We start from the raw sequence: 71,426 nt of genomic DNA, 5'->3' as shown, positions 1-71,426 counted from the left end.
TGAGCATCACCAGGAGTAAACCCTGTGCACAGAATCAGGCATCCTGAGAAGATCTGAATGGGTCCCCTGAGCACCGCCAGGTGTGGGCCCAAAACATAAATGAATAAATAAATAAATAAATAAATAAATAAATAAATAAATAAAATATTTTAAAAAAGAAATCACTTCTGGGGGACCGGAGCAATAGCACAGTGGTAGGATGTTTGCCTTGCATGCAGCCGATCCTGGACAGACCCGAGTTTAGTCCCCAGCATTCCATATGTCCCAGAGTCTACCAGAGGCAATTTCTGAGCACAGAGCCAGGAGAAGCCTCTGAGCACTGCTGGGTGTGGCCACAAAACAAAAAAGAAAGAGAGAAAAAAATCACTCCCGGTAGGCATAGAAGACGATATGAGATGTCAGGGATCAAACCTACAAGGCAAATGCTCTACCTACTATGATATTGCTTCAGAAGAGTTACTCCACCACCACCACCATCCTGGGTCAGCCACATGCAAGACAAAGGCCCTACTGCTGTGCTATCACTCTGGCCCCAGAAGAGTTGCTTTTGATAAAATGATCAGGATCCCTGCCCTACAAGTCTCTTATTGTCACACAGGGTAAGTGGAACAAAACGAGAAAATCTGTTCCAGCCCTCCAAAAGTTGAGCCAGATAGCACTGAACAAGCTTGAGAAAACCTGCATAAGATATATTAGGGGGAAAGACCAAAAAACACATTTAATATGTGCCAAGAATGTCAGATAATGGGATTAAGAGAGACCCTGTTGACTAAGTTAGAATGCCCCATTTTGCAGGTGGGGTCTACAGCCATTTTGAAGCCAATTTCTCATAGTTGAAAAGAATGATAAATTGAGGCCTGAGTGGTGGCGCTAGCAATAGGGCATCTGCCTTGCACATGCTAACCTGGAATGGACCACGGTTCGATCTCATGGTGTCCCATATGTTCCCCCAAGCCAGGAGCAATATCTGAGCGCATAGCCAGGAGTTACCTGTGAGTATCACTGGGTGTGCCCCCCCATTATGATAATCTCCAGCTGTCTAACATTTGTGTCAAGGCAAATTAGGGAACATTCACCACCACCACCACCCAGGGTGAGAGGTTGGGAAGCAAGAAGGCCCTGTTTTAGGCAATAGAAACAAAGGAGGCCATATCTGAAACACTCGAAATAAGCCGGCCATCTTCTCACCACATCTCCACAGTGGCCCAATCAGTTTTGGAACAAGTACCTCTGACTGAGCATACCGCAGGCAAAAGCCAACTGGGGTCAAAGGCCCAGAATCCTTTAGTTTCTGGGAAGCTCCAAGATCCTGCCTGTTGCTAGGACAATGGCCCAGGGACACACTCATCCTTCTGCCCTTGAAATTGAAGGCCAAGCAGAGACTGGGGTGAAGGTAGGAGCCGAGAGGACCTGAGCTGGGAAAGCTCCCTTTGCCCCAAGCATCTGGAACAAGTGGGAAGGGCCCTGATTTGGCTACACAGCCTGGTTTGGGGCAATCTATCTGCACAGCAGCTGCAGGGCAAAACCTCCTGGCTGTCCAGATAGCTCTGGTCACAACTCATAGAGCATTTCCCCACCTCTCATGCTAGTCCAGCTACCGAGAGAGCCCACAGCACATTGTCCCTGCCCAGGAACAAGTCAAGGTTCCGAAGATCACTTTTTTATATATATCTTTCTTATTCGGTTCTGAGAGTTTGAGCACCAAACTACTGACTTTAGCCAACACATCAAGTTAGGGTTCACACACATGCAGACGCATGCCCAGGCTAGCTCTGCGATGCCCTGTCCTGGGCTTGGGGAGCCCCACTCCACCCCAGACCTGGTAAGGCTCAGGGTCTCACTGGATGACAGTCCGTGTCTTGTTTTTCCATTCCTTTCTAGAGAGGAAAAACGGGGCTTGTAAGTCCTGTGTGTGGAACTGAGTCACTGAGGCTCTGGGATGTTTTCAGATCCTTCTTGCCTTTTCTCTACATTCTCAGCTCAGCCAGGCTCCAACGAATGAAGCCAGGAATGAAGACAGATCAGCTCTTGTGAGCCAGCTTCTAGGGGAAAATGCTATTTTGAACTTTACAAAAAAAAAAAAATCCAGCTTTGAAGAATAAAGGGCTCTGAAAAGGTACTGAACACCAACCCTCGTAACTATCCCAAAAGCCTGGGTTCCCAGCAGCATGGACCCCAAGGGATACACAACTTACAATTGTGTAACCTGGCTCTGCTTCCCAGCCAGCAGCCTTTGATGCACGCATCCAATGGCCACCAGTCACTCCAGCAGGGAAATCTTTTGAGATAAAGCTCCCCATGTAGGGGGAGGGAAGAAAGCATATCCCCAAGAAGGACCCTCCACAGTCTGTCCCAGGTTCAGGGCAGCAAAGGACACTCACTGAATAGGGTTCGGGGCAACCAGCATGGTGCTCCCAGGTGTCAATGATATGGATGAGGTTGGGTTTGATGGGAGAGAGAACACCCCTCCCAGGTGTCCCAGCAAGAAAGCAATCTCAAGGGCAGAGGCCAGGGAACACAAACGTGTGGTCAGCAGTCTGACTTGTGCTTGAACACAGTTCCCCACATGCGTAGACCAATGCCCAGGCTAAGCAGATCCCCCACAACTGCTACACTCACCATCTTTCTGCCCTGCAAATGAGCCACATGCCCCAGCCAAGGCCTCTGGCCCCCACACCCTCCATAGGCTGTAGACTCTGAAAGGAGCAAGATTACCTGATCCCCAGATAGCTCAGTGGCCAACTTCCCTCCTATCTTCCGTCCCTGAGAGAGGGGTCCAACACCAAAGGCAGGAGGGCTCAGAAAAACTAGGAAAACCCTCTCCCACAGTTCCAACACTCACCTGGCAGGAACCACAGCCTGCAATGGCCCCTGTTGGCCTTAAATACCCTCAACAGGATACAGGTGTTTCTACAAGGATGATCCAGCTCCACTTCATTGACACATACATTGGCACCACCTGGGCACTCTGAACCTCCCCCTCCATACACACACACAGACACATAAAGTGAACTTAGTGCCATCAGGGAAGGCCCACAGGTGATCCTCATGTCCAGAGAGATTCAGAGTGAGGCTGGAGGACAAAAATTCTCAGCTGCCATCCTGTGGGCTTCCATGGGAGCCCCCACATGCAGGATCAGCGTCTCCCTCAAGGGCCTGCTTTCTGATATTGGGGCTGACTAGCCTCTACTCACCGGAATCTCAGACTCCAAGCTGCAGTGGGACACTTCGTGAATGTTTGCTCCCCACACAGGGAGCAACAGGGACTGCATTTTGGATGTTTAAAAACGATTAACAGTCCCCCATTGTGTGCCAGGGCCCAACTCGTAATAGTGAAGGTGGCGACCTATCCCCAGCCTTCCCTCCCCAACAGGCACAGACCTAGGTCCTCCCAGTAGAAGGAAAACAGGTGAGTCGTTAAGACAGCACAGGGCAGAGGCAGGGAGGGCTCTCTGGAAGTGGGAATTAAAATATTAGAGCCAAGAGAGAGCTCAGCAAGAGCAGGAGTTCATGGGTAAGAATCTGAGAGGCAGTGGTAAGAGGCCAGCACAGGAAAAGCCACCAGAGTGAGAAATGGCCATAGGTGTGGGACATGCCTGTTCAGCACAGCCAGAAGGGGATGGAGGCTAAACTCATGTGACAGAGGGGCAGAACTGTCCCAGTCCCTCAGGGTCTCCTTTCCTGAACGTGGGAGCAACCCAGGAGAAAGCATGTATTAGTTCTTGGCCTTGCCTGAGCACCAGAGGCGGGAATCATAAACAACTGACAGCGTGGGCAAGTGAGCTGCAGGATGCATGTTCACCATGGCATCCCCTAGCCTCTAGGGTTTGCACTTTGTCCAGAAGCCTACAGGAGCTCCTGACAGCACCAGTTGCACTAAGCTCCAAAAAAGTTTACATAGGGGCCAGAGTGATAGGATGGTAGTTACGGTATTTACCTTGCACACAGCTGACCTAGGTTCAATCCCCAAATACTCTATTTGGTCCCCCAAACCCACCAGGAGTAATTCCTAAGTGCAGGGCCAGGAGTAACCTCTGGTCACCCCTGGATATAGCAAAAAACAAAAAAAAAAAAAACAAAAAATCCCAAAACTATACAAAAAGATTTGCATAATTTTGACATTATGGAAAGTTCCAAACCCAGAGAAGCAGAGAAGTCCCATGAGCCAGCCCTAGAACACAGCAACTGTTCCATACCTCTTTCCTTCCATCTTTGTTGACATGTCTGAGAGGAAACCTCAGGGCAACCTCATTTCACACCCTAAATATTTCAGAATGACTGTCACAGAAAGACATTGAAAACTGAAACTCAAATGATAACTAATAATATCACAAGCATCCAGAGTATGTCTGGATCCTTGGGACTGTCTGACACATGTGTGTACATGCAAACATGGAGATACAAGATCAAACACAGAAAAACACAGAGATGATGGTGATGAGAGTGGATGATGGATGATAGATGGATTATGGATGGATGATGCATAGATGGATGGCAGATGGATAAATGGATATAGATGGATGAATAGTGATTATAGATGATGAATAAATAGATATGGGTGGTGATGATGATGTATAGATGGTGAATGGATGGATGGATGGGTAGATGGATGGATGATGGATGGGTGGATTAATATCAATGGATAGATACATGGATGGATGGTGGATGCATGAATGGATAGTGAAGATGGGTGAATGGAGGGTAGGCAGACAGATTTACAGGTAGATGAATGAGCAATAACCCAGTTGAATTGAAGTTTGCACTCACCAGAGCTTTTCAGGCATCAGGCTTTCTGTGACATTGGCCACTCACAGGTAGTGAAGAGACTACCATGTTAGATAAAATAAAATATTATTTTTATTTATTTATTTTATTTTATTTTATTTTTTGGTTTTTGGGCCACACCCGGCGATGCTCAGGGGTTACTCCTGGCTGTCTGCTCAGAAATAGCTCCTGGCAGGCATGGGGGACCATATGGGACACCGGGATTCGAACCAACCACCTTTGGTCCTGGATCAGCTGCTTGCAAGGCAAACGCGCTGTGCTATCTCTCCGGGCCCTATTTTATTTATTTTTTAAATTTTCTTTTCTTTTCTCTAGCAGAACTTATATATATGATCCACTGAGCCTGCCAGGAGTGATTTCTGAGTGCAGAGCCAGGAGCAACCCCTGAGTGCTGCCAAGTGAAGTCCAAAAACAAACAAACAAACAAGCAAACAAAAAAAATAAAATCAAGCTGAGATATAAGCCTCAATATTTTTTTTATTTGTTTTTGGGCCACACCCAGTGGTGCTCAGGGGTTACTCCTGGCTATCTGCTCAGAAATAGCTCCTGGCAGGCAAGGGGGACCATACGGGACACCGGGATTCGAACCAACTACCTTTGGTCCTGGATCAGCTGCTTGCAAGGCAAACGCCGCTGTGCTATCTCTCCGGGTCCATAAGCCTCAATATTATATGGAAAAGATGGGGCCAAAGAGATAACATGGAGGTAAGGCATTTGCCTTGCATGCAGAAGGTCGGTGGTTCAAATCCCAGCATCCCATATGGTTCCCCTGAGCCTGCCGGGAGCAATTTCTGACATAGAGCCAGGAGTAACCCCTGAGCGCTTCCGGGTATAACCCAAAAAACAAAAAACAAAAGCAAAACAAAATATTATATGGAAAAGAGAATTCAGGAGATAAGGGGAAATCTCTCTCTCCTTTCTCTTTCAAACAGATCCTTGAGTTCAGAGCCAGGAGTAAATACTGAGCACAGCTGGGTGTAGTCCCAAAACAAACAAACAAAAAACATAAAAAAGAATGACCTAGGGGCCAGAGAGATTGCACAATAGTAGGGCGTTTACCTTGCACGAGGCTGACCCAAGACAGACCTGAGCTCAACTCTCAGCATCCCATATGGTCCCTGAGCCTACCAGGAGCAATTTCTGAGCACATTGCCAAGAGTATAACCCCTGAGCAATGCCAGGTGTGGCCCAACAAACAAACAAACAAATAAAATGATCTAGAAGTCACTTGAGGGGCCGGAGAAATAGCATGGAGGTAGAGTGTTTGCCTTGCATGCAGAAGGATGGTGGTTTGAATCCCGGCATCCCATATGGAATCCCAAGCCTGCCAAGAGTGGTTTCTGGTTGCAGAGCCAGGAGTAACCCCTGAGTGCTACCGGATGTGACCCAAAAACCAAAATCAAAACCAAACAAACAAAAAACAGAAGTCACGGGACCAGAGAGATAGCATGGAGGTAAGGCGTTAGCCTTGCAACCAGAAAGTTGGTGGTTCGAATCCCGGCATCCCATATGGTTCCCTGAGCCTGCCAGGAGCTGAGCATAGAGCCAGGAGTAACCCCTGAGCACTGCCAGGTGTGACCCAAACACCAAAAAAAAAAACAGAAGTCACTTGAAGGAGAAGTTTAGCACATACACTCTGCCCTCCTCTGTTATGAAGGCCCACCTCAGAGTAAAAGGACCCAGTGTGAATTTGGCCTCAGAGTCCTGGAATTTTTTTTTTTTTTTTTTTTTTTTGGTTTTTGGGCCACACCCAGTAACGCTCAGGGGTTACTCCTGGCTATGCGCTCAGAAGTTGCTCCTGGCTTGGGGGACCATATGGGACACCGGGGGATCGAACCGCGGTCCGTCCAAGGCCAGCGCAGGCAAGGCAGGTACCTTACCTTTAGCGCCACCGCCCGGCCCAGAGTCCTGGAATTTAAAGTAAATAAGTGCAATGTCCAATACCTGGGTCTCAAGACAAAAGTCCAGAGCAGTGTTTTCCCCAGTACTAGCACCCCACAGAAAGCCCATGATTGTAGTTCCCTGATCTGGACCTCATGGGTCCCTGCACTTCTTGTACTTTAAACTGCACCTTAAGCACACATATCCAGAGCCCACACCCTATTTTCCCTAAACCCTTTACCCCTTCTTCCCTAAACACAGAAACACATACCTTGTTTTATTCCCCTCACATTCTACCTGACTAGCTAACACAGAGTCCATACCTGTCACCCCACCCTAGACTAAACCACCTGGAGAGGCAGACCAACCCACTTCTGGGAGGGGTCTATGGAAGGTAGCAAAAGAGTTGCCTCAGGGATGGAAAGGGAGACAGATTCAGGAAGAAGCTTCAGAAGGAGGCAGGATGAGGAGATGATAGAAAGAGGTTTGAGATGCAGGGCAGCTGGAGAGAGTCTACTTAAAAGGTTAGCCTAGATGGCTAGGGTGTATTAATAATAAAGCTTCATGTCTCCTGAAATCTGACTGCTGTGGATCATTTCCTCACCACTACACTGAACCTGCAGACCCGGCCATCGGGAAGGGGTTGCAGGAACCCGGGCTGGAGGAGAAAGGCCTCCCACTCCGTCTCAACATCATCCACAACCATCCAGGACTCTATATAATTAATCTGTCATCCTACACATACCTTACTCACCCCTAATATAAATATCCCTTTCCCACCTACAATAAGCTGAGTTACTCTCCTGAAGTGATTGGTGGATGCTTCTTTGTGAATGTTCTACTAGTCTGAGATCCAACCTCACCCAGTGGCTTTTTTTTTTTTTTTTTTTTTTTTTTTTTTGTTTTTGGGCCACACCCGGCGGTGCTCAGGGATTACTCCTGGCTGTCTGCTCAGAAATAGCTCCTGGCAGGCACGAGGAACCATATGGGACACCGGGATTCGAACCAACTACCTTTGGTCCTGGATCGGCTGCTTGCAAGGCAAACACCGCTGTGCTATCTCTCCGGGCCCACCCAGTGGCTTTTTCATTCAGCAACTCTAACCTCACTAGTGACTTCTACATCTTGGGATCTGACCTTACGAGCTTCATTTACAATTTCTGATACATCCTCACTTGTTCCTGGTACTGTGGGACCTCCAAGAGCGCTGAGTGGTGCCAGAGTCCTCAGGCAGGAGGATAGAAGGCACAAAACAGATTGTGGTATCCTCAGCTTTGACCTCCAATTACCTTTGTCCTTCCCAGTATACACACACACACACACACACACACACACACATACACACATATACAGACACAAACACACACCCTCATACACATACACAAACACACATATACATACACAAACACACACACTCATACGCATACACACTAACACAAATACACAGACAAAAACAAACACCTTCACAGACACATACTCACTCACACACATCACTGCAGAGCAGTCACCCCACCAGAGACCATGAGGCTGCAAGAAAAAAGCTAGCAAAAGGCAGAGAATGCTGAGTTTATTTTCGCTTTGCAGAGGCCCAGAGAAGGATCTAGTGCAGAGCTGGTGAGAGCTGAGGAAAGGAAGGAAGGAGCCTGTTTCCTCAGCTGATTGTTCCGGAGGAGGGCCTGGCCACTGTATATATTCTATGTCCAGGATTGGGGCAAAGGACCATTGCACCATGACTGCCACCCTACTAATGCAGGCACTGCCTTGGTTCTATTGTCTTGCTCTGGTACTGGTCATTCAGCATGACCTTTGCTTCCTGCCAGGTTCCGGGCATTTACATGAACCAACATATCCATGGCTCAAGGAATCCTATCTGGGAAGTGCCAATCACAATCCAGAGCACAGACAAGAAAACCAGAAAACCGCTGCATGGAGTATGCCCAAAGCTGTGAAGGCAAAGCCAAGGAAACGGTTGCAGTTCAAGCCACTGCCACCACATCCCATGGCTTCCCGAGAGGGAAAGGGTAAACTCCTGGTTCTCTAGAAGGAAGAGGCTATCAACATGAAGTCTATGCATGGTGCATGCCAGACAGTGAAAAGCTAGAACAGAAACATCTGGTGCTCTGGTTGCCCTAGTACTGGCTCACAAAGTATCCCTGGGCAAAATGCTTCTCTCCTCGAAATCTGGTGTTCATTCAAAGCATCTGCCGTGGCCCAGGATGAGGAGGGCACATGGGACCTTTTGTTCTGTAACTCTACCACCAATTCCAGGAGTGTTCTCCTAGTGGAACCTACTGGACCTGACATTGACCTGCTGGAATAGTTCTTTCGTGCTGGGCCCCAGTCAAAAACCTGTTACAGAGAACAGCCCCCTGGAATCAGTGAGGGGACAGCCCCCTTTTATTATTGTTGGGGCATACAGCCAGTGGTGCTCAGTGGCTACTTGTTGTATCAAATAATTAACGATGGGGGTTCAGGTCCCTGTTCAGGCGCCAGTTGTTGCATTAAATAATTAAAGATGGGGCTGGATGGTGGTGGATGGCGATGGATTTCTCTCTGCCATCCCAGGCCACGTGGCTCCGCAACCCCATCCAGCCGGCGAGTCCCAGGTCCAGGTGAAAGGCGAAATCACTCACTCACAGGCAGGCATCAGGCAGCATCATCTTTATTCATGCCCTATCCACCACACACGTGTGGCCAATCTCATAACCTTTCAAGCACAGCCATACTTCGCTAGCCCTGCGTCTTAACCCTTTCAGCCATCTTCCCTTTGGCCTCCATCCTGGTCCAAGACCAAAAGAGGCAGAGAACCTAAAGCCAGTTAGCCCAGCAGGGCAGAGACAGCCCTAATCCCCTGGCTCCAGGGTTTATCTACCTATTCCAAGACCCCTCCCAGGAATGGGCCGGGTCTTGCAGGTAAGGTCACACCTAATATCCGGTTCCCAGAAATGGGTGGGTCTCAGATAGGTACACCTACAGCTACTCCTGGCTCTGTGTTCAGGGATCATGCCAAGAAGGCACGGGGTGGCCATATGGGATGCTGGGAATTGAACCCCAGGCCTGTCACTTTCAAGGCAAACAACCTCCCCATTGTGCTATCACTCCAGCTCCTGTCCCCTTCTTCTAACTGGTCCCTATGAGCATTAAGCTGGAAGTACAACAGCACGTATACCTTTGGGGAAAATGAGGCTCTACATGGAGAAGTGAGGCTCACCTGAGATAAGGTGTTCAGGCAGTGCTGGTGCCCTATAAACCTGATGCTGTGGTTGCTTGCACATTATTCTGGCTCCTCACATAGCTTGAAGCAGATGGTGTAATGAAACCTCGGGAAGCTCTTCAAAGGCACCAAGTTCCTTTGGGTATCTAGCTGATCTCCTGAGCATAAGCACAGAGACCAAGAGAAATCAGCTTTTTTTCTTTTTTTGCCTTTTGGAGTGAATCAAGGGAGGTGACATAAGGTGCACATTTTAGTGGTCATGTTGGGCACATCAATATTATAAATTTTATTAAATATTAATGAAGCATAATTATTCTAAATGTGTATATTAATATAACTATAACAATATTATAATCCAATTGCCTAAACTATAGCTTTAAAAAATGTAGTGCATTTTAGAAAAAGGGGGAAAAAAGGTTAATCAAGGGATCCAAGGATGGAGTTTAATAGTAGAGTTCTTATTCCTGGTACCACCCTACATCTCTGGCACACTGCAACCAAACATGGCAACAGCATAGGTCAAGTGTACAGCCCCAGAAAGTAGTGCACATAAGTATGGCTGTCTCTGAGCACTGTAGCAGTAGCAGCTACAGCTATCAAAGAAGCAGAAAATAATAGTGTTTAGTAGAAGCTTCAGTGACCTTCACACAGCAGCTAGAGTCATATGAATCTATGAGGAAAACATAAGGACACATAAGGACAAAAGGCATGACCTCTGAGCTGTCACTGATAGCAAAGATATCAGCAATGAAAGAAGAACAAAGACAATGGGTCCATGATCAAATTCACTTCCGGGGTGTGTGTGGGGGATGAGAGTGGAGTCAAAGGCCATTATCAAGAATGTAAAAAAAAAAAAAAAGGAGGCAGAACAATAATAGTACAGTGGGGAGAGCCTTGCATGCAGCCAACCTGAGTTCTATCTCTGACAATCCGTTTGATCCCTTGAGCATCATCAGGAGTAATTCATAAGTGCAAAGCCAGGAAGAATCCCTGACCTCCCCTAAAAAGGAATTTGGAAAGGGAGGCCCAAGAGATAGCACAGCGGTAGGGCATTTGCCTTGAATGCAACCAATTCAGGATGGATGGTGGTTCTAATCCCAGCATCCCATATGGTCCTTCATACCTGCCAGGAGCAATTTCTGAGTGAAGAGCCAGGAGTAACCTCTGAGCGCCACTTGGTGTGGCCCAAAAAACAAACAAACAAACAAAACCCAAACAAAAAAAGAAATAAAAAGCACACCTATGGGGTTGGAGAGAGAGCAAGGAGGTAGGGTGTTTGCCTTGCATGCAAAAGGACGTATCCCGACATGCCATATGGTCCCCCAAGCTCGCCAGGGGTGATTTATTTTTCTTTTTTCTTTTTTTTTTTTTTTTTTTTTTTACATAAATCTTTATTTAAGCACCATGATTACAAGCATGTTCGTAGTTGGGTTTCACCAGGGGTGATTTCTGAGCATAGAGTCAGGAGTAACCCCTGAGCGCTGCCGGGTATGACCCAAAAATTAAAAAGAAAAGAAAAGAAAGCATCCCTAGAATTACCAAATGGCCCAGCACATTCAGCCTCAGAAGCCAAAGAACTAAAACATGTGTTCAATTCTGTGGCTCCTGACAGCCAAAGACACCAAGAAGCCAATCATTTAACCGAGAAGAATGGAAGCAAAAAGCTGTGGAATGATCTTTCAATGAGATGGAGAATTCAGACATTCTGGTACCCGTAACAACACTAAAAATATGTGCAGTGTGGGGCTGGAGCCAGGAGTAACCCCTGATTGTTGCCCGATGTGGCCCAAAAGGAAGAAGGAAGGAAGGAAGGAAGGAAGGAAGGAAGGAAGGAAGGAAGGAAGGAAGGAAGGAAGGAAGGAAGGAAGGAAGGAAGGAAGGAAGGAAGGGAGGGAGGGAGGGAGGGAGGGAGGGAGGGAGGGAGGGAGGGAGAGAGAAAGAGAAAGAAAGAAGAAAGAAAGAAGAGAAAAGAAAGAAAGAAGAAAGAAGAAAGAAGAGAAAGAAAAGAGAAAGAAAAGAAAGAAGAAAGAAAGAAAAGAAAGAAAGAAGAAAGAAAGAAAAGAAAGAAAGAAAAGAAAGAAAGAAAAGAAAGAAAGAAAAGAAAGAAAGAAAGAAAGAAAGAAAGAAAGAAAGAAAGAAAGAAAGAAAGAAAGAGAGAGAGAGAGAGAGAGAAAGAAAGAAAGAAAGAGAGAAAGAAAGGAGAAAGAAAGAAAAACATATGCTCAGTGAAGGAAGGCAGACATGGATGGACACATTGTCCATGATCAAGACACAGTGAGTACCTTGCCTGGCCCAGCCCCTGGGATCATCAGCTGCTTTGGGCTGATGAAAGTGCTTGGATTCTGGACTGAGGAAGTGGTTATGAGACATTGTGAATAAAATAAGAAGCAGCCTTGGGTTATTCATTTCAAATGGCTTGTTTTGGGCTGAAAAGATAGTTCAAGGCATTGAGCACATGCTTGGCACCTGGGGGCCTGGGCTTGATTCACAGCACCACAAAGTCCCAAGAGTAACCTCTGAGTGCTGCCAGGTGTGGCCCCAAATGAAGAATACATATAAAGACTCAAATGGCTGCTTTTGGATTATGCTGCATTCACCTCACCCTTTGGGCTCACAGAACCTGGGAAGCCAGAGGCATCAGAGGCTGGGCTTAATGTGGCACCCTGGGCTGCATGACGTCTATGCCCGGGAGTATATGAGGATCCCCTGAAGCGGTCAGACAAATAAAGCTCAATATCTCACTGGTTGTCCATACTGGGACATAAAAGGGACAAAGTCACCAGGGAATGGGTCTCCCAGGCTCAGCCAGGCCACGGTCTCTGGATAAGCCAGCCCTCCTTGCCTGCCCTTGAGCTCTTCAAGAAAAACCCCTTGGCCAACTGTTTATACCTGCCCACAGCTGTAGCCCTGGCCTGGGGCCACTGGGCTCTCCACAAGAGCAATGAGAAGAGGAGAATGTTCAAGAAGCTGGACATCACTAACCCCTGTAAGGGACCTGGAGCTGGCTGGCTCAGCCCTGCAAGGAAGGGCCAAGTCTCTGCTAGGGGTCCTGTCTCTCCCAGCATGGTCACACCTGGTAATGCTCAGGGGTTACTCCTGGCTCTGAGATCAGAAATTGCCCCCGACAGGCTCAGGGGACCATATGGGATGCTGGGATTCGAACCACCATCCATCCTGGATCGGCTGCATACAAGGCAAACGCTCTACCACTGTGCTACCTCCCTGGCAGTCTTATGGACACTGTAGAACTGTTCCCAAGATGGTCAGGAGCAACTCCTGAATACTGAACTGGGAGCAGTCCCTCAACACTGCCAGGAGTGGCCCAAAACATGAACAAAATCCCCGCTCCTACCAAACCACCTTGAGAGATAATCCTGAATGAATGAAAACAGAACAGAAGACTATCCCCCCACCCCCCAATGTGGAGCAGGAGGTTCGACAGGGGGATCCCCAGGGCTTCCCAGCAAGGCAGACAATTCCTGTCTGCCATCTGCACGGCAGTTTCTTCCTCCACTAATGAAAGCCAGCCGAGCTCCGGGATGAGACTCACACATGTGACCAACCCTCAAAACATGAACTGCCTGCGGCCCAGAGGGGAGACAGCAAACCCTGGCATTTCTGAGACTTTGAATAATTCTTGAAGCCACTAGGCAAAGAATATGAGTTCTTGACAGTTCTGGAAAATCTACCCCATCATCCACCACACCCCTCTTCACTGGAGCTGGTTTCTCTAGGCCTCCCTTTCCTCTCCGGTCCTTCCTAGCATGCTTGGCCACGCCCACATACCTCTTCGGGTATGGAGAGAGAACAAAACTTTCACTGATATCGCCAGCCCCAAACCTGGAGAGCTGTTGCACGCTCAGATCTGCACTGTCTACATCTGCACCCTAGGTTCCCTGTCGGTCCCCAACTCCCCTTGAAATACTGCAAGTGAGCTACTCCCTGAAAAGTCTGTTTCTCGGGAGAATGAACCTTGACCTTTGTGCCCCAATCCACTAGAACTCACCATTCTCATGGTCAGGCTGCCATGGGGAAGACAGGTGCAGGGAAATGTGCTGTTAGATTCTGGGTTTCTAGTCAGAACCTAAGAGGGGAATAACCAGTAGTCCTGGCATCTCAGGGGCCGGCAAGCCCACCACAGTGGTAATGTCAGGGATGGACCCAGATTTCCTGCTTGCAGAGCGTATGCTAACCCCATTCTTCTCTCCCCAGCCCACACTTTACTGAGTACCAGCTTCAAATCTTTCACCACCTGTACATCAACCCCTAAAAATAAATAAAAATACCAGCCCCTCTATGGATCCAAGTGGTAGGACTGGAGGGGGAAATGCTTACCTTGCACATAGTTGGCCCAGGCCCAATCCCCGGGACATGTAGTCCCTCAAGCCTGAAAGAAAAAGATCCCTGAGTTTAGAGCCAGGAGTTAGCCTTGAGCACCACTGAGTATGGCCAAAAACCAAATTAAGAAAGAAAAAAAATCTCTTTCAGGAGTTGGAGAAATAGTACAGCAAGTAGGACTCCTACCTCATATGAGGCTGACCTAGATTCAATCCCCAGGACCCCATCTGGTTCCCTGAGCCTGGAAGGAGAGACCCCTGAACACAGAATCAGGAATCATTCCTGAGCACTTTGGGGCCAACGGGCAAACCTGCCAGTGTTGAAAGCTGAGAGAGATTCTTTTCCAGAGGTTTTCCAGGTGGGGTTAAGTCACTCAGAAAACAAAAATAAACTCATAACCTTGTTTGTGGCGGGGAGGAAGGTGAGGTGTTGCCCAAATAGTACAAAGGGATCCCCATGGGCCACTTCCTGTCATACTTGGCCAGCCAATCTGGACAGTTCAATCCCCACCCAGCAATTCTATGTGATTGAGGCCATAGAACAGAACAATCCTCATTAGTGCTTGGGGTTCATTCAGTAAAGCTGGGATTGGACTCAGAGTCTTACAGAGCAAACTCGTGCTCTCTCCCACCTCAACAGAATTCATCCATTCAGTTGTGTAAGTTTTTCCTGGGGTTGGGCAGACGGAGCAAAGGACTGGACTTCAGCTTTGCAGATGGGAGACCGTGAGTTCCATCCCTTGCACCACACACACACACACACACACACACACACACACACACACACACACACACAGCAAGGAAAAGCTGGAGACCCATGTTTTGCCCATTTCCTGCCCTCCCGCATTTGCCCCTCAGTTCCTTTTCCTACCACGTTGATTTTTCTGCTCATTTTAATGGAGTGATTTCCTTCCAACACTGCCTTAGGAGGATAGAGAAGCTGGCATCTCCTCTTACAAGTAGATCAAACCCAGCTGCCCACTAGTTGGGGAGGTGGCCACACAGGGAGGCCTCTGCAGCTGTTAAAACAGCCCTGAAATCTTCCTGCAACTGCTCACGGAAAAATCTCCCAGCTGGCGGAAACTGGGACAGGGGTGCAGGGAGCAGATGGAGAAACTGAAATGCAGCACGTATTCTTTTGTTTTAAAGACAAGATGGGATGGTGTGAGTTACGGGGGTGTCTCTGGACCTGCCTGAGAGGGGTCTCAGGCCTGGGGGTACTCATGACCATACCTAAGCAGAGGGAAGGATTTCAGTAGCTGGAATGTCTTATGACTGCATCTTTGCCTTTATATTACCACTGTCCTCAGCCAACTAGACTAGAAGGAAACATGTGGTCAGGCTGATGTCAAGTTGGGCAGAGAACCTGGAGAAAAGGGCGGTTCACCACCTGCCTTCTCTTCCCCAGGACCTTTTTGGAAGCTGAAGTAATAGGGCCCCCCCCCCAAAAAAAAAAACAAATAAAAAAACCAAAGACCAAGTGGGGCTGGTTCTGCTTCAACTCTGGCTGGGCGGTCAACAGGTACCAAGACAAGAAGTGCTGAGAAACCCGCCAACCCCATACTGCTTGCCATGATCTGTAGTGGGTTATGGGCCACAGTAGCTCCTTTTTCAGGGGCTTCCATTGTACTGGGGAAATAGAAGGCCACCAGCCCTGACTCTCCCTACCAAAACATGGAGCCGTATGACAATACCTGGCAATACCATCTGGACCCTGGGCAAAGCAGCTGCAGCCAGATGTTCAGGGGGTCAATGATAAGGTCAGCAGGATCTCAGCCAACAAGATGCAGGGGAGTTGGACGCTGTCAGCTTTGAGCTTTCTGAAGGGGGGGCTCTGCAGAATTGGAAGCCCAGCTTCAGGCCAATTTCCAGTACATTCTGACTCTGGAATTCTGCTTGTATGGTACCATGAGAACAGATGGTGAGACTTGGGGGAACTGTGTTCTCCAGTTGTTGGCATGTCGGTGCCTGGCCACGGTGTGAGTATTTCCACTGTGGAATTTGGCCGGCAAGTAAGGTTTTGATTCTAAAGAAAGAAAATGGATTTATCAGTTCCCTGGTGGGGGCCACCCACTTCTTTCCCTGCAAATGAGGCTCAGGTCTCTACTGAGGACAGAGCAGCTGGGCAGAAAAGAGCTTTGAGATCAGGAACAGTGGTTGGGAGATCTGGTGTGGGAGAGCAACCCATAGGTGGCCTGAGGAAAGTGGGGTCCTCCTCTTTGAGACCGTTTTCTCCACTGAAGCAAGTGGACTGGAAGAAATGATCTCTGAAGTCCATTGCTGCCCCCTCTCCTGTAACTTTGAGATTTCCTCTAGCCACAGGTGATTTCTACTACAGATTGTAGATTTCTACTAGACATGGATCTTATTTACAGTCCCATAGATGAATCTAAAAAATAAGACATAACAAAAACCACATAGATCCGATTCCCTCAGGCTCTGCCAGGCTGATGTGGCTGCTGCTCTTCTAATGGATTGTGAGTCTCAGCGAGAACAGCCCAAATCTACAAACAACAGCTGAGTTCTGCTGATTAGCAGGAGAGTCCTGAGGCAGAAGGTACAGTGCCAGACAAACAGGGGCCTGCCTCTATGTCCCCATTTTTTACATGGGAGCATGTACCCTCCTTGCCTTGTAAGAATTTGAACAAATTGAATTTAGTTCAGGATCCCAGTAGCCAAAATGGGCCTTGGGGGTTCAATGGGCTCCGTAAACATCATCCACTCATCTTCTCCAAAGCCACAAATGACACATTCAAGGAAGTCCCATCCAACAAACACCTGGGTGGCAAGTCCAATGACTTTCTCAAGCCCAGGAGAGGCCAGAGCCAGGGTCCCAAGGCCCTCTCTGAGTTTGTCCATGAGGCATCCTAAGGCTGCCAGAGGACCCCAGTGGGGCATTTGGCTACGCTGACCTCTGTTTTAGATCCACTGTCACAGACCCCTCATCAGGTAGTGCAGCCCAGTAAATGGGGTTGAGAGCTCACAGACAACCTCAGGCTCCTGGTCCCTCAGTGCTCCTGTTCCAAAGAAACATAAAGTCATCCAGCAAGGGAGCCTCTGAGAAAGCCACTCTAGGTCATGCTTGGGCCTAGAATCCCCACCTCTGTCTATGGCCCTCAGCATCCCAGATTGCCCACCCTTGTCTTCAGTTCTCAGTACTTCAGGGCTCCACCATGTCTTTGACTCTCAGCTTCCTGGCCAAACTCTGCTGATGTCAAGAATGAGGGACCAAAGGGCCAAAGAGATAGCACAGTGGTAGGACATTTGTCTAGCACACAGTTGAACAGGACATATGGTAATTTGAATCCCAGCATCCCATATGGTCCCCTGTGTCTGCCAGGAGCAATTTCTGAGCACTTAACTAGGGGTATCCCCTGAGCACCACTGGGTGTGGCCAAAAACAAAAAGAAAAAGAAAAGAAGAATATCACTTGCAAAAAGGAGGAGAAATCATGCTACAATGTAGTAATGATTTCCCTGACAAACTCGTCCCTTTCAATTTCCCCCTCTCAGGAACCCATCCCCAATACACTCTTCAGGGCTGCCAATCCTAGGAGGCTTGTTTGCTCCTGGGAAACAGCCCTCATGGAGAACAGAAGCAAAGCCAAGACCTGAGTTCTGTTATAAGCATGGATGCTAGAGACAGTATTTTTCTCACCCAGTGCCTAATACTTTGCTCTCCCTGAGATCTCAGCAACATCAAGCACCTCAATGCCTCTAACCCAAGAACTAGGATATAGTAGAAGAGCTGCTATGGGCAGGTCCAGACCCTCCGAGATCCTTACACATTGTGTTGATCCCTCACCACTACTCATGGCAAGGGGTTGAATGGTGAGTCCTTCTCCCCCTTTCACACTAATGGGAGAAGATCTTGGAGTAATAGGATCCTCAAATGGGCCTTCACGCTTCCAAGGCCTAAAACAAGACAGAGAGGAGAGTCAGTGCTCTAAGAAACACAGAATCCATGGCCAGGCTTCTCATCTGCTTCCCCTATTTTCAGCTCAGAAAGAGCACTGGAGGGGCCTAAGAGATAGCATGAAGGTAAGGCGTTTACCTTGCATGCAGAAGGACAGTGGTTCAAATCCCAGAATCCCATATGGTCCCCTGAGCCTGCCGGGGGTGATTTCTGAGCATAGAGCCAGGAGTAGTCCCTGAGCACTGCCGAGTGTGACCCAAAAAACAAAAAACAAAAAACAAAAAACAAAAAAAAAAAGAAAGAAAAGAAAAGAAAAGAAAAAAAGAAAAAGAAAGAGCACTGGAAAGGTGTCTTGCTCTGCCTCTCTGGCTGGGGTCCCAGACATGAGGAAATCCAGGAATGAGTGGCTCCCCAATAAATAGGCACAAGGAGCTTGCAGGTCTGGTGGATTGAGCCTTGTCTTTCAGAGCCAACAGTTTAGGGACCGAATGGATAATGCTTATAGGGAGAATATCACGTGGCCTAGAAGTCCACTAGTCAAGACTCAGTGAAAATGCCCAAGAAATCAGATGATGGGGCCGAAAGATAGCACAGTGGTAAGGCATTTGCCTTGCATGCAGAAGGACGGTGGTTCGAACCCCTGCATCCCATATGGTCCCCCAAGCCTGCCGGGGGCGATTTCTGAGCATAGAGCCAGGAGTAATCCCTGAGTGCTGCTGGGTGTGACCCAAAAAAAAAACAAAAAACAAACAAACAAAAAGAAATCACATGATGGGACTCTGTGACTAGGTCTGGGGACATTACAGGACTTCCAGAAGTGGAGACAGAGCTGAGGAGTTGGCAGAAGAGACGAATAGAGGGGTCAGATGATCTGGGCCTCAAGGTGCACCACACTGCTTTGGAAATCTGACACCCAATACCTCCATACTGACTTTCTGTTCCCTGATCTCCTCTGTCCCAGGCAAATGCTTACCCAGGCCTGCCCACACCCCCAAAGAGATAGTATGGCAGGGATGGGTGGAAGTTGCCTAAGAGCTCTGCTACTCAGGGTGCAAGAACCAAAGATCTCTTGGATCCCAGAGCCAGTCTTCTCCACGCTGTCATGGTTTCTGAGACAATAGGAGCAGTTTGTCCCTGGTGCAGATGCCCATCACCATCTCCGTGGTACAGCTCATTCTCTTCTTCTTGACCTCCCTCACCCTTAAACAAATAAAGCCCTTTTCAAGCCAGAGAATGCACCTTCTTGTTGCCTAGCCCTTGCGGCCGTCTGTCCCTGTGCTGGGTACTGATGTACAATGCACTATCTCTTCCTCAGCTGAAGCAGTCGCAGCAAGAGGGTTCCTCCTTTATGACTGTCTCTGAGCTGTCAAGGGCATCAACCCTCCCTTTCAATAGTCTGGCTGCCTTCTCACAGCTAGGAACAGAAGATTTCATTCCAAAGGGATTTGTCCCCCTCCAAAAGGGTCACAGAACAGAGGAAAGAACCTAGAGATGACCCAGCCCAGCCACATCATTTCAGGCTAAAACTCATAGGGTCTTGCCCAATACTACACATCAGGATGCTGAGAGTATGAGTCCTAGAGTTGGCAGCGGATCTTTGGGGCCAGCCACAACTTCCAAGTTTAGAGACATAAAAAAAGGTTCAGGAAACTTCCACCACAAGCTAGATGCAAGCAGGGATAGGGTACCGGCAAGCAGACAGGCTAGCTGTAGGACTAAAACCAGAAGTTTCTCTGTCTCAAGGTCTTTATTAGAAAGAGTAGGTCCATCCCCATGGATGGAGAACAGGAATCCAGTGGTACTTCCTGCCCAAGAGGGACAAGCACATGTAAATAATTATCCTGAGTAAAGTAAGAATTAGTTACCCCAGCAAGGCTCTGGGAAGAGGCCTCATCTGCCCAGAAATCTGCTTGTCATAAGGCAGAGGTATACAAGAAGAGGTGGCAGAACTATTTAGCAGGAAAGTCAAAAGACAGGCAGGGTGACCAAAAAGAAGCCAGCTCTGGGGGGTGGGGGGGAGAGTGGAGTGATAGCACAGCAGTAGGGCATTTGCCTTGCACATTGCCATCCCAGTATGAACCCAGTTTCTATCCCCGGCATCCCACATGGCCCCCCAAGCCTGCCAGGAGCAATATCTGAGTGTAAATCCAGGAATAACCCCTGAGCACTGCCAGGTGTGGCACAAGAAAAAGAAGCCAGTTCTTGGGGTCAGAGCAATAGCACAGCAGTAAGGGGTTTGCCTTGCATGCGGCCAACACAGGACAGACCCTGGTTCGAATCCTGACAACCCATATGTCCCCTGAGCCTGGTAGGAGTGATTTCTGAGCACAGAGCCAGGAGTAACTCCTGAGTGCCACTGAGTGTGACCCAAAAACCAAAACTAAAACAGAACAAACAAAAAAAGAAGCCAGCTCTGATTTTGGAGAACTCACTCCTTACCAACAGTGTCACTCTGGCATGTCACTGGGCCTCTGAGAGCCATGTTGCCTGTCCAAAATTTCTACCATAATGGGAAAGTTCTTCTCTGTATGATATTGTGGCAACTCTCCAATAAGTGGGCTAGTGAGCAGGTGGCTCCCTAGAAGGTGGCTGGTGTACAGTGTCTAAAAGAAAAAAGTGGGAGGAGAGAGTAAGTTGAGAGAGAGAGACAGAGACAGAAAGGAAAAGTAGAGGCAGACATAGAAGCAGACAGGGTATGGGAATGGTGGCAGGGATACTGGGGACACTGGTAGTGGAAAAGGTGCACTGGGGATATAGGAACATTGCATGACTAAAACTCAACCATCAAGTGGGGCTGGAGCAGTTGCGCAAGCGGTAGGGCATCTGCCTTGCTACACACTAACCTAGGACAGACTGCAGTTCGATCCCCCAGCATCCCATATGGTCCCCCAAGCCAAGAGCGACTTTTGAATGCATAGCCAGGAGTAACCCCTGAGCATCACCAGGTATGTCCCAAACACCAAAAACCAAAAAAAAAAAAAAAAAAAAAAGTTTATGGTGTAACTAAATTTAATTTAAAGTTAATTCATTAAATGCTAAAACAATCCCTTTCTAAGAGAGTATCCTTCAACACTATTGATGAGTTTTGCCTCACCCATCCTCTGCCTCCATTCCCAAAAGCAGCTAAACCAACAGATGGCCACCTCCACAGCACCCCATGGTCACCATGAGTCTATATCCCAGGAACATGTCCCCTCAAGCTACCTGCACAGCACATGGTCCCTATGAGTTCGAGCATCAGGCTTCTTCCAGGGCTAATTTTCTCTGGAAGATGCTGGAAGCCTCAGAATCTGGACTATCAGTGTTTGTTCCCAAATCCACTTTTACTCAACAGGGACAGCTAGGGCAAAACAAGGCACCCAAAAAGTCCCCAACCACAGAACATACAAATACCGTATTCTGGGTGCTTTGAAAAGCCAAACTCTGCCAGACAAAGTCAGACTCAGAACAGCCTTCAGTCAGCTGATATGAGTGGAACCTGGAGCCCCCTGAGCAATGAGGGGATAACTATAGCACTGGAGTGGGGATCCCAGAGCAGGAACCATGAACTCTTCTTAGGTAGTGACCCCCTCCTTTGCTAGCTTCCGACTGTAGCCAACCCGATCATGCATAGCTGGTTTCTAAAGAAACCCATCTGCAGAAAACGCTCCCAGATGGAAAACAGTGCCCAGAGTCCAAATAAGTGAGTGGCCTCTCCCTGCTCACTCAAGCCCAGCTCTGCTGACAGGTTGACCTGGGTCCCTATGGGGAGCAGGGACAGATCCCATCCCTCTGCCACTACCTTACTCATCAGTGGCCCATTTTCAATGTCCAGTGCCTGCATTTTTCAGCCTCTAAACTTTCCCTGGCTGTTAGAGTCTCTTTACCACACTACGCAGCTAAATAAAAGCACTCAGAGAAGTTCTCTGCTGACAGGCCAGCCTGTGCTGAGCATGCCTCCTGCATGTTCTGTCCCATCACCACTTCAACAGAACACAGAGAAACTTCACCCTGGGGCCACCAGGAAGGCAGCACTGCAGAAGAGCAGCCCTTGTGGGCTGTCCAATTCTATGGTGTACAGACTCCACTGGGGAACATTCCCCTCTGAATGAGACTGAGCAGAGCTAGTGTGAGTGGCCCTTTGTGCCCATTATGCTGGTTCTGGCATCCTCCACTATTTCTAGGGTCCCAGCAAGATCAAGTACCGGGTGCCTAGTGGCCAACAGCTGTACTTTATGGGCCTTCCTGCCTGACCCCTCAACTCTCCCAAATAAACCCCCTGTACTGAAGTCTTTCCAAGGCTCTGCTCTGAGGGAAACCTGACAAAGACCTCCTACTTTTAGGACTATTTGACTTCTGTCCCACTAGGCTAGAAGAAGTGAGCAAAGACTGCTGGAGCTGGCTGGACCATCACAGGGGTTCCTTTTCCCTTAGGGTGTGATCTGGGGGAAGAATGGTCTGAGATGACAAAATGGGGTGATGGCCTGTGGGAAAATGTGCTGTCTGGCCCTCTACTCTTTCTCTGCTTCCAACTCTCTAGGGCTTGTTTTGGGGGCCATGCCTGGTAATATTTGAGAGATACTTCCAGCAAGTCTGGGGATTGTACTGAGGGCTCCTGCATGCAAAGCAAATGTTCCAACCCTCTTCTGAGCTGCCTCTCCAGGTCCTAAAAGGAAGATTTTTGTTGTTGTTGTTGTTGTTGTTGTTATTTTGGGTTACACCGGCAGTGCTCAGGGTGCTTCTGGCTCTGCGCTCAAAAATTACTCCTGGCAGGCTTTGCGACTGTAAATCATCTGTGCTGTCAAATCCTTTGTTGGGTATTTGTGAATCCAAGAACAGTCCCCAGAATGAGATTTTACTTCCCATCCCTTGTCCCCTTTCGGGGGGAGACCTTGGTAATATTTATCCGCAGCAAATAATAATCCACACAGACAAGAAGGATAGGGTGTAAAAGATTGGGCAAAGAGAGAGAGAGCGAGAGAATCCTCTTGCAGCCTGCAAACAGCTTTCGCAAAAGGACCCCTCTCCCCTGTCCACCAAGCTAATTATTGCCAACTCCACAGCGCCCCCACCTGGAAGGTCTAGGTGGGGCAATAGTCACAGAACAATCCTAAGGAAATATTTTTATATACAACAATTCCAAGAATAATCTTATGGAAATGTTTTCATATACTACAGCGACCATATGGGAAGCTGAGAATGGAACTTGGGTTGTCCAGTTGTGTACAAGACAAAAATTCTTTTTTTTTTTTTTTTTTTTTTGGTTTTTGGGCCACACTCTGCGGTGCTCAGAGGTCACTCCTGGCTGTCTGCTCAGAAATAGCTCCTGGCAGGCACAGGGGACCATATGGGACACCGGGATTCGAACCAACCACCTTTGGTCCTGGATCAGCTGCTTGCAAGGCAAATTCCACTGTGCTATCTCTCCGGGCCCAAGACAAACACTCTTCCCATCGTGCTATTGCTCCAGTCCTAGGAAGAGAAAATATTTGATGTCTTCATTGCAGGGAACACTGCCTCCTTGAACCCCAACCCATATAACACTCCCCAGACCTTCCTGACAGCCCCATGGCTCTGCAGAAGAGAATGGGGGAGACCTCAATCCTTGCTCCTGTCAGGTAAGCAGTGTTGAAGCCAGTGGGTCCTTCTAGAATGGCAAGAAGGGCTTGGAGATGCTGCCAGAATGGAATTGAGTCTGATACAGTGTCTGGGGTGCAGGAATGCTCCCTTTCTTTCCCCTCAGCTCCTCCATCTCTTCCTCTAATAAGGCCCCTCTCCTGGGAGGCAGCAGCTCAATCCTCCAGGCTGTTCTCAGGTCTCAGAGCTGTACTCCTGTCTTGAGTTTCTTTCTTTCTTTTTTTTTTTTTTTTTTTGGTTTTGTGTCTTGAGTTTCTAAGAAGCAGAGTCCATTTCTTGGATCCCAACCCGGCAGGGCCTGTGTGGGTGGGGCTGGGGGACCAAACCCTGAACCCCACCACACCCACACGGAGGCCCTAAGCTCTGAGCCAGCAGGTGAGTGGACACTGACTCACTCCAAGCGGCCACCTGATCCTGACTCATCATCCAGCCCCCTCTGTTTGTCCCACTTCCTAACCCTGAGCAATACAGTATCTTCAGGCTCTGAGCATCAAACCTCTGACCCAGTTGGCCAAGAATTATGGCAGTGGCCCCCTAGGATCTCGAAGCACCAGCTGGGAGGCCCCCACATACACACACAGTCAACAATTTTCTGCAAAAAATAAAACAAACCAATCAAAAACGTATTGCCCTTAAGGCAGCTTCAGAGAGAAGCAGGTCTGATTTGGGCTATGATGTGAAAACACTACCCTCTAGTGGCAGGGTCTCCAACTGCCGCATGTGAGTTCCTGCAAATATATTGGAACTTTTTTATTTTTTATTATTTTATTTTGTTTTGTTTTGTTTTGGGGTCACATTCGGTGGCGCTCAGAGGTTACTCCTGGCTCTGGGATTTGAAATCGCTCTTGGCAGGCACGGGGGGCCATATGGGATGCCAGGATTCAAACCAGCTTCAGTCCTAAATGGGCTGAGTGTAAGTCAAACGCCTTACTGCTGTGCTATCTCTCCGGCCCCTATATCAGAACTTTAGACGGTTCAACTCTCAGCCAGCTGAGGGAGTCCCTTCTATAATGTCACTGAAAAAAAGTGATTTATCTTGTACTTGAATCCACCCAATGGAAGAAAGGCAGCGTTTTTTTTTTTTAAGGGCGGGGTGCACACCCGGTTACGCTCAGGGGTTACTCCTGCTATGCACTCAGAAATCGCTCCTAGCTTGGCAGATCATATGGGATGCCAGGGGATCAAACCTTGGTCTGTACAAGGTCAGTTGCATACAAGGCAAATGCCATACCATTGTGCCATCGCTCTTGTCCCAAGAAAGGTAGCTTTGACTAAGAAGTCCTGCTCCAAAAGTCCTACCTAATAGTTTTGAACGCTTACGTTATTCTAGTTTTGACTTCTGTAATTACATAAGTCTAATTCACATATAGGAAGTCAGGCAGAAATGGGTTCCACTTTTCCAGCAGTGTGACCTTGTATAACTTAACCTAATTCCTGCTTTCTCGGCTATTAAATGAGGAATAATAATGGGACCTGTCTCCTGGGATGTAAAGCTAAAGGCAGATACCTTGGCACAGAACCCATTATGTGTAATACTCAGCAACTTGTCAAGTTCTCCCCAGCATCCCTTAAAACATCAACAGTTGGGGCCGGGCGGTGGCGCTGGAGGTAAGGTACCTGCCTTGCCTGCGCTAGCCTAGGATGGACCGCGGTTCGATCCCCCGGCGTCCCATATGGTCCCCCAAGAAGCCAGGAGCAACTTCTGAGCGCATAGCCAGGAGTAACCCCTGAGCGTCACAGGGTGTGGCCCAAAAACCAAAAAAAAAAAAAAAAAAAAACATCAACAGTTGACCTCCAAGTGAGGGGTGTTTCATAGGCCTGTCAGTATAATCACTGTCAGCAGCAGGCCTCCGGCTAGACAAATGCAAGGGGATTTCATTCTATGAGGCTTTAAGACCTCATCATTGTTTCCTGGGGGACAGTCCACTTGCAGTGTTCCCACATTCAAAGCATTCTAATACTTCTTCATTTTTCTAGGGAAAGAAAGATGCCCAGAAGTAGCAAGGTTCAGGTGCTGCTCAAGAGCATTCAGTTGAAAAAAAAGGGGGGGGGGCCGGAGATAGCACAGCGGCGTTTGCCTTGCAAGCAGCCGATCCAGGACCAAAGATGGTTGGTTCGAATCCCGGTGTCCCATATGGTCCCCCGTGCCTGCCAGGAGCTATTTCTGAGCAGACAGCCAAGAGTAACCCTTGAGCATCGCCAGGTATGGCCCCCCCCCCAAAAAAAAGAGCATTTAGCTAATGGCAAAATTAAAAGTAGCCTAAGATGAGGTAAGGTTTCTAGTTCACTATTTATAAGAAAATGGAGCTTGGGGTTGGAGCAATTGTATAGAAAGGAGGGCATTTGCCTTGCACACAGCTAACCCAGGATCAATCCCCTGTATGCCATATAGTCCCCCAAGGCTCCTAGGAGTAATTCCTGAGCACAGAGCCAGGAGTAATGGCTGAGTACTGCTGGATGTGCCGAAAACAAACAAACAAACAAACAAACAAAAAAAGAGGGATCAGAGCGATAGCACAGCAGTTAAACATTTGCCTCGGACATGGCTGACCTGGGATGGACTTGGATTTGGTCCCCAGCATCCCATATAGTCCCCCGAAGCTTCAGCTTCAGGAGTGATTACTGAGTGCAGAGCCAGGAGTAACCCCTGACCATCTCTGGATATGACCCAAATCCCCCCACAAAAAATAGAGAGAAACAAGAAAATGGAGTTTGTTTACCTAGCCCAACATCATTCAATAGTAAAGTTTTCCCTTGAAATGGTTTTTTTTTTTGGTTTTTGGGCCACACCCCGTGACGCTCAGGGGTTACTCCTGGCTATGCGCTCAGAAGTTGCTCCTGGCTTCTTGGGGGACCATATGGGAGCCGGGGGATCGAACCGCGGTCCGTCCTAGGCTAGCGCAGGCAAGGCAGGCACCTTACCTCCAGCGCCACCGCCCGGCCCACTTGAAATGGTTTTTGATGATATGCTTTTGTTTTGTTTTGATTTTGGGTCACACCTGACAGCGCTCGGGGGTTACTCCTGGCTCTATGCTCAGAAATCTTTCCTGGCAGGCTGGGGGGACCATATGAGATGCCAGGATTCCAACCACTGTCCTCTGCATGCAAGGCAAACGCTCTACCTCCATCCTATCTCTCCGCCACCCCCCTTTTTTGGTTTTTGGGCCACAGCCGGTGACTGAGGGGACCATATGGGACGCCAGGTTTCAAACCATGGGATCTAACTGCTGATCGTCCTAGGCTAGTGCGTGCAAGGCAGATGCCTTATGGTTGCGCTTCCGCTCCTGCCCTGATACGCTGTTTTTTCATGACATATTATTAAAAGTGGCTACAGGGGCCGGAGTGATGGTGCAAGCGATAGGGCGTTTGCCTTGCACGTGCTAACCTAGGACGAACCACGGTTCAGTCCCCCAGCATTCCATATGGTCCCCGAAGCCAGGAGCGATTTCTGAGCACGAGCCAGGAGTAACTGCTGAGCATCGTCGGGTGTAGCCACTGCCCCCCCCCCCAAAAAAAAAAGTGGCTATAAATTTTAAAAAAAGAAAGTTAAGTTTAAAGCCATTTATGTTATTTTTGCCTAAGAACATCTAATGTTAGGATGCCTTAAATGTCTAAAAGGATAGAATTTATCATCTTGTAAAACAAGTAACATCAATTATTTATTTGTGATGATTGAAATCAGAATATTGAAACCATGTTCTACAGAGAAAATTAAGCAAAGACTAAATGGTGCAATTTTGTTAAATGTTTTTGGCTAGCTTTCAAGGCTGCTAGATTTTCGTATGATAAATAAGCTATATTTTGGGATTGGAGTGATAGAACAGCAGGTAAGGTGTTTGCCTTGCATGCGGCCAATGTGGTACTGACCTGGGTTTGATCCCATATGGTCCCCTGCCAGGAGCAATTTATGAGTGCAGAGCCAGGAGTAATCCTTGAGCACCTCTGAGTATGGCCCATAAAATCAAACAATCAAGCTAAAAAGTAAGATATATTGGGGCCGGAGAGATAGCATGGAGGTAAGGTGCTTGCCTTTCATGCAGGAGGTGATCGGTTCGAATCCCGGCGTCCCATATGGTCCCCCGTGCCTGCCAGGAGCAATTTCTGAGCCTGAAGCCAGGAATAACCCCTGAGCACTGCCGGGTGTCACCCAAAAACTACACACACACAAAAAAAGATATATTTTATTAAATGTATTTTTGTGAATGGTTCTGGGGATCAAACCCAAGGCCTCACATATGAAAGGCAAGTATGCCAAAGGACCAGAGAAATAATTCAGCAGTTAGGATGTTGGTCTTGCACCTAGTTGACCCAGGCTCAATCCTCAGTATTCTATATGGTCCCCTAAGTACAACCAGGAGTAATTCCTTAGTGCTGAGCCAGAAGTAACTCCTGAGCATTTCTGGGTGTGGCTCTAAAACAAAAACAAGAAAAGGAAAGTATATCAGGATATATCCCCGACCCTTCAATTTAATCACCATAAAATACATAGTTACAAAGTTGTTCATGATTGAGTTTCAGTCAAACACTATACAAACCAATGCACATTCACCAATGCACATTTCCTGCCACCAATGTTCCCAGTTTTCATCCCGCTTTCCCCCCTGCTCTCTCCCCTGCCTGCCTTGTGACAGACATTTTTCTTCTCTCTTTCTTTCCTTTTTTTTCCTTATAGACATTGTGATTTGCAATACTGTTACCAAGGGATATCATATATTTCACGTTATCTAGTTTTAGCACTCATTACAGTTCTTGTCCAGAGTGATAATTTCCCAGTATAATTGTCATAGTGGTCTCTTCTCTGCCTTGACTGGTCTCCCTCACTCTTTGTGGAAAGCTTCCTACATGGACCAGTCCTCCTGGACCTCATATCTATTGTTTCTGGATACTATGCTATCTTTTTTGTTCATATCCCACATATGAGTGGGATCATTCTATGTCTATCCCTTTCCCTCTGACTCATTTCATTCAGCACAATACTCTCCATATCCATCCATTTATAGGCAAATTTCATGACTTCATTTTTTCTAATAGCTATGTAGTATTCCATTGTGTAGATGTACCATCAGTTCTTTTTTTTTTTTTTTTTTTTGTGGTTTTTGGGTCACACCCGGCAGTGCTCAGGGGTTACTCCTGGCTCCATGCTCAGAAATTGCTCCTGGCAGGCACGGGGGACCAGATGGGACGCTGGGATTTGAACCGATGACCTCCTGCATGAAAGGCAAATGCCTTACCTCCATGCTATCTCTCCAGCCCCGTACCATCAGTTCTTATCAACTCATGTGTTCTCTGCCATTTGTTACAATCTGTTTCCAGATTCTGGCTATTATGAATAATGCTGCCGTGAACGTAGGAGTTCAGAGGCATATCTTATTTCATAGTGACAATATTTACAATATTGACAACAATATACAATGGCAAATCTTTTTTAATTAAATTTTTAAATATTTTTTCTTTGACATTTAATTTTTTATAAATAAATTCTTTAATGAATAAACTATAGTGGTATATCTTACGTTTTTGTTTTGGGATCACACCCCATAGTGCTCAGGGGTTACTCCTATCTCTTCACTCAGAAATTGCTCCTGGCGGGGCTGGGAAGGTAGCGCTAGAGGTAAGGTGTCTACCTTGCAAGCGCTAGCATAGGACAGACCGCAGTGTCCTCCCACATCCCATATGGTCCCCCTAAGCCAGGGGCGATTTCTGAGTGCATAGCCAGGAGTAACCCCTGAGTGTCAAACGGGTGTAGCCCAAAAAAAAAAAAAAAAGAAAGAAAAGAAAAGAAATTGCTCCTGGCAAGTTCAGGAGATCACATGGGATGCCGGGAATTGAACTGGGGTCCATCCTGGGTTGGCCGCATGCAAGGCAAATGCCCTACCACTGTGCTACCTCTCCAGCCCCTACCCTGGTATATTTTATGATGGCTGAGAACTAAATATTCTTTTTAAACTGCAACAAACACACTATAGAACAAATTAACAATGTAATAAAGTGTGTATATATAATGTAATAGGATTTGGCAAAAATACAATATGCACACAGAATAATTTTTTTAAAAAGAATAATTTTTTTAGTGCTCACTTCGGCAGCACATATACTAAAACTGGAACGATACAGAGAAGATTAGCATGGCCCCTTCGCAAGGATGACATGCAAATTCGTGAAGCGTTCCATATTAAAGAAAAAGAATGATTTTTTAAATAATTACTTACCAAATGATTCTAGTAATAGAAGACCAGGGCAAGAAATAACTCCAAATAACTGTAAGAAAAAGAATAAAATATATATAAAACATTTACTCAAAGATAAGAGAGCTTAAAAGGAAGTAAATACCATATTGAGTAAACAGCTCAAAGAATTGTTGCCTATGCTTTACATGTGAAAGGCCCAGGTTCAGTTCCTGGCAATACATGATCTCCCAAGCACCGCTGAGGTTAACTCATGAGCATTGTCAAATATGATCTCCCCCCTCCAAAAAAAAAAAAAAAAAAACCAACAAAACGTTGTAAATTCTTGTGAGAGCAATAACCAAGAGGAAAGAGATCCAGAATGAGCTGAAAATTTTGGACTGCTTACCCCAAAAGCTATCTGCTGTCTCCAGAACAAGTGGTTGAGAACCTAAGTGTCTTGGAACAGCTTGTGATAGATTCTCATGATTACAGAGAGAGCTGCAGTCAGAGCTCTTCAAGGGTGTGGGTATTGGGGAATGTCTGATGTATTATTGTTTTCCAAAAAGAAAAAAAATGGAACCAATGGGTTGGATGAATAGGCAAAGTGGGAGAGGGATATAGGGGGAGAAAGCGAGGGATAGATGAAGGGCTGAAGAGACAGTACAGAGGGCAGAACACATACTTTGCACAGAGCCAACCTGGATTCAATCCTTGGTACTCCATATGGTCACGATATGAACTCCATATGAACACCATCAAGAATAATTCCTTAGTGTAAAGCCAGGAGTAAGCCCCCGAGAACAGCTGAATGTGGCCCAAAAACAAAGCAAAAGGAACTCAAATGAAAACTAGGCAAAATAGCATGTTATTGAGGCTGGAGTGATAGCATAGCATTGCCTTGCACATGGTCAACCCAAGTTCAATCCCCAGCATACCATATGGTCTCTGAGCATGCCAGGAATGATTTATGAACACAGAGCCAGGAGTAACTCCTGAGTGCCACTGGGTGTGGTCTAAAAAAAACATATTAATAAAACAATCCCTGAAGGACTTCAGAAAATAAACAATACACAATGTCTACTGTAGAATTTTAAGTGTATGACATAAATAGCTTATTATTGTGAAGAATGGCAATAATGGTTTTAAGGTATTCTAAGACCATTGCATTATCCAGGAAGAGAGAGAAAATACTAATTATTGGCATATTAAAAATGCTTAACAACCAGGTCTCCATAGAAGCCTCTTTTGCGGCTCTCTTTGGTATAAATTCTCCCGGTATGGCACCTTTCAAGCTACCCATAGTACAGTTCTGAACCTGGAGTTGGGAAGAAATGGACACAATCTATTCTCCAGGTAGGCTCTACCTCCGGAACACTTTTAAATTAGTCTTGAATGGAATATAAAAAAGCAATTAATCCTAAAGAAGACTAGACTGAACAAAAATAAAATAGAGATGACCATACAACGTCAACTACCCACCACCCAAATATATAATAGGATGGTAAGATTGAACTCAAATGTATCAGCAGCAATTACTGTTTGTTGTTTCTTGTTTAATTAATTCAATTAATAATAGTCCTGGATGGGGCTGGATGATGGTGGATGGATGGTGAGACCTTTCTCCGCCAGGCCAGGCACTTACATCCCCTTACAGCTGGTAGGTCTAGGATTCAGGATAATGGTGAGGAAATGATCCACAGTCAGTAGATTTCAGGAGACAAGCAGCTTTATTAATAAAGCCTTAGCCACCAGGTGTGTATCTTACATGGCTTCTAAGCTAACCCTATTTTGGGGGGGGAGGGGGGTCACACCTTGCAGCGCTCAGGGGTTACTACTGGCTCTATGCTCAGAAATCACTCCTGGCAGGCTCAGGGGACCATATGGGATGCCCAGTTCGAAACACCGTCCTTCTATATGCAAGGCAAACGCCTTACCTCCATGCTATTTCTCTGGCCCCTAAACTAACCTTTTAAGCAGTCTCCTACAGCTTCTCTGCACCTAATCCAGTCTCTACTCTCAACATCCTGCCTCCTCCAGAGGCTTCTCTTGCTGCCTCCCTTGCTGAATCTCCCTCAGAATTTCCCCTCTGCCCCTGAGGCAACCCCTTTGTTACCTTCTATAGGCCCCTCTCCAGGTCTCCCTCTCCAGGTGAGACAGGAGGAAGTTGGGGGGAGGGGTTTCTGTTTGATTTGGATTTTGGTCCACAGCCAGGCTATTCCTGGCCTTTTACTCCTGGCTGTGCTTGAGATCAAACCAATTCTTCCCACATGCAAAACAAGTGCTCCAGCCTTTGAACCATTTCCTCATCCCAAAATGTAACTACTTTAAATATAAGAGTGGACTTGATATTTCAGCTATAAGTAAATACACCTTACCTCCATGCTATCTCTCCAGCCCCAGTTTTTCTTAAACATTGCCAGAGTAGCTCCTGAATCACCGCTGAATGTGATCTCCTAAAAAACAAAGAGAAGCTAGTGCTTTAGTTTTATTAATACCAGAGACTTAATAGTAAGGCAAAAGTAATATTTCATGATAAAAATATTCAATTCATCAAAAGATAAAATAATTATTTATTACAGAGACAGCTCTCTAGAAAAACCTTAAATTTTTTATTTTTCTTTTCTTTTTCTTTTTTTTTTTTTTTTTTGCTTTTTGGGCCACACCTGGTGACACTTAGGGGTTTCTCCTGGCTATGTGCTCAGAAATCGCTCCTGGCTTGGGGACCAACCATATGGGATGCCAGGGGACTGAACTGTGATGTGTCTTAGGTTAGTGCGTGCAAAACTAATGCCCTACTTCTTGTGCCACCGATCCGGCCCCAAAACCTTAAAATGTATATTAAAAAAACAACTGGGCCAAGGAGATAGTGTAAAAGGCTGGTGTACATGTTACACATGCAGGAACCCCAAATTTGATTGCCTGCATGGTCCCCTGATCACTGCTAGCACTGTGCCATGAGTAGCCTTCAAGCATTGACCAAATTTTTTTTTAAATAAATACCCAAAATCCTGACAGGATAAGAGTAGAAAATCACAGTAACTGAGGAATATTAGTAACTTTCTTAGTAACTGAAAGAATAAGCAGCAGAAACAGGGGCCGGGCGGTGGCGCTGGAGGTAAGGTGCCTGCCTTGCCTGCGCTAGCCTAGGACGGACCACGGTTCGATCCCCCGGCGTCCCATATGGTCCCCCAAGAAGCCAGGAGCAACTTCTGAGCGCATAGCCAGGAGTAACCCCTGAGCGTCACAGGGTGTGGCCCAAAAAACAAACAAACAAAAAAAAAACAAAAACAAGCAGCAGAAACAAACCAGAGACAGTCTAGTAATAATTGCATAATTCTAGTAACAAATGAATAATTCCTAGTAACAACCTAGAAATTCTGCAATTAAGGTAGATGCTATTAACAGAAATATTAATTAATGGCGCCAGAGCAATAGCAAAGCAAAGCGGGTAGAATATTTGCTTTCCATGTGGCCAACTCTGGTTCAATCCCTGGCATCCCATATGGTCCCTCAACTTGCTAGAAGTGATTTCTGAGTGCAGAACTAGGAGTGATCCCTGAGCACTTTGGGTGTGGCTCAAACACCAAAATTATTTTTCTGTTTTTATAAATCAGTAACAATATTAAATAAATTATTCCAGAAATTTGATGATAAAGGAATATTTATAACCCACTTTATAAGACCAGAATTGCTAATATTAAATCTAGGAAGTAATTATAAGCAACTAAAATAAAGATTTTTATTATCTACATTTCTCAGGTTCTTTCAAAATATTGAACAAGGGGTTGGAGAGATAGTACAGCAGGTAAAGCACTTTGCTTTAGGTTCGATCCCCAGCATCCCACATAGTCCCCAGATCACTACTAGTTGTAGTTCCTGAGTTCAGAGTCAAGAATGAGCCCTGAGCATCACTGGGTGTGACCAAAAAAACTTAAAAAAAATAATTTAACAGGGACCGGAGCAAGCCTTATAAGTGCTAACCTAAAACAGACTGCAGTTCGATCCCATATGGTCCCCCAAGCCAGGAGCAATTTCTGAGCGCATAGCCAGGAGTAACCCCTGAGCGTCACCGGGTGTGGCCCCAAAACAAACAAACAAACAAACAAAATAATTGAACAAAAAGGTTCAAGACAGCAGGTAGGGCACTGGCCTTACACACAGTCAACTGGAGTTCAATCCTTGGCGCCCCATAAGGTCCTCCAAGTCCAGATAATAAAATAGAAGAAACATATATCTAAAAGTCAATCCCATTCACAAATGTGCCTCAGAAAATCAAGTACCTAGGAAACGGCTTAACTAAAAAGGTGATGCTTTGGGGCCGGAGCAATAGCACAGCAATAGGGTATTTGCCTTGCATGCAGCCAACCTGGAATGAACCCGGATTTGATTCCTGGCATCCCATATAGTCCCCCCGAACCTGCCAGGAACGATTTCTGAATGCAGAGCCAGGAGCATCCCCTAATGGGGTTGGGGGACATACAGTGAGTGCTGGGGACTGAATTTAGGACCTTACACATACCACACATGCTCTCTACACTTGAGTTCTCTCTCTCTCTCTCTCTCTCTCTCTCTCTCTCTCTCTCTCTCTCTCTCTCTCTCTCTCTCTCTCTCTCTCTCTCTCTCTCTCTCTCTCTCACCCCTGCTTGTTCATTTAGTGGGTGTGTGTTGGTGGATCAAACTCAGGTCTCACAAATTCCTGACAATTTGAGGGTGGAGAGGTTGGGCTTCACCGAGCAGTGCTTGGTGTCACTCACTGGCAATGTCGTGGATCAAATCTGAGCATGCCCAGTATAAGGCAAATACCTTAATCCTTTTACTATCTTTTCTTTCTTTTTTTTTTTTTTTCCGGCCACACTCGTTTGATGCTCAGGGGTTACTCCTGGCTAATTGCCCCTGGCTTGGGGGGGTGGCCACATGGCACATGGAACGCCGGGGATCGAACTGCAGTCCTGATCCTTGGCTAGCACTTGCAAGGCAGACACCTTACCTCTAGCGCCACCTCGCTGGCCTTTTACTATCTTTTTTTTTTTTTTTTTTTTTTTTGGTTTTTGGGCCACACCCGGCAGTGCTCAGGGGTTACTCCTGGCTGTCTGCTCAGAAATAGCTCCTGGCAGGCACAGGGGACCATATGGGACACCGGGATTCGAACCAACCACCTTTGGTCCTGGATCGGCTGCTTGCAAGGCAAACACCGCTGTGCTATCTCTCCGGGCCCACTATCTTTTCAAGTCCTTCCATTTACAATTTTTTTTTTTTTTTGGCCACACAGCACTCAGAAATTGCTCCTGGCAGGTTCAGGGGCTAAATGGGATGCCAGGAATCAAACCCAGGTCCATCTTGGATAGGGAACATGCAAGGCAAACATCCTATCGCTGTGCTATCACCCTAACCCCATCCCATTGCCAACTTCTAAGTACCACTTTCTCTGGTACTTACTTTATTTGAAGATTTTTGAGCAGTTTGTGGTAGATGAGAATCATTCCTGGTTGTGCTCCTGGGACCATAAGAGGTACTGAAGATCTAATGATGGTGGTCACATGCAAGGCAAGAACTCCTGTAACCTCTTCACTTTTTTTTTTTTAAGACAAATGCTCATTTTTGGTCCTAAATTAGTGTCATAACACAAAATCTATTTTCTCCTCAGATCACTCCCAGTGATGCTTGGAGACCACCCGAAAACTCTCTGGTTAGTCAAGATTTAAACCACTACTCCTGTGTGGGAGAGAAGTACCTGAAACTTCTCTACTCTCAGCCCAGTATTTAATATTTTAAAGGAGTTCTTCTTTTCTTTTTTTGGGTTTGTCACATCCAGCAGTGCTCAGGGATCACTCCTGACAGTGCTCAGGAGAACATATGGAAAGCCAGGGATGAAACCCGGGAGGGACGCATGGATGACAAGTGCACCTTACCTGCTTGTTGTACTTTTTCTTTTCTTTTTTTTTTTTTTTTTTTTTGGGGGGGGGAGTTTACACCCAGCGGCGACGCTCAGGGGTTATTCCTGGCTCTGCACTCAGAAATTGCTCCTGGCAGACAAGAGAACCATATGGGATGCTGGGAATCGAACCGGAGTCCCTCTGGGGTTGGCTGTGTGCAAGGCAAATGCCCTACCGCTGTACTATCTCTCTGGCCCCTGCTAACATGTTGTACTGTTGATCCAGCAGCAAGAGTTCTCATTTTATTTTATTTTTTATTTATTTTTGTTTTTGCCTTTTGTGTGTGTGTGTGGAGGGTCACACCTGACAGCACTCAGGGGTTACTCCTGGCTCAATGCTCAGATATTGCTCCTGGCAGGCTCAGGGGACCATATTAGATGCCAGGATTCAAATCACTGTTCTTCTGCATGCAAAGCAAATGCCCTACCTCTATGTTATCTCTCTGGTCCCAAGAGTTCTCATTTTATTTTATTTTATTTTATTTTATTTTAGGTCACACCTGGCAATGCTCAGGGGTTATTCCTGGCTCTACGCTCAGAAATCACCCCCCGCAGGCTCGGGGGACCATATGGGATGCCGGGATTTGAACCAGTAACCTTCTGCATATAAGGCAAATGCCTTACCGCTGTGCTATCTCTTCAGCCCCTTATTTTTTATTTATTTTATTTATTTATTTATTTATTTATTTTTGTGGTTTTTGGGTCACACCCGGCAGTGCTCAGGGGTTATTTCTGGCTCCAGGCTCAGAAATTGCTCCTGGCAGGCACAGGGGACCATATGGGGCGCCGGGATTCGAACTGATGACCTCCTGCATGAAAGGCAAACACCTTACCTCCATGCTATCTCTCCGGCCCCTTATTTTTTATTTTTTGATTTTTGGGTCACACCCAGTAGTGCTCAGGGGTTCACTCGTGGCTCCACGCTCAGAAATTGATCCTGGCAGGCTTGGGGGACCATATGGGATGTCGGGATTCGAACCAATGACCTTCTGCATGAAAGGCAAACGTCTTGCCTCCATGCTCTCTCTCCAACCCCTAAGAGTTCTCATTTTATATCAGCATTATTTTTTGGGGAGGGTTTGGGTCACACCCGGCAGCGCTCAGGGGTTACTCCTGGCTCTGTGCTTAGAAATCGTCCCTGGCAGGCACAGGGGACCATATGGGATGTCGGGATTCAAACCACCATCCTTCTGAATGTAAGGCAGATGCCCTACCTCCATGCTATCTCTCCGGTCCTATATCAGCGTTATTACACAAATCTAAAAACACCAACCCCCATCCCCCCTCCCCCCAAAAAAACACCTCACCCCATTGGCTCTCCCCATTGCTGGTGCCAGGAATTGGGGGTCAAATAGAAAATATTTTGAGCTGCCACCGACTTGTACCATAACTTTATTTGATGGGCATCATCTACCATAGAATTGAGGTTTCCCTGAGTCCTTGTAGAGCTGCGACTCTTCCATCTACATCAGGTCTTACCAAATAGGAGATGCACCCAGGGCTGAACCCCTTTGAGTGAGAAAGCACTAACCCAGCCCAGGATCAAGTGTCTAAGCACTCTCCTGGAACTCATTTATTTATTTGTTTGTTTTCCTACATCTGAAAAAGTACAGTACTATGGATTTGTATGTGCTCCTCTCTAGCCTGATGACAAACTTCTTTCAGGAACAAATCATTCATAGCAAAGAAGTGGGAGCCCCCTAATTCTGTATCGGGGGTCCCCTCATGGCATTAATTCCTGGCTCAGGAAAACTCAGATCTCAGAGATCTGGGAGTGTGAGGGAACAAAGATGTTCAATGAACAGCTTGTCTTAGACATCTTCCTGTAACTGGGGGACAAAGTAACTTCCAGTCTTTATGTTCCGTGGGCAGTTTGATGAAAGTCCAAATCAGGGTGACCCTGAACCTGGCACCTGTCAAGTTCATGTGTCATCATCCCCGAATGACCCGGCTGGGGGTTGGGTGTGGATCAAACTTGAACCTCCTTCAGTGGCACAGGGCTGCTGGCATTGATACACCACGACTCTGAGCTCTGGGGTGGCAAGTCCAGCTAGAAGTTGCGGGGGCGCAGCAATCCGAGGGTGTTTGTGGTAGTGGTACTTGCCCAAGTGTGTGTGTGTGTGTGTGTGTGTGTGTGTGTGTGTGATCTTCTGAATAGCCAATTCTTACCGAGAAGGTGTGTGTGTGTGTGTGTGTGTGTGTGTGTGTGTGTGATCTGTGTATGTGTATGTGATCTCTGAATAGTGAATTCTCAGTGTGGGATAAGTGATTTTGAATACAGAAGGGCCGAGAAGGTGTGTGTGTGTGTATGTGTGTGTGATCTTCTGAATAGCCAATTCTCAGTGCAGAACAAGTGATTCTGTCTACAGAAGAGTCGAGAAGGTGTGTGTGTGTGTGTGTTTGTGTGTTATCTTCTGAATAGCCAATTCTTACCAAGAATGTGTGTGAGATCTGTGTGTGTGTGTGTGTGTGTGTGTGTGTGATATCTCTCTCTCTGTGTGTGTGATCTGTGATCTTCTGAATAGTGAATTCTCAGTGTGGGATAAGTGATTATGACTACAGAAGAGTCGAGAAGGTGTGTGTGTGTTTGTGTGTGTTATCTTCTGAATAGCCAATTCTTACCAAGAAGGTGTGTGTGTGTGTGTGTGTGTGTGTGATCTGTGTGTGTGATCTCTGTGTGTATGTGTGTGTGTGATCTGTGATCTTCTGAATAGTGAATTCTCAGTGCGGGACAAGTGATTATGATTGCAGAAGAGTCTAGAAGGGGTGTGTGTGTGTGTGTGTGTGTGTGATCTGTGTATGTGTATGTGATCTCTGAATAGTGAATTCTCAGTGTGGGATAAGTGATTTTGAATACAGAAGGGCCGAGAAGGTGTGTGTGTGTGTGTGTGTGTGTGTGTATGTGTGTGTGTGATCTTCTGAATAGCCAATTCTCAGTGCAGAACAAGTGATTCTGTCTACAGAAGAGTCGAGAAGGTGTGTGTGTGTGTGTTTGTGTGTTATCTTCTGAATAGCCAATTCTTACCAAGAATGTGTGTGAGATCTGTGTATGTGTGTGTGTGATATCTCTCTCTCTGTGTGTGTGATCTGTGATCTTCTGAATAGTGAATTCTCAGTGTGGGACAAGTGATTATGACTACAGAAGAGTCGAGAAGGTGTGTGTGTGTGTGTTTGTGTGTGTTATCTTCTGAATAGCCAATTCTTACCAAGAAGGTGTGTGTGTGTGTGTGTGTGTGTGTGATCTGTGTGTGTGATCTCTGTGTGTATGTGTGTGTGTGATCTGTGATCTTCTGAATAGTGAATTCTCAGTGCGGGACAAGTGATTATGACTGCAGAAGAGTCTAGAAGGGGTGTGTGTGTGTGTGTGATCTGTGTATGTGTATGTGATCTCTGAATAGTGAATTCTCAGTGTGGGATAAGTGATTTTGAATACAGAAGGGCCGAGAAGGTGTGTGTGTGTGTGTGTGTGTGTGTGTGTATGTGTGTGTGTGATCTTCTGAATAGCCAATTCTCAGTGCAGAACAAGTGATTCTGTCTACAGAAGAGTCGAGAAGGTGTGTGTGTGTGTGTGTTTGTGTTATCTTCTGAATAGCCAATTCTTACCAAGAATGTGTGTGAGATGTGTGTATGTGTGTGTGTGATATCTCTCTCTCTGTGTGTGTGATCTGTGATCTTCTGAATAGTGAATTCTCAGTGTGGGACAAGTGATTATGACTACAGAAGAGTCGAGAAGGTGTGTGTGTGTGTGTTTGTGTGTGTTATCTTCTGAATAGCCAATTCTTACCAAGAAGGTGTGTGTGTGTGTGTGTGTGTGTGTGTGATCTGTGTGTGTGATCTCTGTGTGTATGTGTGTGTGTGATCTGTGATCTTCTGAATAATGAATTCTCAGTGCGGGACAAGTGATTATGACTGCAGAAGAGTCTAGAAGGGGTGTGTGTGTGTGTGTGTGTGTGTGTGTGTGTGTGTGTGTGTGTGTGTGATCTTCTGAACAGCCGATTCTCAGTGCAGAACAAGCGATTCTGACTACAGAAGGGCCGAGAAGGTTCCCTGGTGAGAACCTCAGGACTCTGGGGAAAGGGAAGGAGCCCGACTCTGAGGGAGTCTCTCAGAAGGCGGCTGACAGGCTCCTCAATATCCGTGTCCTAGCAAAAAAAAAAAAAAAAAAAAAAAAAAGCACGTAGGCCACCACCATCCAGGCTCCACAGGAGAAAGAAACTGAGCCCATTCCCCGCCGTCTTCCCCCTGGCGCTCACGAGGCAGCAGCAGCCAAGAGTGGCAACAAGCGACTTGCACACGCACCAGCCCCACCGCGTCCGCTCCGGACTCCGGCCTTGCGCGCGACCGCGCTGCGCATGCGCAGACCGTCCCACTCCCCCCCCCGCTCGCGCACCGAGCTGCGCAGGCGCCGTGGGCGTTTCCGGGATCTGTCAGCCGCTCCCTCCGCGCCTCCGTCCTCCGCCCGCGCCCGCCGGAGCCTGTTCGCGTCGACTGCCCAGAGTCCGCGAATTCTCCGGGCCCCCCGCGTCCGACCGCCCCGACTCCAGGAGGTAAAGGGAAGCGAGGGGGTTGGGTCGAGCCTCGGGCCCAGGCGGCCCCCTAGATCTACCGAGATCGCGCACCCGCGGGGGGCTGCGAGGCGAGGGCTTTTAGGCCGCGGGGCCCGGAGACGGAGGGGCGGGCCGCGGCTCCCTGGCGGCCTCGGATGGGGCGGGGATCCCTGCTCTCCCCGAGCCCCCACGCTGATGGGTGGCTTCTCTCCAGGTCCCCGCGCCCTGGGGGGCCCCTCCGATGTCAGAGTAAAGGCCCCCTGTCCCCCAGAACCTTTTTGCAAGCCTCGATCGTGCCCCGCTTGGCACCGTCGGTGCAACTCCAAGATCACAAATTGCCCACCGCGGGCGCCCTGCCAAGTGGCTCTGATCTCGAGGTCCTGGGGCCCCCTCCCCGATCTCCTATTGGCATATTAGGCCCTTTGCTTCTCCCCCGCATGCATGCATTTTATGCATTTTTGCACACTCACATGCATTCTTGCACACTCACATGCATTCTTGCACACACACACGCATTCTTGCACACACACACACACACACACACACACCGCCACCGGCTGTAGGATCTGACAGCCACCCCTTTCATTTGGGGGTTTCAGCTGCTTGCTGTGCTGTGCACCCCCTAAGTACATCTGAGAATCTATCTGTGATGATAAAGCCATCTGTTCTCCCACTGGGACCTTGGAAGCTGAAGGAAACATTAACCTACTTGGGGATTTTTTAAATTTCTTTTTGCTTTGAGAGAATTATATGTGGTCCTGGGAACTCATCCCCTGTCTGTTGCCTGGAAGCCACGGTCACCCTCTGCCTTCTCTCCATCCGCTGCTGACCTCCTGGTAGCCGCCTCCATTCATTGCCTAAATTTCCCATGCTGGTGCTACTTTCATCCATTTTTATCTAATTTGGTGTTATTTAGACAGGAGGGGTCTTCAACTATTGGGTGGCAGGGCAGAGCAAGGCAGACTGGGGAGATTCTGCAAATGACTGGAAGAGCACCTTTCTTACAGATTGAACCCCTAGTTCCGTACCTGGTACTGCATGGCCCCTTCTAATACCACTAGGTGTGGCCCTGAGGGTCCTGATCAACAGCCACATCTCCAGACCTGCTCACAGCCAGGTGGAATATTTCCAGAAAGCCTCCTGAGCACCACTGAGGAAGTCCCCCCCCCCCAAAAAAAAAGAGTGAGAGTAAATGTTGCAGGTGTTTTTAATATGTCAGATAGTGGGTGTAACTGCCTCCCAGCACCAAGTCCCGGGCCACTTCCCAAAATCAGTTTTTCCACTGATCACCTTGAAAAGGGGCTCTTCTAGAAAATCAGAGCTTCAGCTTGGAGGGAGCATCTCTAATCTTATGATTAAGTTAGTGAATCCGAAGCAGGTTTTGAATAAAGAGATTGGAGATGGCCCTCCCGTGGGGCAGGCACCTGGCATCCAGACCTGTTGGTACATTCAGGAGGGCGTGGTGCCCTTGTCAAAGAACCTGTCCTGGGTTGGGTAATGAGAGCAATTAAAAACTGGATGAATCATAGCCTTGAAAACAGCCTCAACAGGGAACTGAAATCCCCACTGGTATGAATACTTTCAGGCTCTAGGGCCAAGAACTGGAAGCTTATGTTCATGTTCTCTGGGCAGATTTCATTGCTTGCATGTACTTTTAGGAATGATCCAAAGCGTAAGATTGAAAGAAGGAAGGGAACTCTGGGTTCCCAAGAATGTGCTTTCAGTTGTTAGCTCATTTAACCCTCCTGCCAATCACCTCAGGATGTCAGTGATTGATACCCTTCTTATACATGAGATAAATAGATATAGAGATACTGAGTAACTTGGTCTCAGCTTTTTGGTTAGATTTTGGGGCTGGAGTTATAGTATATCAGGTAGCATGTTTGCCTTGCACACAGCCAACTCCAGTTCAATCTCCAGCATCTCATCTGGTCTCCCAAGCACCACCAGGATTGATTCCTAAGTGTGGAAATAGAAGTGATCCCTGAGCAATACCGACTGTGGCCCCAAAACAAACCAAAAGGGGCCGGAGTGATAAAGCAGCTGTAGGGCTTTTGCCTTGCACGTGGCTGATCCAGGATGGACCTCAATTCGATTCCGAGTGTCCCATATGGTCCCCTAAGCCAGGAGTGATTTCTGAGTGCATAGCCAGGAGTAACCCCTGAATGTCACTGGATGTGGCCCAAAAACCAAATCAGATTTCTGTTAAATCCAGGGCCTTTATCTCCAGAACCCTGGTTGAGCAAACATCGGAGGTGTCTTCATTCCCCATAAGTAAAAAAGGAGGTGGAGGCATCACACCAGGCTACAAACCATTATCTCCCTCATCTTAGACCACAAAGAGTCTTCAGTAGACATTTACCAATTTTTGTGTCACTGGGCTGGATGTATCACTTAGTGTGTGAGAGAATCTGGGTTTGTATGATAACACTACAAAAATTCAGTGAAAATCTACCAGCTTTTGGGGGGGGGTTGTATGGGCCACACCCATTGACACTCAGGGGTTACTCCTGGTTCTGTGCTCAGAAATTGCTCCTGGCAGGCACCGGGGACTATATGGGATGCTGGGGGATCTAACTATAGTCTGTCCTAGGTTAGCATGTGCAAGGCAAATGCCCTACCGCTTGTGCCACTGCTCCAGCCCCAAATCTACCAGCTTTTTTTTTTTTGGTTTTGGGCCACACCGATGATGCTCAGGGGTTACTCCTGGCTATGTGCTCAGAAGTCGCTCCTGGCTTGGGGGACCATATGGGACACCGGGGGATCAAACTGTGGTCCATCCTAGACTAGTACTGGCAAGGCAGATACCTTACCTCTAGCGCCACCACGCTGGCCCCAATCTACCAGCTTTCTGACTGTCCCTTTTTCTCCTTTCTAGTCCCATTAAAGCAAATATTTTCATATTTCACTTAAATATGAATCACAGTTTAGAAATTATAATTTCCCTCCTGTGGCAGAAGGTATCTTTTTCTTGGTACAAAATTCAAGCTGTTTTTACTTCTTTATTCATGAATTTTCTACTGCAAGATGGGTGCATTGTCAGTAGCAAACATGAGTGTTGTCCTGGCTTAGACTTAAAATAACAACATGGTTATAAAATAAGTACAGATCTGAGTGTCACTGAGCATCACCTGGTGTGGTCCAAAATAAGCAAAAACAAAAAACAAACCAAATATGGAACATAAATGGCACAACTGAATGAGAAGTTCAGGGGCTGAAGAGATAGCACAGCGGTTCGGTGTTTGCTTTGCACACAGCCGATTCAGGAAGGACGGTGTTGAATCTCGGTATCTCATATGGTCCCCTGTGCCTGTCAGGAGTGATTTCTGAGCACAGAGCAAGGAGTAATCCCTGAGTGCCGCCTGGCATGACCCCAAAACAAAACAAAAAGAAATGAGAAGTTGGGGCCAGAGAGATAGCATGGAGGTAGGGTGTTTGCCTTGCATGCAGAAAAATGGTGGTTCGAACCCCTGCATCCCATATGGTCCCTCAAGCCTGCCAGGAGCGATTTCTAAGTGTAGAGCCAGGAGTAACCCCTGAGCGCTGCCGGGTGTGACCCCAAAAAACCCATATACACATATACACACACATACACACACAAAAATGAGAAATTTAGTTTGTTTTTTTTTGAGAAATTTAGTTTTAAGTGTAATTATGTATTATGACTGTTTGCCTCTTAAAACTTTGCTATACTGCCTATATAACTGACTTGAAGAATGAGAAAGCATTTGTCTACAGCTCTTTTGAATTGTAGACAAATGCTTTCTCTGAAATTTATGCTTTTATTACTTGTCCACATTCAGTTACTTTGCAGTCTGCATGTGAGTCTATAAAATGTGGCTTTTAGGGGCCGGCGAGGTGGCGCTAGAGGTAAGGTGTCTGCCTTGCAAGTGCTAGCCAAGGAAGGACCGAGGTTTGATCCCCGGCGTCCCATATGGTCCCCCCAAGCCAGGGTCGATTTCTGAGTGCTTAGCCAGGAGTAACCTCTGAGCATCAAATGAGTGTGGTCCGAAAAAAAAATGTGGCTTTTAAACTAAGTTACATTTAGTAAGAGATATTTGTGTTCTGTTAATGTTTGTGGGGGGCACACCTGGTGATGCTCAGGGGTTACTCCTGCCTTGGCGCTCAGAAATCACCCCTGGCTTGGGGACCATATGAGACGCGGGGGAATCAAACCTCGATCTGTCCTAGGCTAGCATGGGCAAGGCAGAGATGCCTTACCATTAGTGCCACCGCTCCGGCCCCGTGTTCTGTTATTTTAAGAGGCCAGCAGGTGATATCATAGAGTCACGCCGTAGTATTTAAAGTTGATTTAATGTGTTTAGTTTGGGGACCACACTAACCACCATCCATCCTGGATTGGCCGAATACAAAGCAAATGTCTACCGCTGTGCTATTGTTCCCTCTCCAACACTGACATTTTTTTTTTTTTGCCTGTTCCAGACATCAGATATTTCACCTTCTCTTTATCTGTTATTTGTTTACTTTTTAATTCTAATTTAATTCTTTTGTTTGTTTGTTTTTGGGTCACACCGGTGGTGCTCAGGGGTTACTCCTGGCTCTGTGCTCAGAAATCACTCCTGGCAGATTCGTGGTACCATATGGGATGTCGGGAATTGAACCTGGGTCTGTCCTGGTTCAACTGCATGCAAAGCAAACGCCCTACTGCTGGTGCTATCCCTCCAGCCCATTCTAATTTAATTCTAATTTCTTTAAAGAATTAGATGTTGGGGCCGGAGAGATAACATGGAGGTAAGCGTTTGCCTTTCATGCAGAAGGTCGGTGGTTCAAATCCCAGCATCCCATATGGTTCCCCAAAAGTGCCACGAGTGATTTCTGAGCTTAGAGCCAGGAGTAACCCCTGAGCGCTGCCAGGTGTGACCCACAAACCAAAAACCAAAAAAAAAGAATCAGATGTTTCTTTTTCCTTTTCCTCTTTCTTGAGTTAATGTTTTGCCCTGCCTGTTATTCACTGCACAACCATCTGGTGGCTCTTCCCTTCATTTCCCTATCAGAATTCCTCTCTCACAGGTCTCCACCTTGGGTTAACATGACATGCACTTACACATATTGATACTTCCGTGTCATGATAGGGCCTCTTAAAAATGCTTGAAAAAGGGAGGGGCCTTACAAGCTAGTAGGTCTAGATTTCAGTACTGAAGAAATCAATAATATATTTTAAGGGCTTGAGAAATAGCACAATGGTAGGGGATTTGCTTCGCATGTGGCCAACCCAGACGGACCTGGGTTCAATTCCTGGCATCCCATATGGTCCCCTGAGCCTGCGAGCATAGCCAGGAGTTTTTGGGTGTGGCCCAAAACCTAAAAAACATATACTTATTAATAAACATCATCTTTACATATTTTTTTTATCAAGTTTTAATACAATGTTTAAAGAATAAGTATTTTTTTTGTTTTTATGTTTTTTGTTTTGGTTTTTGGGTCATACCCGGCAGCACTCAGGGGTTACTCCTGGCTCTATGCTCAGAAATCGCTCCTGGCAGGCTCAGGGAACCATATGGGATGCCAGGATTCGAACAACCTTCCTTCTGTGTCTAAGGCAAACGCCCTACAGCTGTGCTATCTCTCCTGCCCCACATTTTCTCTTTGTGTTCATCAGCCAAACTCTTATCTCATGTTTGCTTTTATATCTACTTATCCTGAAGAGTTGAAAATATGTGAGAGATAAGGTAGCCTGATAGTCCACCTTAAACACTTGATCATCTATGAATAAGAACACTATTTTACCTACGGCAATCCCATTTTTTTTCTTTTTTGGGCCACACCTGGCAGTACTCAGTGGTTACTCCTGACTCTGCTCAAAAATCGCTCCTGGCAGGCACAGGGGACCATATGGGATGCCGGGATTGGAACCACCATTGGTCCTGGGTCCGCTTGCAAGGCAAACGCTCTACCACTATGCTATCTCTTCAGCCCATCGATCCCATTTTTTGAACTAAGAAAAGAAATAATTCCATTGTTACGTATTATGGAGTTTGTTTTCTGTCTATACCTGTTGTACTATCTATATACCCACTGTGCTGTTGCTCCAGCCCCATATTATGTTGTCTACAGTCAGAATTTCCTCACTGTATAAAATTCATTGTTGGGGCCATTTTTAAAATATAGATAACAGGGGCCGGCGAGGTGGCGCTAGAGGTAAGGTGTCTGCCTTGCAAGCACTAGCCAAGGAAGGACCACAGTTCGACCCCCGGCGTCCCATATGGTCCCCCCAAGCCAGGAGCAATTTCTGAGCGCTTAGCCAGGAATAACCCTGAGCATCAAATGGGTGTGGCCCGAAAAACAAAACAAAACAAAAAAATATATATATATAACAGAGCCAGACGATAGTATAGCAATAGGACATTTGCCTTGCATGTGGTTGACCCCTAACTGATCCAGGTTTGATCCCTGACATCCCATACAATACCCAAGCCTGCCGGGAGCAATTTCTGAGCACAGAGCCAGCAGTAACCCTGAACGCCACCTGGTTGGCCCAATCCCTAAAATACAGTTTACAATTAGATTTCATGGATCAAATTTAGTGTTCATCACACTTCATCTAGAGCAGTACTTCTCAATTATTTTCTGTCATGCCCCCTAGGAAGAAGAAAACATTTTTCGCGCCCCCACGCGATTGTAAATAGTATCTTTATTAAAAAAAACTTTAACCTGGGCCCGGAGAGATAGCACGGCGGTGTTTGCCTTGCAAGCAGCCGATCCAGGACCAAAGGTGGTTGGTTCGAATCCTGGTGTCCCATATGGTCCCTCGTGCCTGCCTGGAGCTATTTCTGAGCAGACAGACAGGAGTAGCCCCTGAGCGCCGCCGGGTGTAGCCGAAAAACGAAGAAAATAAACAAACAAACAAAACTTTAATTTGCAAAACAAAAATATATAAAATCATTTGAGCTGATTTTTTAATCAGAGGTGATGTTAATGGTTACAATGAGCACTTTTTGCAATGCGTAGCTTTTCGAAGCAGTGTTTGAAGCAGGACACAGCAACTCTCAGCTCCAGAGACATACAGAGACACAAATACGGGACACAGCTTGTTATGACAGTGTTTGCTGAGGTCAAACGCTTCCCTCTTGGGGCCGGGCGGTGGTGCTAAAGGTAAGGTGCCTGCCTTGCCTGCGCTAGCCTTGGACGGACCGAGGTTCGATCCCCCGGTGTCCCATATGGTCCCTCAAGCCAGGAGCAACTTCTGAGCACATAGCCAGGAGTAACCCCTGAGCGTTACCGGGTGTGGCCCAAAAACAAAAAAAAAAAAAACAAAAAAAAAACCGCTTCCCTCTTTATGGAGCTTCGTGCCCCCCCTGGGGGGCGCACCCCACTATTTGAGAACTATTGATTCTAGAGCAAACTAATCCCTACCCCTACTCACCTTTTTGGCATTGTACAGGCCAATTGTTTTAGAATGTCAAACATTTGGGCTTAGGTGGTTTCCCTTTGTGTTACTTAACTGATTCCCTTTCTCTTCACTTCCTGTAACCTAGGAGTTAGGTCTGGTTCTTGATTGGGTGTGGAGTAGATATGTTTGTCATAAATACTCAGAGAGAGGTTGACCTTGTTATCAGGTTCTTCTCTTTGAAAGGCTTCTGTCCCAGGTGATAAACTATATGGTTATTGTGGTTATTGTATCAGATGACTAACCTTCATGTGACTTTCCATGGGGTACCATTAAGCCAGATAGATCATGCTTTGTGATAGTAAGTGAAAAAATTTTAATTAATTAATTAATTAATTTTGGTTTTGGGGCCACATCTGGCAGCGTTCAGGTGTTACTCCTGGCTCTATGCTCAGAAATCACTTTACACTGTGCTATCTCTCTGGCCCCCAATTTTTTTTTTTTGGAGGGGCCACACCCAGTGACGCTCAGGGGTTACTCTTGGCTATGCGCTCAGAAATGGCTCCTGGCTTGGGGGACCATATGGGACTCCGGGGGATCGAATCACAGTTTGTCCTAGGCTAGCTATCATTTGCACCACTGCTCTGGCTCCACCGGCCCCAGATTTTTTATTTTAAAGGTGATTTTTCCCCTTTGAAGTATTGAAGTAACCTGTAGGGTGATATATTGGAACTATGAATATTCTATACCTCAACAAATCTTTAATTCATCTATTTCCTTCCTTGATGACACTTGACAATAAATCATATGTTAGTGGTTATGGTCCTAATTCTATGGTCCTAATTGATTAATAATTACAGTTAAGTGTTGGCATTTATTTATTTATTTTTTGGTTTTTTGGGCCACACCTGTTTCCTGGCTAAGCGCTCAGAAATTGCCCCTGATTGGGGGGACCATATGGGACGCTGGGGGATCGAACCATGGTCTTATTTATTTATTTATTTATTTTGGTTTTTGGGCCACACCCGGTGTTGCTCAGGGGTTACTCTTGTCAGTCTGCTCAGAAATAGCTCCTGGTAGGCACGGGGGACCATATGGGACACCGGGATTCAAACCAACCACCTTTGGTCCTGGATTGGCTGCTTGCAAGGCAAACACCACTGTGCTATCTCTCCAGGCCCGGCATTTATTATTTTTAATGCAAGGATAATGGTTTCTTTATCTGCAAACATTTAATTCCCAGACAAATTACATATTGCTTTTATTGGTTGGGGAGGTTCTATACGTGTTCAGGAGTTATTTCTGCCCTGTGCTAAGGACTGAGTCTGGGTCAGCTATGTGCAAGGCCTTCATTTTTGTACTGTCTCTCCCACGTTTTGTTTTTCCTGTTCCTCATTGCAGCCTTCCATCCTTGGAATACACTGAGAATAATGTCTCTGCATCAGTTTTTGCTAGAGCCAATCACCTGCCATGCCTGGAACAGGGATCGTACCCGTAAGTAACCTGTTACATTATTTTGGTACCTTTGCTGTATTTCAGATGTATGAACTTGTAGGGCTCACATCGAAAGATATGAATGGGATAAAAACATAGATTCAGAAGAAAACTGGGCTAATTCTTGGGTTACAGATTTAGAAAACAAAATCTGTACTGTTGCAAGGACTTAGCACATAGTGGGGCCAAACACATAGTAAATACACATGCTTGGTCCTGAGCATAGAGCCAGGAGTAAGCCCTGAGCACAGTTGAGTGTGGTTCCAAAAAACCAAAACAATAAACTGTTATAGAGATGTGATAACTTCTGGATTTCTGCAAATAGTGTAAACTCAGAGGTACGTCGTTTGTAGTACACTTTTTTTTTTTTTTTTTTTTTTTTGTTTTTGGGTCACACCCGGCGGTGCTCAGGGGTTACTCCTGGCTGTCTGCTCAGAAATAGCTCCTGGCAGGCACGGGGGACCATATGGGACACCGGGATTCGAACCAACCACCTTTGGTCCTGGATTGGCTGCTTGCAAGGCAAACGCCGCTGTACTATCTCTCCGGGCCCCCACTTTTTTTTTTTTTTTGGGGGACCACACCCGGCGGTGCTCAAGGGTGACTCCTGGCTGTCTGCTCAGAAACAGCTCCTGGCAGGCACGGGGGAACCATATGGGACACTGGGATTTGAACCAACCACCGTTGGTCCTGGATCAGCTGCTTGCAAGGCAAACGCCACTGGGCTATCTCTTTGGGCCCTGTAATACACTTTTAATTCCTAGTTTTCTAGCTTTAGCACATGGGGAATGGAGATAATTTTTTTGTTTTGTTTTTTTGGGCCACACCCATTTGATGTTCAGGGGGTTACTCCTGGCTAAGCGCTCAGAAATTGACCCTGGCTTGAACCGCGGTCCTTCCTTGGCTAGCACTTGCAAGGCAGACACCTTACCTCTAGCGCCACCTCACTGGCCGGAGATAATCATTAAAAGTAGGCATAGAACAAGCAAATCTAAGTGTTGGAGTAACCAGTTCTTACTTTATTCAGGATAATTCTTTGCATATGCTTGTCCCTCCTGGATGGGAAGTACCTCTGAATTGGTGACCTGCCCCATAGAGGTGGTCTTACTATTCCCAATAAATACGACGAGTCAAAGACATTTCCAGTTTCTGTCCACAGCTAGCCTATCTGTCTGTTGGTACCCTTTGCCTGCTTGCAGATAGCTTGTGGTGGAAGTTCCTGAACCTGTTTTATCTCCCAGACTTTGTGTGGATTATTTCCTTTGTCAGTGTTGCTTACACATCCACATTCCCCAATCCCCTCGGGACTGGGGCATGAGGCTTCCACTACACTAAGGATGAAGCAAAAAAAAAAAAAAAAAAAAAAAATAATAATAATAAAATTAAAAAAATGGGGCTGGAGAGATAGCATGGAGGTAAGGCGTTTGCCTTTCATGCAAGAGGTCATCGGTTCGAATCCCAGCGTCCCATATGGTCCCCCGTGCCTGCCAGGAGCAATTTCTGAGCATGGAGCCAGGAGTAACCCCTGAGCACTGCCGGGTGTGACCCAAAAACCACAAAAAAAAAAATAAATAAAATAAAAAAAAAAATAGTATTGTGTGTCAGTTGTAATTTAAATTATATTCATTTTATTCTTGTTTATTTTTTTTTGAGGGGGTCATACCCTGCAGTGCTCAGGGGTTACTCCTGGCTCTGTGCTCAGAAATTGCTCCTGGCAGGCATGGGGGACCATATGGGATGCTGGGATTCCAACCACCGTCATTTTGCATGCAAGGCAAACGCCCTGCCTCCATGCTGTCTCTCAGGCCCCTTGTTTTGGTTTTGAGGCCTCTCCTGGGCAGTGTTCAAGGTTACTCCTTGCCCTGTTAAACAGCATTTTATGTATTTACTTTTTTAGATATAATTCCCATTAACTTAAGGCCTATTCTTTTAAAGTATATAATGCATGGGTTTTTTAGTGTATGTGCTCAGACCAACGCAGCAGTCGCCACCATCTGGTTTCAGTGGGTTTCTGTCACTCCGGAATAAGCCATGGGTAGTCATTCCCATTTTGTTTTAGATTGGTCTCTTCTAGGCAGCTGATAAAACACTTTCTGTTTCCATGGATTTGCATAACTGAACATTTTGTACAAGTGGAACCAGTATAATAGCTTTCTGCATTTGGCCTCTTTGAGTAGAATGTTTTCAGCTTCATCCATGCTGTAGCATATGCCATTGCTTCATTCCTTTTTCTGCCTGAGTAATACTGTATAGACATAGCACATTTTGTTAATCACTTGGTGGATATTTATTTAGGTTTCTATTTTGTTGTTGTTGTTGTTGTTTTTGGGCCACACCCGGCGCTGCTCAGGGGTTACTCCTGGCTGTCTGCTCAGAAATAGCTCCCGGCAGGCACGGGGGACCATATGGGACACCGGGATTCGAACCAACCACCTTTGGTCCTGGATTGGCTGCTTGCAAGGCAAACGCCGCTGTGCTATCTCTCCGGGCCCTAGGTTTCTATTTTTTGGCTATTGTTAGTAATGTTGCTATGAACATTCATATACAAATTTTTCATTAATAAATGTTTTTAGTTAATACATTCCTCTTTTTTTGGGGGGGGTCATTTCTGGTGGTGCGCAGGGGTTATCCTGGCTCTGCACTCAGAAATCACTCCTGGCAGGTTCAGGGGACCATATGGGATGCCAGGGATCAAACCCGGGTCTATCCCAGGTCGGCTGTGTGCAAGGCAAACGCTGTACAGTTGTGCTATTCCTCCGGCCCAGGTTTTCCTTTCTCTTGCATATATATCTAAGGGTATTTGATTTTTGAGACTGTTTTATTTATTTTGTTGTTGCTCTGTAATTGCTGTTGTAACTACAAGTTCATTGCCTAATTCAAGATTACAGAGATGCAGGCTGATACTTCTTTCTGATGGTTTCAATAGTTTTAGCTTTTTAAGTTTTAGATCCAAGGGCAAGAGAATACAGTGGGTAGGGCACTTACCTTGCATGAGGCAGACCCAGGCTTAATTTATAACACCCCATATGGTGGGTCTAACACACCAGCCAGGAGTGGTCCCTGAGTGCAGAATAAGCCCTCAGTACTGCCCAGTGTTGCCAAAAAAAACCCAAACAAACCCCAAATAAGAAGTTTTAGATTAATCTTGAGTTTGATTTTTTTTTCTTTTAGTTTTTGGGTCATACCCGGCAATACTCAGGGGTTTTTCCTGGCTCTACGCTCAGAAATCGCCCCCGGCAGGCTCAGGGGACCATATGGGATGCCGGGATTCGAACCAGCGACCTTCCACATGCAAGCTAAATGCCTTACCGCTGTGCTATCTCTCCGGCCCCTTGAGTTCGAGTTTTACTTACCTTAATATTGGGGTCACAACCAGTGGTGCTCACAGGTTACTCCTGACTCTGCACTGAAGAAGCAGTCCTAGCAGTGTTCAGGGGATCCCTACCCACTGTACTTTCTCTCCCACCCCCTTCAATCCTTTTTTTAGAATGGCATCCTAGTAGATGCCTCTTTTTCCTTGTTGCTGATTACTTCATTGATTGAACACTAACCATTTCTTTCCTTTTCCTCCAGAGATTGCCCTCAGCCCCAATAACCACGAAGTGCACATCTATAAGAAGAACGGGACCCAGTGGGTGAAAGCTCACGAACTCAAGGAGCACAACGGGCACATTACAGGTACAGGAAGAAAGCAGGGAGCATAGCGCCAGACCCCAGGCCAGCTCTTGCTCTACAGCTGAACCAAAAGGGCTGCCTAAAGAGTCAGTACTGCAGTTTTCTTCAGAAATTGGGTTGGGGGAGGGAACACGCTAATGAATTTAATTTTTTTGTTTTTAATATTGGGGGTGGGGAGCTTTTTTTTCACATCCGGTGATGCTGAGGGATTACTCCTGGCTATATGTTCAGAAATGGCTCCTGGCTTTGGGGGACCATTTGGGATGCTGAGGATTGAACCCAGGCCTGTCGTGGGCCAGCCACATGTAAGGCAAATGCCCTGCTGCTGCACTATCTCTGTGGCCCCAGTGGGGGAGCTTTGGCCACAGCCCACTGTGCTCTGGAATCTGCCTCTCTACTCAGGAATCATATAGTACACAGCGACTATATGGGATCCAACCCTGGTTGGCCACATGCTAAGCATGCGCCCTCCTCACCATACCTCCAACCCCTGAGCTCATTCTTTCTTTTTTTTGGGTCACACCCAGCAGTGCTCAGGGGTTACTCCTGGCTTCAGGCTCAGAAATCGCTCCTGGCAGGCTTGGGGGACCATATGGGATGCCGGGATTAGAACCAGTGACCTTCTGCATGAAAGACAAACGGTTTACCTCCATGCTATCTCGCCAGCCCCTAGCTTTTCAGTGATTTAAGATGATCCTAAGATTCCGGTGCTGGGGGCCCGGAGAGATAGCTGTGGAGAGATAGCACAGCGACGTTTGCCTTGCAGCCGATCCAGGACCAAAGGTGGTTGGTTCGAATCCCGGTGTCCCATATGGTCCCCCGTGCCTGCCAGGAGCTATTTCTGAGCAGACAGCCAGGAGTAACCCCTGAGCAATGCCGGGTGTGGCCCAAAAAAAAAAAAAAGATTCCGGTGCTGGGAATCAACACCAAAGAAAGACCGTGTTTCTATTTTTGTTGCCACTTCTTTCTCATGATCTTTTTTCTGTTAAATTTGGCCTATTTTTCCTTAATATTTCTTGGCCAGTAGACTTCCAGCTTAAAAATAAGAACACTTAGATTCTAAATTGGAATTTTAACATTAGGAAGGAAATTCTTTGAAATCAGAAAGGACAAAGATAAAAGACTTAAGCGGGGATGCATTTAATTCCATTCTTTTTCTTCCCTGCTTTTCTTTTGGAATCCTTTGAACTTGGGCCTGTTTTATGTCTAAATGCTCAAGTGATTTTTTTTTAGACCTAAAAAAAGTTGGAAAAACCTAAATTTAACTGTTATGGGAGATGAAGTATGATACATATTTTCTCTGAAAAGGAGTAACTAAAATAAATAAACCTGAAGCTATCTGGAAGAAAAGACTAGTCAGTGCTATAGAAACATATAGTAAGTCAGAACCAAAGGGATTTCAGAGTTCTAGTAACTTATGTATGAATGAATTTATTCTTTTTTCTTTTTTTTTTTTGACCACACTTGCCAGCGCTCAGGGGTTACTCCTGGCTCTGTGCTCAGAAATCACTCTTGGCAGGCTCGAGGGACCATATGAGATGTCAGGATCAAACCTAGGTCTGTCCCAGTTCAGCACTATGCAAGGCAAATGCCCTATTGCTGTGCTATTGCTCTGGCCCCTGAGTGTATTCCTTTGTGTTAAATTTAAGTCACTTGTTTTCTTTAAAAAAATTTTTTTGGGGGGGCCAGAGTGGTGGTGCAAAGGGTAAGGTCTTGCTTATGCTAGCCTAGGACAGACAGCAGTTCGATCCCCATATGCAGTTGGCATTCCATATGGTCCTCCAAGCCAGTAGTGATTTCTGAGCACAGCCAAGAGTAACCCTTGAGCATCACCAAAAAATAAAAAACAAAAACAAAAAAAACCCAAGAACCAAAAAAAAAAATTTTTTTTGTGGGGCCAGATCAGGTAGGACATTTACCTTGCACACAGCCTACCTGGTTTTAATCCCCAGCATGCTGTATGGTTCCCCAAACACTGCTAGGAATCATTCTTGAGCACAGAGTCAGGAGTAACTACTGAGCATTGCTAGGTGTGGCCCCCAAACAAACAAACAAACAAACAAAAAACCCCACTAATAATAAACCATTAAATACATTTTTCTGGGCTGGATAGTAGTATGGGGAGAAGACTTTTGCCTTGCATGTGGCTGATGCATATTCTATCCATGCTACCACATGTTGTCCATCAGCACTGCCAGGAGTGAGGCCTGGACCACAAGATGTATCCCAAAATCCAAATAAAAAAGGAAACAACATTGTTTTACTATGGGTAGTCTAAGGTAATGGAAATAGAATAGTGGAATGGGCCTCCTCCATAAGCCCATACCTAGATGGAACAATTATCAACTCCAGTCACTTTTGTTCTTTACTTAAAACTACTTTACTTAAAACTAGTTCATTCCGGGGCCGGGCGGTGGCGCTCAAGGTAAGGTGCCTGCCTTACCTGCGCTAGCCTAGGAGACGGACCGAGGTTCGATCCCCCGGCGTCCCATATGGTCCCCCAAGCCAGGAGCGACTTCTGAGCGCATAGCCAGGAGTAACCCCTGAGCGTCACCGGGTGTGGCCCAAAAACCAAAAAAAAAAAAAAACTAGTTCATTCCTTGTACCTGTAAGATTCAAAGCACCTCATTTCTTCAAAGCCAGTCTAATCTCCTGCCAGTGCAGCACAGCACCCTTTCGTAATTTTTTTTTGGGGGGCCACACTTGGCAGTGCTCAGGGGCTACTCCTGGCTGTCTGTGCAGAAATAGCTCCTGGCAGGCATGGGGGGACCATATGGGACCCCGGGATTCGAACCAACCACCTTAGGTCCTGGATCAGCTGCTTGCAAGGCAAACACTGCGGTGCTATCTCTCTGGGCCCCCTTTTGTAATTTTCTATGTTCAGCCTGCACCCTTCACAATTTTCAGGCACCCCATGGTAATAACAGTAAATCAGAGGTGTGAACGCCAGTGTCAATAAGGACCTTGGGGACCACCAGCCTAGGGTCTGCTGCCATGAGAGTGTCACAGATTTGCTTCATGTTATCAAGAAGCTATAATCATGTTAGGGAAACTAGGCTCCTAAAAAACAACAACAACAAGATTTTGTGTCACCCATCTGGGAATTTATCTTGGTGAGACTATTTTAATCAGAGCTAAAAAGTGTATGCCTCAATGTTGATTCTGGTTGTTTGTTTTCTTGGCTGGTTTGGTTTCTGGGTCATACTCAGTTGTGCTCAAGCCTTGTTTTTGGCTTTGCTCTTTGGGGGGAGACACACCTGGTGATGCTCAGGGGTTACTCCTGGCTCTGCACTCAGAAATTACTCTTGGCGGGCTCTGGACCATATGGGGTGCCAGGAATCAAACCCGAGTCAGCTGTGTGCAAGGCAAATGTCCTACCTCCTGCACTATTACCCCTTAGCTCTGCTCTTTAAGGATCACCCCTTAATGACTCCCTGGACCATATGAGGTGCCAGAGACCAAACCTGAGTTGATCTCATTCCAGACAAGTAGTCTACCCATTTTACTGTCTCTTTGATCTCATCTATTTTTTAACAGATGGCCAGAAACTAATAAAATATTCAACAGTAGACTGTTTTAAGAAATTATTATGGTAAAATCAATGTACTGGAAAAAATTGTAGAGCTACTGCTAATTTATTAAAAGCAAAAGAAAGTGCCACGATAGTATATTATTTGGGGGAAAGGGACGTATATGTGAGCCTAAAGAAATAGGGCAGAATTCTCTGCCCATCTCTTTGTGATACTTGTTTTATGTGGTTATTCATTTGGGAGTTCAAATTTTTTAATCTTGTAAGAGGTCTGCAACACTTCCTTGTAATGAATGGATTTGAAATAAAAATGTATTACACTAGAATATACTCTCATCTCTTTATCCTTTCCATGATACAAATAATTGAACTTGACATATAATATAAATAAAAATGAGTAATTCTTCATGCCACAGAATTCAGTAAAATTTATGACTACTGTAGATGTTGATTTACAGTCCTATTTTCACAGAATGTCAGTTAATTTAACATTATTATTATTATTATTTTTGGCTTTTGGGCCACACCCAGTGATGCTCAGGGGTTACTCCTGGCTATGCGCTCAGAAATTGCTCCTGACGAGCCCGGAGAGATAGCACAGCGGTGTTTGCCTTGCAAGCAGCCGATCCAGGACCAAAGGTGGTTGGTTCGAATCCCGGTGTCCCATATGGTCCCCCGTGCCTGCCAGGAGCTATTTCTTTTTTTTTTTTTTTTTTTTTTTTTTTTGGTTTTTGGGCCACACCCGTTTGACGCTCAGGGGTTACTCCTGGCTATGTGCTCAGAAATCGCCCCTGGCTTGGGGGGACCATATGGGACGCCGGGGGATCGAACCGCGGTCCGTTCTTGACTAGCGCTTGTAAGGCAGACACCTTACCTCTAGCGCCACCTTCCCAGCCCCAGGAGCTATTTCTGAGCAGACAGCCAGGAGTAAACCCTGAGCAACGCTGGGTGTGGCCCAAAATCCAAAAAAAAAAAAAAAAAAATTGCTCCTGGCTTAGGAGACCATATGGGAAGCTGGGGGATTGAATCGCCGTTAGTCCTAGATCAGCCATGTGCAAGGCAAATGTCCTACTGCTGCGCCACTGCTCCAGCCCAATCTAACATTAATTTTAAGGAGGTATTAGGCTATATTTAATTTCAGGGATATACCAATAAGAACTGATTATTAGGGGCTGGAGAGATAGCATGGAGGTAAGGCGTTTAACTTTCATGCAGAAGATTGGTGGTTCGAATCCTGGCATCCCATATGGTCCCCTGAGCTTGCCAGGAGTGATTTCTGAGTGTAGAGTCCGGAGTAACCCCTGAGCGCTGGCAGCTGTGACCCAAAAACCAAAACAAAGCAAAACAAAAAATTACAGAAGAACTAATTAGTAATATATCTGTACCTTCATTTTGAAAATTATATTTGTAGAAAAATATACATTGTCAAGAACTATAAAAAGATTGACTCAAGGCAGATTTTACTCTTTATTGGGCAAGGGGTTTAGGTCACAATTGGTAGTGCTTGAAGAAGAGGGCTGGAGTTTGAATCAAGATTTCATTGATCCTGCTGTGTCATGAGTCATCCATAAAAAACCAAAATATGTAGTTCCCTGAGTTTGTGGTGGTTATGAATTTGGGAGAATGGGTGTCTGGGGAGAGTGTGAGGGATCTCTACCTTTTCTTAGCTATTCTCTCTTCTACCTGGCTATTCTGATGTTCCATTAGTTTACAAGCTAGTGAGTTCATAAGTCTTGGGTCCTGTCAAATCAAATCTTGTTCAGTTGATTTACACTGGCAAATCAGTCAACCCCAAAGAAAGGCTTTGGGACCCTCAGATTTACAGCCAGTTAATGAAACGCCTTGGGAACACCAGGATTTACACACGGTAAATCTGCTGTGGTCAGGGGAACAAGCTTTTTTTGTTTAGTCACTGAGATTTATAGTACTATTACTGACCAGTTTTCATGCATCATTTCTAGCAATAGTCTTAGGGGATGAACTCTTACCTCTGGGGTACAACCTTGTCTTCCAGGAAATAATATGGATTTGACTTCTCCCCTTATTACTGAATTTATATTTGCATGCATGTCATGTCACATGCTGTGGGCAGTATTGTGGAATGAGATTTGCTAATGAATAGGTTTGCTTTGAGGCAAAAGAAAAAAAAAAAAAGGGGCCCGGAGAGATAGCACAGCAGCGTTTGCCTTGCAAGCAGCCGATCCAGGACCAAAGGTGGTTGGTTCGAATCCCGGTGTCTTATATGGTCCCCCGTGCCTGCCAGGAGCTATTTCTGAGCAGACAGCCAGGAGTAACCCCTGAGCACTGCCGGGTGTGACCCAAAAACCAAAAAAAAAAAAAAGAAGACAGGGGTGGGGCTGAAGCCATAGCATGGAGTTAGGGCATTGCCTTGCATGCAGAAGATTGGTGGTTCTGATCCCAGCACCCCAGGAATCCATATGTCCCCTGAGCCTGCCAGGAGGGATTTCTGAGCATAGAGGTAGGAGTAACCCCTGAGTGCTGCCAGATGTGACCCAAAAAAAAAAAAAATAAGACGGGGTCCAAGCAATAACACAGCAGGGAGGACATTTGCCTTGCTAGCTGCCCACCGAGTTAGGTCCTTGGCATCCAATATGCCCCCCCCCCCCAATCCTGTCAGGAATGATCCCAAGTGCAGACCCAGAAGTAAACCCTGAACATAGTTGGGTGTGTCCCTCTACTTATCTCCTAAGAAAGACAGGATATGACATAGAGCTTCGGGTTAGATCACTGTCCCTCTCTGGAAGAGGGCAAGCCCACTGCGTTCATGTATGCATGCATCTGTTTACATCTGGCTTCCAGAGACTTCCAGTGAGTTGGTGATCAACAGGGGGTTTGTGAAGAGCCTAAAAACCCACAGCCACCCTTGTGCCATGTTGGTAGTCACTTGCTCTGACTGCAAACGACTCCTTGTCTCAATTGCAGGTATTGACTGGGCACCCAAGAGCGACCGTATTGTCACTTGTGGGGCTGACCGTAATGCCTATGTCTGGAGCCAGAAAGACGGTGTCTGGAAGCCGACCCTGGTGATCCTGAGAATAAATCGCGCAGCTACCTTTGTCAAGTGGTCCCCTCTTGAGAACAAATTTGCAGTGGGCAGTGGCGCCCGGCTCATTTCTGTTTGCTACTTTGAATCTGAAAATGACTGGTAAGCCAGCTCACCTTCCTTGTTGAGGCCCCGCCGTTTGGACTTAGATCACTTTTCTTGTCGAGATTCCCCCATTTGGACCCCCGTATTCTCAGTATCCTCTAGAGGCATTGCCTGAATACTTCCCCAGCTTAGTTTTTTTCAAATCTGGAACATTCTTTCCACCCCTGTAATTCTCCCTGTTGAGCTTTTCTTCTTTTTTTAACATGCATGTTTTGTCAAATCTCAGGTCTTTAAGATGTAAGATGTAACTTCCAGGTTCTGGGCTTCTAACTTATTTGGCCCACTTAATATAATACATCTAGCTTTCTTTTCTTGAGTGGGGCCAGGTGGGGACCGGGGCCTTTGCTGAGTTCTGTCTCCAACCCAGTATCCTGGGTTCTGAAAAATAATTGTGTTTTGGAATTGGACCCTGGTCCCCTGCGCAGAAGCCAGGCTTTCAGCCTTCTGGGCTATCTCTCCGGCCAGGTTCTTATGCTTTTTGGATGAATCACTTGTACCTGAGCCAGAAGTTATAGCAGGGAGGTTCAATTCATAGCTACTCTCCCTCCTGCTTTTTATTGGGAGAATGGGAGGGGGAGGTGGGGAGTTGTTGTTTCACCTCGCTCTGCATTCAGGGCTCACTCCTGGTGGGCTTAGGGAGCCATAGGGGTCCTGGGGATTGAACCCATATTGGCCTCATTTTTCTTTGCATGGGGAAGACCCTAGTTTGATCCCCAGAACTCTATAGGGTCCCCTGATAATCCCCAGGAGTAACCCCTGAGCATTGCTAGGTGGGTGAACCAAAAAAAAGACAAAAAAAAAAAAAAAAAGAAGAAGAAGTTCAGCTGTCCTGCCGAGAATCTCTGCAGGCAGAGGGACTAGGACTAACAGGAAGGGCCCTACCGGAAGGGCCTGCTTCGTCTTCCCTCTGGCAGGACAGTGCAAGGCTAGGCTGGTTCTTCACATATCATGGACTGCTATGGATCTCTCCTTTTGTAGGTGGGTGAGCAAGCACATTAAGAAGCCCATCCGGTCCACGGTGCTCAGCCTGGATTGGCACCCCAACAATGTTTTGCTGGCAGCTGGATCATGTGATTTCAAATGCAGGTGGGAACACTTCAGAGTTTTTTGGTTTTTTTTTTTTTTTTTTTTTTGGTTTTTGGGCCACACCCGGCGGTGCTCAGGGGTTACTCCTGGCTGTCTGCTCAGAAATAGCTCCTGGCAGGCACGGGGGACCCTATGGGACACCGGGATTCAAACCAACCACCTTTGGTCCTGGATTGGCTGCTTGCAAGGCAAACACCGCTGTGCTATCTCTCCGGGCCCGACTTCAGAGTTTTTAAGAAGGCTGGAAACTGTTTATTGTTCAGCCAAAAATGTTCGGGGTGGCAGGGAGAGGGGTGGTCTCCCAAGCAGTGCTTAGGGTGCCTTGGGGGAATGTTCATCTCTGGCCAGTGGTTGAATGTGAAGGCTTAATTCCGCCATGTTTCTGAGTCCCTCGGTAAAGAGAGCTTGGGAATTGAATAGGGGTTGGTGTGAGAAAGGCAGAACCTAATCCTGCTCATCCTCTCTGCCCCTTTCAGCAAGGATGTCTAAAGAATCATTCACTTTGCCAGATTCTGGACTAATCATGTGAGTGGTTTGGAGGTGAAAGCAGCCAGTGATTTTGAAAGTGGAGCTAAGAAGTTTGCACATGAGTCACAATAGAAAGAGCCAGTGGTCTTGGCAGTCCAGAGGAGATCCCAGCAGGGCAGAGCCAGCTGCTTTGTTAGGCACAGTGACCATCCATCCACACTGTCTTCCCTGCACCCCTAGCTCCAGTGTTAGTTCTCAGCTCAGATCCAAGAAGGAGCCTTGGCCATACCAGATGTGAATGTGAACATGGAGAACCGCTGGGCAATGCATGATGCTATGATTCTACAAAATGATGCTACAATTTCAGTTTTGGTTCTAGCTTCTGATGGAACTAAATGAAGGGAGGAGAAACATTTAAGCTTTAAGGATTGTGCTGTGCAATTGCTTCAAGTTGTTCTTTTGTCAAGAAGACTTTTTTTTTCCTTAGCCAAAAGAAAAACAGGCACACAGTGCTTTGCACTGATTGTGGCATAGTGTGATGCGGGGGTGGAACATGTCTTCCTGTGGTAGGCTCTGCGGAGAAATTTCCAGAAAAACAGGTTAATGGTTTATGTCTAAAAATACTTATGGAATTGGAATGGTTTGATTTTTAAATAGGCGTGTGGGTTTGGACCGTGGGGAAGGAGGACACAACAGTGGCCTGTCACCTCTCTAAAAAGATGGATTCTTCTGCTTAAGAACCAGTTTAGTGTGTAGATTTTTCCCATATTTTAGAGTTTTGTATTTGGGATGTATTTCCCAGTGGCATTCTTACTCCCCTGGAAGATGGGATAAAGTGGTATATATTTAACTGGCCCAGTAGGATTCTCAACCATGTCTGAATTAATGGCTGTGGGATTTCTCTTGTGAACATAATTTCCAGAAATAATCTACTCTGATTTATATATCATAGGGCCTGAGTCTATTCCGTCAATAGTCTGGGTCTGGTAGCTGAAGAGTCACTCGCCTTTCTTGGCCTCACTGTGGTCTGGATTGAAAGCCAAACAACTCTCTGCCCTGCCCTGGGTTTTGTTATGCTGCGCCTTTCCCAGAACTGCCTCTGCTCTTGCCAGTTTGGGAGTAAATATCCAAGGACAATCAGAGCATTGGTTTGGGTTTGGGTTTGGGTTTGGGTTTTTTTTTTTTTTTTGGGCCACCACCCCAGTCTCTTATGCTGGCCCTATCTCTGTCTGTTCAGAAGTGTTTGGAAGAGCAACTGGTAGAAAGTACACATGGCACTGGAGACTTAGAGGAACTAAAATCCTAGATTCCAGGCAGTTTGGATTCTCTGTGCTTCCCCTTTGGGTACAAATATCCTTACTCCCAGCCTCATGGAATTTGAGATTCAGACAGCAGCAGGAAGGAGCTGCCATCAGCTGTGACTGTAGCTGAGAGCTGTCTGTCTTCTTTCCTGGCCTGACTGAGTGCTGCTGGTGTGCCATGGACACATTGTTTCCTGTCTCCAGAAATACTGTACCCAGGATATCAGTGGAGGAGGCAGAGACGAGAGGGTGTTCACAAGAGTCCACAGCAGGCAAAGGTGCAAGAGCCGCTTGCTCGCAGGAGAGAAGGAAGGGTTTGTGTTGTTCCTTCTCGAGCCAGGCCCCTAGAACTATACTTACATGACCCTGTAGGGTGATTGTGACTTTACCAAACTTGGATTCACCTCTAGGCAGTTTCAGGAATGTTTCTGTATCTTCAGAGGTTTGAGTAGCCAAACTTCAATTCATCCTATGGATTTTGGTTATGATTTTGCAGTGGTGGAGATAAACAAACCCAGGGCCTCACTCATTTGAGGCACAGCCCTGTCTCCTGTTTGTTTTACATTTTGTGGCTCAGTTTCTGCAGTCCCTGCTGACGGCCTATTTCTATGTGCATACCTTTGCCTTCTTCCCTCTTTCTCCCCATCTTCTCACTGCAGAGTATTTTCTGCCTACATAAAGGAAGTGGATGAGAAGCCAGCCAGCACTCCCTGGGGCAGCAAGATGCCTTTTGGTCAGATGATGTCGGAGTTTGGCGGCAGTGGCACTGGTGGCTGGGTCCATGGGGTTAGCTTCTCTGCCAGCGGGAGCCGCCTGGCCTGGGTCAGCCACGACAGCACTGTGTCTGTTGCTGATGCCTCCAAAAGCATACAGTGAGTGGTGGGCCTTTGTGGAGTGGGGAACTGGTGGGGAGGAAATTACTGAGCTTACCAAGGGTGCTTCTCTGAAATAATACCCCAACCCCTAAAGGAAGAAACATCCTCTGTTACAGGCACATTTAGATTGTCCAGGTTTTGGATTGGAGGCCACACCCAGCAGACTCAGATAACTCTGGTTATCTCTGGTGCTTAGGGGACCATATATGGTGCCAGAGATAAAACCCAGGTCTGCTGCTTGCAAGGCAAGCAACTTACCCACTGTACTCTCCCTCTAACACCCCCTCCCTGTATTTGTTGTTGTTTCAGGGCCACACTTGGTGGTTCATGTGAGTTATTCCCTCCAGGTTCAGGGGTTTCGAAGCAGTGATGGGAATGAAATCCAGGGCTCACACATTCAAGCATAAAGAGTTAGATCTCGGGCCCGGAGAGATAGCACAGCGGCGTTTGCCTTGCAAGCAGCCGATCCAGGACCAAAGGTGGTTGGTTCGAATCCTGGTGTCCCATATGGGACCGTGCCTGCCAGGAGCTATTTCTGAGCAGACAGCCAGGAGTAATCCCTGAGCACCGCCGGGTGTGGCCCAAAAACCAAAAACAAAAAAACAAAACAAAACAAAAAACAAAACAAAAAAAAGAGTTAGATCTCAGGGCTAGAGGGATGGTATTGCCTGAAGGAAGCTTGTCTTGCACAAGGCTGATCTAGTTTCAATCTCCAGCATCCCATATGGTCCCCTGAGCGCTTTTCATGCCATTTTTGTGGTGTTTCCTCTGGGGGTTCCTAATGCTTTATGGGGGGGAGGAAACAAGATTTTTTTTTAAGTGTGGCTCCCCCCACATATACACACCACCATAAACACACTTTGCCCAGTGAGTGTGAGGAAGAGCAGCCTGGACTGTCAGTGACACAGGCATAAGAGCCCAGGAGATCTAAGGAAGGAGAAGCTGGTCCGGAAACTTCTTGGAAGGGAGCAGAGCCAAGCTGAGCATCAGCCACAGGGACCACAGAGCCCCCTGGAGAGCTGGAGGAGAGGTGGGGGCAGGTGGAGGGTAGAGGTTCCATGGTGGCCGAACTGCGACCCAGTTTGTCCTGTGTGGGTGGGAGAGGGATGGGTGGTGTAAAGGGCTGGAGGGTGGCCTGGCTCACAGCTGTGCAGCCGCCTTGGAGCCTTCTCATGCCTGAGATTCCTGAAAGCCCAGGTCATGGGGCGCCCAGCAGAGACAAGGCTCCTTTGTCACCCTGTGTCTATAAAGAAACTGTGCACTGGTTGCTCTCAGGCCAACAGTGTCCTTGTGTTCAGGGTTTCGACTCTGAAGACGGAGTTCCTGCCCCTCCTGAGCGTGTCATTTGTGTCGGAGAACAGTGTGGTCGCTGCGGTGAGTTCCCCTTCCAGTTGTCCCCTCCCCTGTCTGGACACGCACTGCAGCCCTGCTGATGGGTGTTGCTTCCAGGGCCACGACTGCTGCCCCATGCTCTTCAACTATGATGACCGTGGGAGCCTGACCTTTGTCTCCAAGCTGGACATTCCGAAGCAGAGCATCCAGCGGAACCTGTCGGCCATGGAGCGCTTCCGCAACATGGACAAGAGGGCCACGACTGAAGACCGCAACACTGCCCTGGACACGCTGCACCAGAACAGCATCACGTGGGTGCTGGGACTACCCAGTTAGGCCAGCCCTGGGGTGAAGAGTGGGGCTTACCCAGGTGCCCCCTCGAGCCCCCATGGGTAGCTTGCAGGGTCACATCCCTTCATGAGCAGTGGAGACCTGTTGTGGACTGGGAGTTGGGGTGGGCTATCTCTTTAAGGAACCTTCTCTCTGAAAGTTGACGAATAGCAACTGTAGGCCCTCTCGAATATCATGTCCTCTGGTTTTTTTTTATTTTTTTGTTTTTGGTCACACCTGGCTGTGTTCAGAAGTCACTCCTGTCAGGCACAGGGGACCATATGGGATGTCAAGATTCGAACTACCATCGGTTCTGGGCCAGCTGCGTGCAAGGCAAAAGCACCCTACTGCTATGCTGTCTCTCTGGCCCCTGGTTTTTGTTTTTGGGCCATACCTGGCAGCCTTCAGGGGTTACTCCTGGCTCTGCACTCAGGCTCTGCTCCTGGCAGGCTTGAGGGATCATATGGGATGTCGGGGATCAAACCCAGGTTAGCCATGTCCAAGGCAAATGCTCTACTACTGTGCTATCTCTCCAGCAGCCTATCATGTCCTCTGGTAATGACAGGCATAACACTGTGGGATTAAAAAGGTGACCCAGGCTATGATGTCAGCTCTATACTTCAGATTATGTAAACAGAGGAAAGTCAGTGTCATTAGAGAAACAGTCATGTAGCATCTAAGCCAGAGGTCTCAAACTCAATTTACCTGGGGGCCGCAGGAGGCAAAGTCCGGGTGATTCTTGAGTGCAAAGTCAGTAGTAAGCCTTGAACATTGGGGTGTGTGACCCAAACAACTAAAACAAAACAAAACAAAAAAAGATTCCTCTAGGGCAGTGCCACAAAAAGTTTTACGGAGGGCCGTTTGCAGCGGGCCGCGAGTTTGAGACCCCTGATCTAAGCCAAGACCCTTGGTGATTTTTACATTAGGCCTCTGTAATTATACAGTAGAATTGTGTCCCCAAAACAAGATTTTTTTTTTTTGGTTTTTGGTCCACACCCAGCAGTGGTCAGGGGTTACTCCTGGCTCTATGCTCAGAAATCGCTCCTGGCAGGCTCAGGGGACTATATGTCGGGATTCGAACCACTGGCCTGCATGCAAGGCAAACACCCTTCCTCCATGCTATCTTTCTGGCCCCTAGATTTTTTTTGTTTTTTTTTGTTTTGATTTTTGGGCCACACCTGGTAACGCTCAGGGGTTACTCCTGGCTATGCACTCAGAAATTCACTCCTGGCTTGGGGAACCATATGGGATGCTGGGGATTGAACCCAGGTCAGTCCTGGGTCAGCTGCATGCAAGGCAAATGCCATACCGCTGCACTATTGCTCCGGCCGCAAAACTAGACTTTTTTTTTTTTTTTTTTTTGGTTTTTGAGTTACATCTGGCAGTGCTCAGGGGTTACTCCTGGCTCTATGCTCAAAAATCACTCCTGTAGGCTCAGGAGACCATATGGGATGCTGGAATTCGAACTACCATCCTTCTGCATGCAAGGCAAACGCTCTACTTCCATGCTGTCACTCCGACCCCAAAACTAGACATTTTTTTTGTTTGTTTGTTTTTGTTTTTGGGCCACACCCGGCGGTGCTCAGGGGTTACTCCTGGTTATCTGCTCAGAAATAGTTCCTGGCAGGCACAGGGGACCATATGGGACACCGGGATTCGAACCAACCACCTTTGGTCCTGGATTGGCTGCTTGCAAGGCAAACACCGCTGTACTATCTCTCCGGGCTCAAAACTAGACATTTTTAAAGCTAGTAGAGAAATGCATTATAGTCTTGGTTTGGGGAGGTCTTTTTTTTTTCCTTGGGTCATACCTGACCACACTCAGGAGTTACTCCTGGCTCCATGCTCAGAAATCCACTCCTGGCAGGCTTGGGGATCATATGGGATGCTGGGGTTCGAACCAATGACATTCTGTATGAAAGGCAAACGCCTTACCTCCATGCTATCTCTCAGGCCCAAGGTCTTTTTTTTTTTTTTTTTTTTTTTTTTTAATTTTGTTAATTGTGTTCAGAATTGGCTACCATAGAGTTTTCTCTTACTGATTAGGTCTTTTATGGAGAGACTTTTGTGGTGACAGTAGCAGGGGGCATATGGAAGCCTCAGCTTTCCTGAGGGGCATGATCACATGCAGGTTGTGCTTTTCTCTTTGTTCTTTTCCTTTTTTTGTGCTGGGTATTGAGCCTAGGGCCTCACTGCCACTGACTGAGTACCATACCCCAGCCTCCCTCTGTGCCTTTCACTGACTCTGGTGAGGGCAAGTCAGTTGGATGTGCTAATGCTATGGAAATGCAGCAGCTGGAGGCATAGCAGAAAGATCACATTCCATGTTTTCTGTTTTGATGACTTCTGAGTTCACTTTCAGCTCTTTGCAGACTTTGTGAAGGAGAAAGTCACTCTCTTTGGCACTGGGAAACTTGTAGGTTAAGAGTAAAATGGGAGGAGGGGCCAGAGTGATAGCATAGTGGTAGGGAGGTTGCCTTGCACGAGGTCAACTCAGATGAACACCAATTCAATTCGTGGCATCCCATATGGTCCCCCTGAGCCTGCCAGGAGTGATTTCTGAGTGCAGAGCCAGGAACCCCTGTAAACCACTGGGTGTGACCCAACCCCCCCACTCAAAAATAGATCCTTGGGACTGGAGAGATAGTACAGGAGATGGGGTATTTGTCTTGCTTATGGCTAACCTAGGCTCATTTCCAGCATCCCAGATGGTCCCCTGTGCACTGCCATGGGGAAATTCCTTAAGGGAGAGTGTCAAGAATAACCTCTGAGCCATGTGTGAACCCCACCTCAAAAAAAAAAAGAAACAAAAACAAATAGATCTCTGGATCTGAGCAATAGTACAGAAGGTAGTGTATTTGCCCTATAAGCAGCTTACTCAGGTTCAATCAAGAGCACTCGATATGGTCCTCTGAATCCTGCCAGGAGTGATCCCTGAGTGCAGAGCCAGGAGTAAGCACTGAGCAGCACTGGGTGTGGCCCCAAAACAAAGCTGAAATAGATGGTTGTGGATGAGCACACTTGCCTTTTTTCACTTAGCTTTCTGCCCTCGAGCTAATTGTCAGCTATCTTTTCTGTGGCTCAGAGGATGTACCCAAGAGTCAGCCAAACCTTGGGGTCAGGAATGCAAGCCTGGGCCCTACCTGCCAAGAAGAATGAGGCGTGTTCCCTTAAAATGACAGCCAGGAGTTTGCATCTCAGATATGTCTCGTGTTGTGAAGTGAAGCTTCTTGGTTCTCTTTCAACCATTGAAAATTGTCCAGGCCAGCCTACACCCCAGGGATGTTTTACCTAACCCTTTCCCTAGACACCTAAGTTCTAAACATTCTCAAGAAAGAAAACATTGTCTGGGCTGTACAATTGATTCTTTTTTTTTGTTTGTTTGTTTTGGTTTTGGTTTTTGGTTTTTGGGTCACACCCGGCAGCGCTCAGGGGTTACTCCTGGCTCTATGCTCCGAAATCGCTCCCTGCAGGCTCGGGGGACCATATGGAATGCCGGGATTCCAACCACCGTCCTTCTGCATCTAAGGCAAGCGCCTTACTGCTGTGCTATCTCTCCGGCCCCTGATTTTTTTTTTTTTTTTACTGAAACCATTTGATTTACAAAGTCCATCAGAGTTAGATTTCAGACATACAGTGAATCAGGGCCAATCCCAAAACCAGTGTCCCCTCCTTCCACCAATGTAGAACCCAAATACATCTCCCTTGCCCACCTTGCCTGCCAGTAAACAGGCCAATTTTAAGTTTAGATTGTTTGGATCTCTTGATTCTATTGTTGTTGCCTTTGGCTTGGATATTTAGTTCTGTCCTTTTTATTTTAACACTACCAATGCACCTGAGACCACTTGACCCCTTGCCTCCATCCTTTCTTTTGTTTTTTGGGTCACACTCGGCAGTGCTCAGGGGTCACTCCTGGCTCCATGCTCAGAAATCGCTCCTGGCAGGCTCGGGGGACTATATGGGATGCCAGGATTCAAACCAATGACCTTTTACATGAAAGGCAAATGCCTTACCTCCATGCTATCTTTCTGGCCTCCGCCTCCATCCTTTCATATTTGTGTTTTTCTCTTCCATTCAGCTTTTTTCCTTCTCCTCGCTATACTCTGGGGTCAAGGGTGATTTTTTTTTTTTTTTTTTTTTTAAGTTTGGTCAGTAAGACTGAGTTGTCCTGTTTCTCTCTTCCCCTCGGTTGCTTGGTTGCCTGACTGTTGATGACATTTAGAATGATTCAGGAACTGTGCAGAAAACTGAGCACTTGGTAGAGAGGCCCCTGCTATCTTGGGGATGATTTGGGAGTCGTGTTTTTATATGTTTTCAGTCATGCTTTACTATGCCTCTGGTTTTAAAAGTTCTTTTCTTCTGCTGTGGAACTGCCCACAGTTGGCTCCTGCTGTGCCTGCCTCCAGTCTGCTTGGTTCTTATCTTCCCATGTCAGGCAGGGCTTCCCAGTCCTCGGAACCATGAGTGTTTGCCTGTCTATGATGGGTGGATGCTAGAGAAGGAGACAGTCATTTCCACTCCAAACCCCACTCATGGCCTTTTTCCACCCTCTTCATTTCAGTCAAGTGTCTATTTACGAGGTGGACAAGCAAGACTGTCGAAAATTTTGCACTACTGGCATTGATGGAGCCATGACCATCTGGGATTTCAAGGTACTTGCCCTCCCGCGGTCCCTGTCTGTCCTGGAGCAGACCTGGCGGTGCTTCAACTCCCCATGAGAGAAATGTTTCTCATGTTTGAGCTCACAGAGCCAAGTCCAGCATGCCTTAGAGAAGGGAATGAGGCTGTTGTTTCTTCTTTAGGGTATTGTTTTTATTTTGGGGGTCCCATGTCTAGGAGTGCTCCCGGTCTATTCTACATGCCTTAATGTTGGAGGCTACCCAGTGATGCTCAGGAATCATGCAGTGCCAAGGATTGAACCTGGGTCTCATTTGAAAAGCATGTGTTTCAGATCTGTGAGCCACCTCCCAGGCCTTTGAGATGCAGTTTTATATTTTGTCATAATCCATTTAATAAATAGGAGGTGCCTACCGGCACTAATTTTGAGGGGGCAGGGGCCAAGAAAACTGGTGATGCTCCATGAGCAAGAGGGACGATTGAGGGATACAGTGACTACTAGCACTGCAGGGCAAAGGGGACACCTGGGCAGTAGTGTTCTCGCCAGGCTCCCAGCTCAGCTCTACAGTCAGAGGTGTAGTGGGAGTTCAGGGTAAACTAGTCCAGAACTGTTGAAAAATCCCAGGCCGGAAGGTGGGGTTCAGCCTGAAGCCAGACCCCTGCCTCAGTGCTGATGATGTGAACCCCAGTTGTAGCGAGGATGTAGGGACACAGAGAACTCTATCTGCTCCAACTGAAAGGGTCTAGGGCACGGAATAAGGAGAGGGTGTTTGCTGTGTGTGCCTGTGACCTTAGTTCCCCATCCTGGAAGCCTCCAGAAGGCTCTGGAGAAACTGTCTTCCCCCAAGGTCCAGGACAGCCCAGGGTAGCCACTGCCTTGCCTTGTCTTTGTGCCTTTGGACCAGACCTTTTCCTTTCTGCATTGCCAATCTGGGGATGGGCTTTTCCCCTCCAACCCTGGGGCATAGGCCCCTGCCTTCACTGGGAGACCATGCTGAGTGCCCCATTGCACCCTTGCTGGCACTGCATTGGACCTTCTCTCCTGGGTAGTGATGGGCGTGAGTCCATGACTAGACTCTTGGGAAGTCTCAGAGAACATGTCATAGATACAGGGGGGCAATTTAAGGTATACAGGAGGAGGGCTCAGTGTCATGCTATGGGGGAAAGACCCATGACGATTCTTGATAACAGTTGCTGTTTTTGCTGCCACTTTCCAGACTTTAGAGTCCTCGATCCAGGGCCTCCGGATAATGTGAAGCGCAGGACCCTGCGGATGGGCCTCTGCACCAGAGCAGCTGCCAGGAGATGCTGATAAAGCTGCTCGCAAGTCCTGTGTGTTTTTGTTTGAGTTTCACTGGTGAAAGTGTTGTGTTTTTTTTTTTTAACAGCAATGATTTGGATTGTTTTTGTTCATTTGTTGTTTTTGCCATTTCATTCCATTCTTGACCAAAGCTTCTCTTATTATGAAAAGTGTCACACTAACTTAAAGGAAAGGGTAAGAAAGTCTGTAAAATCTACTAAAAATAAAAAAAAAAACAAACAAACACCTGAATATGGTTTGGGTTCTGTTTCCATAGTGTGGATCCATGTGAATCCTTATAGTTTGTTCAATCCTTGTAGTTTGACAAGCGCTTATGGGCCAGCGGGGAGATGTGACCTGCAGGGATATTTGCTTTGCATGCTGAGGCCTGGACTCAGTCCCAGTCCTCAGGGGTCTCTCAGCACTTCCAGGAACAACCCCAAGCACAGAGCTGGGAGTCAACTCTGAGCGCTATTTGATGTGAGCCAAAGAGCCAAACTAGCCTAAC

At 46.8% G+C, this 71,426-nt stretch overlaps 1 protein-coding gene and 1 non-coding gene across 2 annotated transcripts; both read left to right on the top strand.

Annotated features, from left to right (window-relative positions):
• Positions 1-29,818: 29,818 nt before the first annotated feature.
• LOC126031657 (U6 spliceosomal RNA) lies at positions 29,819-29,925 on the top strand. The gene has a single exon (XR_007503490.1). It is a non-coding gene; the product is annotated as a U6 spliceosomal RNA (small nuclear RNA).
• A 10,335-nt stretch (positions 29,926-40,260) lies between these two features.
• ARPC1A (actin related protein 2/3 complex subunit 1A) lies at positions 40,261-71,170 on the top strand. The gene is made up of 10 exons (XM_049788664.1): positions 40,261-40,394; positions 49,144-49,236; positions 52,810-52,914; positions 59,384-59,606; positions 60,588-60,695; positions 63,124-63,336; positions 64,638-64,713; positions 64,789-64,982; positions 69,563-69,653; positions 70,836-71,170. The coding sequence occupies exons 2-10, from the start codon at positions 49,173-49,175 to the stop codon at positions 70,872-70,874; spliced, it is 1,113 nt and encodes a 370-aa protein (XP_049644621.1). The 5' UTR covers positions 40,261-40,394; positions 49,144-49,172; the 3' UTR covers positions 70,875-71,170.
• Positions 71,171-71,426: the final 256 nt, after the last annotated feature.

The sequence above is a fragment of the Suncus etruscus genome, chromosome 15 (genome assembly GCF_024139225.1).
Source record: "Suncus etruscus isolate mSunEtr1 chromosome 15, mSunEtr1.pri.cur, whole genome shotgun sequence".
Classification (NCBI taxonomy): domain Eukaryota; kingdom Metazoa; phylum Chordata; class Mammalia; order Eulipotyphla; family Soricidae; genus Suncus; species Suncus etruscus.
The sequence above is the reverse complement of the archived record's forward strand: the minus strand, read 5'-3'. Positions and strand labels throughout refer to the sequence as shown.

Coding starts and splice junctions, on each gene's coding strand:
- ARPC1A (XM_049788664.1), top strand. CDS start 49,173: ATGTCTCTGCATCAGTTTTTGCTAGAGCCAATCACCTGCCATGCCTGG. Junction 63,337..64,637: donor GATGCCTCCAAAAGCATACA/GTGAGTGGTGGG, acceptor CCTTGTGTTCAG/GGTTTCGACTCTGAAGACGG. Junction 69,654..70,835: donor TGACCATCTGGGATTTCAAG/GTACTTGCCCTC, acceptor GCCACTTTCCAG/ACTTTAGAGTCCTCGATCCA.